The sequence below is a fragment of the Salmo trutta genome, chromosome 21 (genome assembly GCF_901001165.1).
Source record: "Salmo trutta chromosome 21, fSalTru1.1, whole genome shotgun sequence".
Taxonomy (NCBI): domain Eukaryota; kingdom Metazoa; phylum Chordata; class Actinopteri; order Salmoniformes; family Salmonidae; genus Salmo; species Salmo trutta.
In genome coordinates this window covers 7,871,354-7,943,442 of record NC_042977.1, presented here as the reverse complement: position 1 = coordinate 7,943,442, position 72,089 = coordinate 7,871,354, and the positions used below count along the sequence as shown (strand labels likewise).

The 72,089-nt window shown below is 41.6% G+C and overlaps 1 pseudogene; it reads right to left on the bottom strand.

The window, feature by feature from the left end:
- Positions 1 to 25,735: 25,735 nt before the first annotated feature.
- On the bottom strand, positions 25,736 to 50,737 carry LOC115156593 (opsin-3-like; annotated as a pseudogene).
- Between the last annotated feature and the right edge of the window lie 21,352 nt (positions 50,738 to 72,089).

Here is a 72,089-nt window from a genome sequence, read left to right as displayed (position 1 = left end):
AACCCTCGCCAGGCAAGGTGGGCCATGTTTTTCACCCATTTTGTTTTCACCCTACCCTACAGACCAGGTTCCCAGAACGCTAAGGCAGACGCACTGTCCCGGATATATGACACAAAGGAGCGGTCCACGGATCCCACTCCCATACTTCCGGCTTCTTGCCTGGTGGCACCGGTGGTTGACGCGGACATTGAGCGGGCGTTACGTACGGAGCCCACTCCCACCTAGTGTCCAGTTGGGCATCGATTTCGTGACGGATCTTCCTCCATCACAAGGAAACACCACAATTCTGGTTGTTGTGGATCGGTTTTCTAAGTCCTGTCGTCTCCTTCCTTTGCCTGCGGAGGCTCTGTTTACACACGTCTTCCGGCACTACGGGGTGCCTGAGGATATAGTGTCTGATCGGGGTCCCCAGTTCACATCGAGGGTCTGGAGGGCGTTCATGGAACGTCTGGGGGTCTTGGTCAGCCTGACCTCAGGGTTTCACCCCGAGAGTAATGGGCAGGTGGAGAGAGTTAACCAGGATGTGGGTAGGTTTCTGCGGTCCTATTGCCAGGACCGGCCGGGAGAGTGGGCGGCTTTCATCCCCTGGGCAGAGATGGCCCAAAACTCCCTCCGCCACTCCTCCACTAACCTGTCTCCGTTTCAGTGTGTACTAGGTTATCAGCCGGTCCTGGCACCGTGGCATCAGAGCCAGATCGGCGTATACTGTGCGAGCCATCATGGACTCAAGGCGTTGGGCGAGGGGCCTTCAGTACCTCGTGGAGTGGGAGGGGTATGGTCCGGAGGAGAGATGCTGGGTGCCGGTGGAGGACATTCTGGACCCTTCCTTACTGCAGGAATTTCACCGTCTCCACCCGGATCGCCCTGCGCCTCGTCCTCCAGGTCGTCCCCGAGTGGTGATCCTAACTGACCAAAGAGAGAATTTTTAATTGGATTAAATGTCAGGAATTGTGAAAAACTGAGTTTAAATGTATTTGGCTAAGGTGTATGTAAACTTCCGACTTCAACTGTATAAAGATGTAGACAAAGACATAGAAAAGATAGACGAACAAGAAACATATTAAATTATAGAACAGTTCTCGACAATAGAGAGGGGAGGGAGGGAGAGAAAAGAGAGAGTGAGAGAAGAGGGCGAGATGAAGTGTGTATGTGTATGTATAAGTCCGTATGTGTAAGCGAGCATGTAATTGAGTACGTATGTGTTCATATCCACTTCATAGTGTTCAGATATTTTTACAGTTCCCATAGTTTCTTTTTTTCGGAACCTGAAGTCCCTGTAGAATTTAGCACAGCCATGGTGTTATGGAGCTGTCTCGGAATAGCTTACCCCTCTCCCTCTGTTGCCTCTGTACAGGATACAACCTCTTGCAACGTTTTTTTATCTCCCGTGGAAATTGATCATTGAGACCGAATTTGGTCACTTTAAGCTCCCTTCCCCTGCTTTTGATCAACTCCTTTTGTTGGTAGTGTTCAAATTTTGCGATGATAGGTCGGGGACCCTTGGTCTTGTCGCTCCGAGCTCCAAGTCTGTGTACTCGGTGGAAAGCCACCTTGTTTACAGTCTCTAGAGGAGGTTTCAAGGCAGATTGCATGAATTCTCTCATCGCACCATCTGGATTATTGGATGCGTTCTTAGGAATCCCCAAAAATATTACATTTTCACGCATGCTACGGCTTTGTCTGTCTAGTAGCAACTCCCTCATCACCCTGGTTTCCCTGAGTAGACAATCCATGTTGGAATTGTGGATTTTACCTTGGCTGTGAATGCTTTGTTCTCTCCTTGGAACGTGAGAATTTCACCCTGGCTAAACTCCAAACTCCCCCTCAGCCCTGCTACCTCCTCACACAACTTTTCCAGTGTTGCATGGATTCCAGCCAGAGCACTAGCCTCTACTTCAACATTAAGGAAATCGTCTGTGTCAGTAGATAAATTTGTCTTTCTTTTTTTTTGTAGGGTTAGAGTTCTTTTGTGAGGTAGCCAGATCTTTCCATGATGGAGTATGTTGTTCCTCCATAGCTTAATGCTGTTGGTACTCATCAATTTCTCTCAGGATCTGTTAGTATCCAGGTTGGCTCTTTACTGCAACCAGTTATTTACAAAAGTTTTTAACAATGCGTCTTTCCCACAACAATGAATAGTGTTTCTGTAGTACAGCCACCTATCACTGTTGTTTGGTTAGCGTAGTATCTGTAGTACAGCCACCTAGCCCACTGGTTCAAATACATTTTTGGACCTAATGGATTGTTTTTTGCTCTGACATTGACTGTCAATTGTGGGACTTTATATAGACAGGTGTGTGCCTTTCCAAATCATGTCCAATCAATTGAATTTACCACAGGTGGACTCCAATCAAGTTGTATTGGAATTCACCTGTGGATGAGCAATGGAAACAGGATGCACCTGAGCTCAATTTCAAGTCTGAATACTTATGTAAGTAATGTATTTCTGTTTTTTATTTGTAATACATTTGCTAACATTTCTAAAAACCTGTTTTCACTTTCTCATTATGGGGTATTGTGTGAAAATTGATGAGGAAAGAAATGTAACGTAACAATATGTGAAAAAAGTCAAGGGGTCTGAATACTTTTCGAATGCACTGTACTGCGGCAAACCAAACCATGCTCCAGCTAGCAGCCTAGTGCAAGCTTGTTTGAATGCCGATAAGGTAGCTAGATTGCCAGCTTGTTGATTAAGTTGTTTAGTTTATTAGGATCCCCATTAGCTACTGCACATGCAGCAGCAATTCTTCCTGGGATCCACATAAAACATACAAATACATGACAAAGTACAGAACAGTTTTAGACAAGAACAACATAAGATATAACATTAAATTCCATTTTTTTATTAAATAAGAGTTATATATAGGAAAGACACCAAGAGACAACAACAATACTATTTACACACTATTCATATATACATATTCATATATACAGTACAGTTAAATTAGATCTACAGAAAGAGGAGAGGTGCTGTGATACAATATGTTTTTGTATCTGTTTTTATGTACACTACTAATCAAAAGTTTGGACACACCTACTCATTCAAGAGCTTTTCTTTATTTTTACTATTTTCTAATAGTGAAGACATCATAACTATGAAATAACACATACGGAATCATGTAGTAACAAAAAAGAGTTAAACAACTCAAAATATATTTTTTATTCTTCAAAGTAGCCACCCTTTGCCTTGATGACAGTTTTGCCAACACTTTGTCCGCACTGACTGCAACTCCTTGCTAAGAGTCTCAGTGAACTCACTGGCTGTATGTGCTGATGTGTCTGCAAACATCAGCATACATAGTCATTTTAGCTTCTTGTAAGACAAGTGGCAAATAATTTGTAAAAATAGAGAAGAGTAACGGCCCAAGGCAAATGCCCTGAGGGATCCCGCACTGTACATATCTGATGTTAGAGAAGCTTATATTGAAGCATACTCTCTGAGTTCTATTGGATAAGTAACTCTCCAACCATGTGATGGCAGGTGATGGAAAGCCATAACAAGTTAGTTTTTTCAATACGAAATTATGATCAATAACATCAAAGGCTGCACTGAAATCTAACAATAAAGCCCCAACTATCATTGTATTATCTATTTACTTTAGCCTATCATCAGTCATCCGAGTCAGTGCAGTACAAGTTGAATACCCTTCCCTATATGCATGCTGAAAGTCAGTATTTAACGTGTTCTTTAAAAAATAGCATTGTATTTATTCAAACACAATTCTCTCGATCAGTTTACTAAGAACAGGCAGTAAACCGATTGGGAGGCTGTTAGAGGCAGCAAAGGGTGCTTTACTATTTTCAGGTAGTGGAATTACCTTAGCTTCCTTTCACGCCTGTGGGGACACACACTCCTTTAGGCTTCGGTTAAAGACATGGCAAATAAAGAAATACAGTCTGCTACCATTCTCAATAGTTTCCCATCTAGGTTGTCTATACCTGGTGGTTGGATACCAACTGTTTTTCCACCTCTTCCACACAAACTTGACCAAATTCAATACAGCAATCCTTCTTTCATTATTAGATATTCAATACACTAATACGATGGTTCACTGTTCAATGGTCCCTGTTCAAAGTAATTGAAATAATTAGCTATATCATAAGGTTTTGCTATAAATGACCCATCAACTTCAATGAACGATGAATTGGGTTTTCTGCCCATAATATCATTTAAGGTGCATTTAAGTCTTTTCCCCATAGTTTTTTATGTAATATCTTGTTTGGAAATACAATTTCTTAAAAAAACAAATGTCTCAATTGACAGTATGTCAACCAATCAGCTGAGCAGCCTGACTTGTTTGCCACTTTTTTTGCATCATACATGGGCTCTAACAGTTTCTTAGCAGGTGCATGTTTGTCAACAATTAGCAAGAATAATTGTACTAATACTCCCAAGTGCTGCATCTGGATTCTCCTCCTTATACACATCAGGCCAACATAACATGTTTACATCTTCAACAAAAGAGTCTTGAGAAAACATTTTGTATGATCTCTTAAATAACTTTAGCTCCTGCCATTGGTACTTTGGCTGTCATTGTTATTGCCACAACGTTAAGGTCACTACAGGCAATGGGAACTGATATTGCTTTAGAGCAAAGCTCTGCAGCATCGGTGAAGATATGATCAATGCAAGTGGATGTCACAGATCCAACACTATTGGTATACACTCTAGTTGGTTGAGTGATAACCTGGGTCATGTTACAGGCATTAGTCACAGTAAGAAGCTTCCTCTCAACTAGATGATAACCAGTCAATGTTCAGGTCACCAAGAAAATACATTTCTCTGTTAGCATCAGAGACCTTATCTAACATCACACACATATTCTCCAGATACTGACAGTTTGCACTTGGTGGTCTATAGCAGCACTCTAAAAGAAGAGGCTTCAGATGAGGCAGGTAAACCTGCAACTACAGCACTTCTACCTCATTTGTCATGAGATCCTCTCTCAGCTTTACAGGAATAAGGTTCAGAATAATACAGAAACACCTCCCCGTAAGCATTCCCTTCTTTTATATAGATGTTATATCGTTTTATTCCTACTGCTGTATCATCAAGAGTCTCAGAAAGGGCTAATATACTGCTCAAAAAAATAAAGGGAACACTTAAACAACACAATGTAACTCCAAGTCAATCACACTTCTGTGAAATCAAACGGTCCACTTAGGAAGCAACACTGATTGACAATACATTTCACATGCTGTTGTGCAAATGGAATAGACAGCAGGTGGAAATTATAGGCAATAAGCAAGACACCCCCAATAAAGGAGTGGTTCTGCAGGGGGTGACCACAGACCACTTCTCAGTTCCTATGCTTCCTGGCTGATGTTTTGGTCACTTTTGAATGCTGGCGTTGCTTTCACTCTAGTGGTAGCATGAGACGGAGTCTACAACCCACACAAGTGGCTCAGGTAGTGCAGCTCATCCAGGATGGCACATCAATGCGAGCTGTGGCAAGAAGGTTTGCTGTGTCTGTCAGCGTAGTGTCCAGAGCATGGAGGCGCTACCAGGAGACTGGCCAGTACATCAGGAGACGTGGAGGAGGCCGTAGGAGGGCAACAACCCAGCAGCAGGACCGCTACCTCCGCCTTTGTGCAAGGAGGAGCAGGAGGAGCACTGCCAGAGCCCTGCAAAATGACCTCCAGCAGGCCACAAATGTGCATGTGTCTGCTCAAACGGTCAGAAACAGACTCCACGAGGGTGGTATGAGGGTCCGACGTCCACAGGTGGGGGTTGTGCTTACAGCCCAACACCGTGCAGGATGTTTGGCATTTGCCAGAGAACACCAAGATTGGCAAATTCGCCACTGGCGCCCTGTGCTCTTCACAGATGAAAGCAGGTTCACACTGAGCACGTGACAGACGTGACAGAGTCTGGAGACGCCGTGGAGAACGTTCTGCTGCCTGCAACATCCTCCAGCATGACCGGTTTGGCGGTGGGTTAGTCATGGTGTGGGTTGGCATTTCTTTGGGGGGCCGCACAGCCCTCCATGTGCTCACCAGCGGTAGCTTGACTGTCATTAGGTACCGAGATGAGATCCTCAGACCCCTTGTGAAACCATATGCTGGTGCGGTTGGCCCTGGGTTCCTCCTAATGCAAGACAAGGCTAGACCTCATGTGGCTGGAGTGTGTCAGCAGTTCCTGCAAGAGGAAGGCATTGATGCTATGGACTGGCCCGCCCGTTCTCCAGACCTGAATCCAATTGAGCACATCTGGGACATCATGTCTCGCTCCATCCACCAACGCCACTTTGCACCACAGACTGTCCAGGAGTTGGCGGATGCTTTAGTCCAGGTCTGGGAGGAGATCCCTCAGGAGACCATCCGCCACCTCATCAGGAGCATGCCCAGGCATTGTAGGGAGGTCATACAGGCACGTGGAGGCCACACACACTACTGAGCCTCATTTTGACTTGTTTTAAGGACATTACATCAAAGTTGGATCAGCCTGTAGTGTGGTTTTCCACTTTAATTTTGAGTGTGACTCCAAATCCAGACCTCCATGGGTTGATAAATTGGATTTCCATTGATTATTTTTGTGTGATTTTGTTGTCAGCACATTCAACTATGTAAAGAAAAAAGTATTTAATAAGATTATTTCTTTCATTCAGATCTAGGATGTGTTGTTTAAGTGTTCCCTTTATTTTTTTGAGCAGTGTATATTAAAATATTATCTAAGATTAGCAAATTACTAATCTCATGAACTTTGTTTCTGAGGCTACATATATTTATAGGAGCTAAGGTTAACTCTTTCTTGGGTAGCTTATATAAAACTGAACTCGTAATGATAATAGGTTGTATTTCTAATAATTTTATTTCTTATAATACAAAATAAGGAATTCATGGATTTTAGCTCGCAGGGCCTAAAATTAACAAACGTCGCCAAGTATGATCACATTTATAGTAAAATAAATGCTGCAGTAGCTGTTTTCAAAGTATTTCTGCCGATTTCTTTCATAGCTGGTAAATTAATCACACAAAGTAAAATAACTATGAATCCTATCCTACCTTGTGCTGTAACACTGCCTGGCTGGGGGATGTGCACACGCGAAGAGCTGGGTGAAAGATTACTTTTTAGAAGCTCTGCGCACAGGCAGAAAAGTTTGTCTAAGTTGCTGGTAGACCAAAAGGTACATTTCAGGCCCTGTTAGCTCAGCTGCAGCAGGGTGCTCTATTCTTTGTGCCACTTCTCCATAGCTGTGTTGCTGGACTGTTGGTCTCTTCTGATTGGGGTTTTGTCCTGTTAGCATGGGGGGTAGTGGGGTGGGGTGGGTGGGTGCTGTCCACTCTGGAAGGGGCCTGATGGTGCAGGGTGGAGCTGGCCTCTCTGGATTAGGGCCTGGTGGTGTAGGGTGGTGCTGGTCTCTCTAGGTGGGGGCTGGTGGTTGTTATCTTGGAGGATGTATAGCAGAGTTCCTGTTTTTTTGTGTTTTTTTCATTCAGTTTCCTAGCAAACATCTTGAAACCCTATTTGTTCAAGTGTACTAGGTTGCACATCAGCGGGTGGTAAATGTCATGGTGGTTCGCTAGGTAAACATTGTCCAAGAGTGCACAGAACTCTAGACAGCTCAGCGTTATTTGCCTTGAATAATGTGGAAAGGCACATCGCCACATGGTAACAGGGTGGACACAGTGATTTTGGTGTTAGGAAATCTCTCTACACCTCTGGCTGCCACTTGCTGCATTGCAGGAGCTACATGTCTTATCATTACCATCAAATCATTAGTACCTGTGTGAATTATAATATGTTTGGCCCAATTTCATTTGTTGCTTGACAGACTTTAAGACACTTGCTGTTGTTGGGCAAAATAGCTTTCTGACTGACATGCCAGGGACTAGCAGTTTCTCTATGAGAAATGTCCCATTGGAGTCATATAAAATGAAGGCCACAAGGTCCTCTGCCTGTGTGCTCCTGTTCTGGGCTGTGGTGTCTGGAGTGATGTTCTTTGGATGTACTGGGATGGGGACCACAGGTTACCTTTCGTTGTCTTCCTCTCGCCTGAGGGTCCCAGCATGGCTCCGCTAGTGCTGGTGCTCTGGGGCTGGGATGATCTTGGGGAGGTCTGGCCAGACCTATATGACGAGGGGAATGTGCTGGTGAGGGAGGAGGAGTTGTACTGGGTCTAGTTACTGACCTCTTGGGCTGAGTGTGTGAGTTCCGGAGGTTCACTATGAGAAGCAGTGGTACTGTTGATGAGGGGATGTGAGGGTGTGGTAGTGAGGGTTGCTCCAGTTGTTTTCTTAGAGTGTGGATGGTGTTGTAGCAATTCTATGACAACTCCCTTTGTAGATCTTCCCTGATGCCAGCTACCTCTCTCCTCATGATGCTCTCGACCGTTGCCAGTATCTCTCTTACCTCCTTATCCTGCCTCAGAACTATCACCTTACCACAAAGCTCATTCACCTCTTTCTCCAGTAGGGACATACTCCCAAAGGCACCAAAGTGGTAAAGCATCAAAGTTATGGGACTGTTCTCAGAAATCAGCATGTATCTGAATCTGAAAAGTTGACACGGTGCCAGCTGGCTACTGTGTAACAATTGGCCAACGTGATAACTATGCAGAGAGCAGTCAGCTGTGCTGTAGAACTCTCCGCACTAATCACAGAAGAACAGATGTCAAGAAAACTAATTTGTACATTAGCTAGAACTTGACTACACTAGCTAGTTAGCTAACTAGAGGGAGTATTCAGCATTGAGTGTGTGTACTGGTGTTGTTAGCATCCCTGCCTTTCATTTAATATGGATTGATTTGAGACTGGTTCAGCCAGCAAGCAGACACTTACTCCTTAACTAGCAAATGACCATGCGCATTTCAAATGTCATAAATACTGATTCTACCACCACAAAACACATTCACTAGATGTAGAATTAAGTAGTGAAGGTTTGCTCATGAAAAAAATACATCAATTTTAGCTACATGTTTATAGTTTTTGGTAAGATTAACTCTGACTCTTTTGAGGATGAAAAGGGGTTCAATGGATGATGTCACCTTGGTAACATGTTTGAATGTCAGGACTAGGGCTGTGGCAGACATTACATTTTGTCAGCCGGCTATTATCATGCAAAAGTTTGCCGGTCTCTCGGCAGTTGACGGTTAATTAACATAAACACGTTTAGCATCTCCAGGCCTCCATGCATACAAGCTGCATACAAGCCACTGAGGCGCACCTTTGGAACATCTACATTCAAAAAAGTCTAATAAATCAATTTAATATACACCATCACAATAAATCCATTGTTTATTTTAGTCATGTCTAAAGAAACTGAAGAACAGAATATGAGTTGGCCTACTATATGTTATCCGGCTATGCTCTAGGCTGCTTGTTCATTTAGCTGACAAGATAGGTATATATACGCTGCCATTATTTTAAATTATATGATTTTATAGTAAGAAGAATATAATTGAACTTAGCTTGATAAAATAGAAAGGATATTTTTCACATTCCGGATCGAGTACGCATATGAAGTGGCTATGTTGAGCTGAAAGTGATTATTTGAAACAGGTCCTATACACTAGATTAAGAGTTATTTGGCAACTTTTGTTGTGAATTATACAAACCTTAGAATGTCTTAGAAATCAAACATATATGGGTTGCATGATGCGACTACAGGTTATTGATAATTTTGAGAAAGTCACAAAAAAGCTTGTGCTCTGTTCCTTGCTTCAGGCTGCACAGTTGTTCTCTCATCAAGTGATCATATTTTCACCCATCAGACTATTCTCAATCAAATCTTGTCTTTACTAATACACTATATATACAAAAGTATGACAATCCTTGACATTAGTGGATTGGGCTATTTCAGCCACACCCGTTGCTGACAGGTATATAAAATCAACCACACAGCCATGCAATCTCCATAAACAAACATTGGCAGTAGAATGGCCTCACTGAAGAGCTCAGTGACTTTCGACGTGGCACTGTCATAGGATGCCACCTTTCCAACAAGTCAGTTCATCAAATTTCTTCCCTGCTAGAGCTGCCCTGATCAACTGTAAGTGCTGTTATTGTGAAGTGTAAAATCTAGGAGCAATAACGGCTCAGCCGCAAAGTGGTAGGTCACACAAGCTCACAGAACAGGACCACAGAGTGCTGAGACGGGTAGAGCGTAAAAATCGTCTGTCCTCAGTTGCAACACTCACTACCGAGTTCCAAAACTGCCTCTGGAAGCAATGTCAGCACAATAACTCTTCGTTGGGCGCTTCATGAAATGGGTTTCCATGGCCGAGCAGTCATACACAAGCCTAAGATTACCATGCACAACGCCAAGTGTCGGCTGGAGTGGTGTACAGCTCGCCGCCATTAGACTCTGGAGTAGTGGAAACGCGTTCTCTGGAGTAATGAATCACACTTCACCATTTGGCAGTCCAAAGTACGAATCTGGGTTTGGTGGATGCCAGGAGAATGCTACCCGCACCACTGTAAAGTTTGGTGGAGGAGGAATAATGGCCTGAAGCTGTTTTCATGGTCCGGGCTAGGCCCCTCAGATCCATTGAAGGGAATCTTAACGCTGCAGCATACAATAACATTCTAGACAATTCTATGTTTCCAACTTTGTGGCAACAGTTTGGGGAAGGTCCTTTCTTGTTTCAGCATAACATTGCCCATGTGCACGAAGCGAGATCCATATAGAAATGGTTTGTTGAGATCTGTGGGGAAGAACTTGACTGGCCTACACAGAGCCCTGACCTCAACCCCATCTAACACCTTTGGGATGAATTGGAACTCCAACTGCGAGCCAGGCCTAATCGCCCAACATCCGTGCCCAACCTCATTAATGTTCCAACATCTAATGGAAAGCCTTCCCAGAAGAGTGGAGGTTGTTATAGCAGCAAAGAGTGGGAATGATGAGCAGGTGTCCACATAGTTTCTATTATCAAATGGGCAGGAACAGGGGCAGGGGAAAAAAGACGTCACCTGTATGCACTCGAATAGCGAATGGAGGCTGCACGCTTTCCCGCATGGTCCATTTTTTTTCCAATTTTGCCTGGAGGCTACTTCGATTTTATAGCAGAGCTGTGCTTAATATGAGCAGCTGAAAAATAAATATAAGAACACTTATTTCGCCCAAACTCTGTATGACATGGGCTCTCGAACCCTGTTTCTGCAGCTACCCAGTGCTAAATTTGGGAAAGCAAGTGATTTTAGAATATAGGCTAGACCAATTAGCCTATGTACCAAAGACATCTTAAATCAGTTTTGTTGGATGTTTTTCTGCCATGCGTAATATGCAATATGCGGTAGGCTATGTATTGTATAAGACACAAACAGTGGAGTAGTGGAGGGTATACGTACTGTAGGTAAGCCATATAGGCTACCCACTTATTTTTAAGCGGGTATTGCCTATACTCACTGATAAGTATCAAAGTTAATAATTAATATGGCTGATGGAACAGATCGTAATGTTTAGCTTAAAATGTTGCTAAACTATTATTTCTTCACATTTTATGCGCAGAAATGTACACACTGAGGTAGGCCTACACGTGAATGTTCCAAAATGCAATTTGAGGGAAAACACCTTTCTAAAATCAAGCGGTTTCATGGACAGAGATGGAAATATCAGTTAGGAAGAGGGGGGATTTAAAGAAGCAAGAACTATCAAGGGCTGCTAATATGATTAGGATAATGCCATTTGGCTGCTAGACAATAAAGAAAGTTGAAAGAAGAACAAGAGAACGCATATGAGTAAGTCGTTATTAAAATAATTGCCTCCACGCTTCTATAGTGGGATTTTTTCTTAAGGCTACTTTGTAGAAAGCTAACACATGGCTCATAAAATGAAGCGAAACATCCAGGTTTCAAACAATTAAGGAACAGGAAAAATATAGCGATGCTAATGATTGGCCTAACAGTCTTCTGGTAGATGGAAAGGCTTTTCCAAAAATCTTCTCTATTAAATGTTAACTACTGTAGATACAAAGTAGACTATGCCTACCTGTCAGAATGGTATCATGATTATTTGCATCAATCCAGAAACACCTTCAATCAAACAATAGTGCTAGGTGCCTACACATTTGAATTAAAGGGTAAATACTCTCAAAAGTGGTCTCCTGATATGGGTTAAGCATTGTTATGGAATTAGAACATACTTTTTTTTTTTTACAGAAATATGACGAAAATGTATGACAGAACAAAAACCTGAAGAAATATCTGAAACCTGTGAATTTCGGACTCAGTTTATATGTTTCAATAGTAGGCCTACTATTAGCCTACTGCGCAATGCAGCTTGGTTTGGCCTGTCTGAAAGACCAATATGGGATTTATCATTTAAGTCATTCAATGTGTATGTCACTGTTTGTTATAGAATTTTTTACACAGGGCGCCTTTCCTTTGCCGGGCGGGCCGCTTGCATTTTCTGGGGCAAAATTATAGTATACCCACTTCTCCAGGCACCACTGGTACAATTTTATTTATTTATTTTTTATTTAACTAGGCAAGTCAGTTATGAGCAAATTCTTATTTACAATGATGGCCTACCCCGGCCAAACCCTCCCCTAACCCGGACAACACTGGGCCAATTGTGTGTCGCCTCATGTGTCTCCCTGTCGTGGCCGGCTGCGACACAGCCCAGGACCAGGCTTCTTTCTTCAAATTGATCATCACATTGAGGTAAATTTTAAAAGCATTATACTGTTTTGATGATAACTGTTTCATCTGATTTTCAAATACATTTGCATTGATGTCAGAGTTAGAGCGACAATACAGCCCTGGGTACCAGGCCATTAGGACCTGATGGTTGTTAGCAAGTTGGGTACTACCAAAGAATGTCCAGAATGCATAAAAGGAGATTACCTTGAGTCAACGGTCACATGGAATTTGACTGCGGTCATGACTCATGACTGCCGGTGTGGCGGTGATACAGTCACCGCAACAGCACTAGTTAGGACAGCATATTGTAGTCAGACTTCTTTTTAGCTATCCCATGAGCGTTTGCGAGTTATTAAACAGATCAGTGCAGATGGCCGTCACGCTATCTGATGTGAGACAATGGTGTTGGGAAAAAAACCTGTCACTGAGCATGAAAGCAGAACACTTTGGTAACTAACAGCAAGCAAAACTTGGTAATAAGTGTGAAGTATTTCAGCCTTCCCTATGGGTCTGCCCTATTTGACAGACCTTGCTAAGTGAAATCATGGCCACAGACAATTTGGATGTGTCAAAGCAGAGATAATCACTTAAAACCAAGGGATTGAGGAAAAATGACTAAATCCGACAGGTGTTCACCGCTAAGGGATAAATGTCTGTCAATCTATTGCTGCAAACGTGCTCTTATTCACTCTACATCTAACTGTATTTCAATAAAGTGAACACATAATTGCTGTTTTTTGCCTGTCGAGTGTGTCATCACCAATGTAGAGGGAGGAAAGAGGTGATTATTACAAAATATTTTACCATCACAAAATGTAGTACACAGGGGACATGTAACACAAAAACAAAGAATTAAACTGACATGTATCAAACACACACATCACATTGACACTTTAAAAGTATAATTAAGTAGGTGGTGTCGTTGTTAAAATGACTTCTAATCCCTACAAAGCCATGCCCAATAAATAGCAATAGTTGTCGCAACTCAGAACATTGGACACCAAATGTATCATTAAAATAAAAAAGACTACTACTGTATGGTGTCTATGTCAAATGTTCCTCTATTTCAATGCAACTGCTGTGTGGTATCATCTTGACAGCTGTGAAACTGTTTCATGCCTCCCTATCGACAGAAAACGGTTGCCCAAACTATCAAAAATTGGACAGGAGATGAGACATGTCTGAAGTGTGTGTTGGAATGGCAATTACGGAGAGGAGAAAGGCTTTCATTGCGAATGAAGAACAGTGAAAGAGTCAGATAGAGAGTGATGATCAAAAATAGAAGAGAAAAATACCAAAAGGGAGTTTCAGAGAATGAACATATGGATCAGGAAAATTGGCTCAGTTCCAAAATGTACACTACCACTCAGAATGAAGAGTTGTATTGGGTATGCATGCTAACTTTGGAACCTAGCCATGGACTGTGATAATCAAAAGGTTTGAAGTTCTTTACCTGCAGTTTCACTTAGTTTCACCAGCTAAAGGTTTATCCAATGTAAAAACGTAAATTATCAGCACATTCTCTAAATCAAATTGTCCGCTGAAGTTTCTCCCAATATATTAGGGAAACTTCACAGAAATCAAAATTTGTAAACTCACAGGACATAGGAAATCTCAGTCCAAATATTTGGAATATCCATTGAACCGAGCTTATTTGTTGTCAAACTTGTGGCAAAATAAGCTTTAGAGTGGTTCTAACGTTCTTCAATTGGGGATCATGGAGGTACAAAGTTCCATTGATCAAAACATCAAATGGATTATATATTATGTGGTTATAAGAGTAACGAAATTAATGGTGAACATGAAGGTCTCTAATGAATACATCAACAAATTAATTAGTTAATTATAACAAAGAATTCCACATATAAGGTTTCAAATGTGCTCACAAAAATAATCAGATACCACTGACAAAGTTACTGAACCGATGGCCTGTGTCAATTTGAATGCAGGCAATTTCCTCTGAGCAAATATAGAGCCAAGATAAAGGATAATTAAATTAGATTTCAGGTATGGAACACCCAATTTCATGACTGTGATATGCTAGAAACGGACGCTCTTTGGAAACATGATAATTGTCACAAAGTTGCAGGGTTGTTAAATTGAAATATAACATGTCAGGTCGGCAGCGCAGGCAGTTAAATGTCAGGCGGTTCCACAATCAGGAACAAAGACATCCATAAGAGGTGAGCGATTCATTTTTCAGTGGTTGGTGTCAGTCATAAGCTGCCACGGCAGAATGGAAGGAAATGACATCTATGATTATGGCCTGACATGTTGCCATGGAAGTAGTTGTTTGTAGTCGTTTGTTTGCTTTTTGTTCCCAATAGTTTAGTCTACAATTTTAAAAAGTTAAATGGAAAGTAGTACTAATCGATTAGTGCTTTCTGAGGTTGGTTCGGTTTAGGTAAATTATTAAAACATAACCATGTTTTTCGATTTCAGTTTCGATTATTATTATTTTTACATGAAATGCACTACGCATTATGTGGGCTGAATACTGTAACACAGAATACAACAATTAATAAAAATCCCATGATGGTAGTGACTGCCCATTTTTGCTTATTACTTATTAACCATAATTTAGTCACATTACTTTACTTTAATAAAATATATATATAAATATAATATTTCAGTTGTTGTGTATTCGTTTTATTTGATGACTCTATAGAGCTGCTGCCTATGCTGTGCTGTGACAAAAGCATTATTTTAGTAGTTCTTCAAAGTAAATAAGTCCTAATTTATGACTGCTGAATACCAACTATCAATCACTTAGATCATGTATTTTCAGGTAGAGATACCTTGTGAAGCAACTGCTTTCTGTCCCTCTTGATCACACGTTCTCTCTTCTCTCCGTATCTGTTCCACATAGACGGGACAAGTAGGCGTGCATGCAATGGGTTATGGTCATTGTAGTTAATTACCACGTTTTCTGTGGTAAACTATGTAGATTATTGGTCTGTTGGAAACTACAACTCCCTAGTACATCGCACAGTTCAGGCTTGATCTGATTTATATTTCGAGAAACTGAGCATCGAGCTCACACATTGTCATGCTGAAACAAGAAAGAGCCTTCCCCAAACGGTCATCACAAAGTTGGAAGCACATACTCGTCTCGAATGTTATTGTATGCTGTAGCATTAAGATTTCCCTTCACTGAAACTAACGGGCCTAGCAGTTACAGTTGGCACTATGTATTGGCACATGTACCATTCTCCTGGCATTCGTCCATCGGACTGCCAGATGGTGAAGAGTGCTTCATCACTCCAGCGAACGCGCTTCCACTGCTCCAGAGTCCAATGGAGGCGAGCTTTACACCACTCCAGCCAATGCTTGGCATTGCGCATGGTGATCTTAGGCTTGTGTGCGACTGCTCGTCCATGAAGCTCCGGACGTACAGTTCGTGTGCTGACGTTACTTCCAGAGGCATTTTGGAACTCGGTAGTGAGTGTTGCAACTGAGGACAGACACTTCAGCACTCTATGGTCCCGTTCTGTGAGCTTGTGTGGCCTCCACTTCACGGCTGAGCCGCTGTTGCTCCTAGACATATCTACTTCACAATAACAGCACCTACAGTTGACCGGGGCAACTCTAGCAGGGCAGAAACTTGATGAACTGACTTGTTGGAAAGGTGGCATTCTACGACAGTGCCACGTTGAAAGTCACTGAGCTCTTCAGTAAAACCATTCTACTGCCAATGTTTGTCTATGAAGATTGAATGGCTGTGTGGTTGATTTTATTCACCTGTCAGCAACGGGTGTGGCTGAAATGGCCGAACCCACTAATTTGAACTGTTGTCCATATACTTTTGAATCTATAGCGTATCTGATTTTTTGCATGGGCAGCTTCTCAATCCACCACATTCGCCTCAATCCACCGTCGGCCTTCCGCATCTACGGTGGAAGGTGGCCGAGCTACAGCGGTGTTTGTCAGACCATGGGACATCCCGAATCGGTCTTACAAAAACGTCTATAGCATAAAAATGGTTTGGCAAATTAATTGGACCACTCAATGAAAAGATAAGACTCTCACGATGGTGTTCTCCGTTTTGCTCTACGACCCTCGGGGCTCGTCTCAAGCCCCACGGGGCTCGTCTGAAGTCAGTAATGCTGATGTGCCAACTGCTGTCTGTAGCGCCAGAACCGTTTCAGCTACAATTGTCACAGAACTCGTCTGAAGGTCAAATGAATGGAAGTATGAAGGTAGTTTTGTGCCAACAAAAATAAGGGGTTAAATAAAACATTTTCTCAGCTGTCTTATATGTTATAGTTTTGACTGTCTTTTTGCCATTTATGAATTTCTTATTCAATGCGTTTTTATGGGCTATAGTAGTAAAGGCCAAATTCAATATTGTATCCAATATTTCATATGTTATAAAGTAGAACCCCCCTCCCTTTTCAAAGTTAACTTCTGATGGGCAGGTGGGACGCCAACATCCGGTGAAATCGCAGAGCGTGAAATTCAAACGACAGTATTATAAATATTTAACTTTCATAAAATCACAAGTGTAATACATCAAAATAAAGCTTAACTTCTTGTTAATCCAGCCGCTGTGTCAGATTTGAAAAAGGCTTTAGGGTGAAAGATTATCTGAGGACAGTGCACCGCATACAAACGCATGAAAAACATATTTCAACCAGGTAGGTGCGACACGAAAGTCAGAAATAGCAATATAAAAAATGCCTCACCTCTGATCTTCTTCTGTTGGCACTCCAAAAGGTCACAGTTACATCACAAATGGTCCTTTTTGTTTGATAATGTCCTTTATATTCATAAACTCAGTTTAGCTGGTGCGCTTCAGTCAATAATCCACTCAGTTTCCCTCCATCAAAATGTATACAAAATGAATCCCAAACGTTACTAATAAACTTTTCCAAACAAGTCAAACAACATTTATAATCAAACCTTAGGTACCCTAATATGTAAATAAATGATAACATTTAAGATGGAGAATCGTTATTGTCTTTACCAGAGAAAAATACCAAAGAACGCGCTCTCTTCCACGCGCTTGGAAACATTACAGCCAAAATGGGAGCCACCTAGAAAAACTACAATTTCTGGCAAATTTTTCCAAAAACCAGCCTGAAACTCTTTCTAAAGACTGTTGACATCTAGTGGAAGCCTTTGGAACTGCAATCTGGGAGGACTTGGCCTTATAATAAAAGTGATAGCCATCGCAAATAGGGATAGGCAGATTTTTTTGGGGGAGGGGGTGGTTTGTCCTCGGGGTTTCGCCTGCCATATCAGTTCTGTTATACTCACAGACATAGTTTTAACAGTTTTAGAAACTTCAGAGTTTTCTATCCAAATGTACCAATTATATGCATATCCTAGCTTCTGGGCCTGAGTAACAGGCAGTTTACTTTGGGCACGCTTTTCATCCGGATGTCAAAATACTGCCCCCTACCCAAGAGGTTAAAAAATAAAAAATAACTGACATTTTGCTAATTGCTCATTTGAAAGTGCAAAATAATGAAAAGCCTCAGTCTCCAGTTCCACAGCAATTGAATGGGTCACTGCTGTCATGTGGTTTTGTAATGCAAAGATTAAATTAGTAGTCGATCCTATACAATTACAGTGATACTGTACATGTACAGTATTCAGTAGACTGTATAATGTTATTTTAGAGCCAGCAATAAACCAAGATCTCTAATTGAAACAATTACTATAGACTGACTATCACATGTGTATGTGCATGTATAATGACTACCGTGGGTGTCGTTTCACGTCAGTAATAATTTACATTCACAGGAAACTAGGACAGTTATTCCAACCACACTCGCAGCTTGCAAATGGCATCGGGCATGGGCAATTTTCCCATTACTTATCTAATACAAAATAGTAAAGTCCAAAAGTAGGTATGATTTTCCAATAACACACGGCTCTGCAAAGTGCTCACTTCGCTCAATCCCGACAACCAGGTACAATTTCACACACTTGTGCACACAAGCACACTAGAAACACAGACGCGCTTTGCTTCACTGCTTTTCGTTTAGCACTCTTAAGATGGGGACTAAAGGCTGGTTTACTGTCCGTCTATCAACATGTCTATAGACAATTGTCGTAGCAACATCATGAACATTCAGTTGTTATCCGACATCATTGCCATTACGTAAAAGTATAAACACAAAACGACAGCCTCTGCATGACATCAGCAGCCCGGTGCTCCAAATAGCATACTTTCTCTTTTTTAACACCAAGAAACGCTTAAAAAGAAATTCGGTAAATGTCAACCTAGCAAGCCAGGCAACTATAAACAATTTCCTAAACAAAGGTTTGGTTCGTTGTTGGCCAGCTAGCTGGCGAGATAGCCAGTTCAAATAATGACCAGAGTATAGCTGACAGCATCTTAACTTTAACTACTTTTTATTCATCATTACAGGAAAATAAACCAACAACAATATAATTACAAGTCTGGATGCTGTGGCAGTCTGGTAAACACAACAACGGATGTTGCGACAGTCACAGAGACTTAAACTTTTTTTCATGTCTGTGCAACAAGGAAACTGACAGTTGCAGCGATGGTCTACAGACATTTCACTGGAGTATAAATTAAATTGCATTTTGACCAGCAACACTTGTCGCATTCTAATTGTCTATAGACATGTCGATAGACAGACTGTAAACCAGCCTTAACACAAAGGCACACATATATATGTACACACTTGTGTGCACACACACACCCTGGGACCCGTTCTGGTTACAACAGCCATATTATCAAGCTGGTGGAAGCTCTGCACACAATAGGGGAGAGAATGTGGGGGAGGGGGTCGAACCCATAGAATTAGGAATTAGAATACTAGAGTGGACATGAACCGTCTTATGATGAGATAAAGGTCAGACATTTTGGTCAGTTGGTCAACCCTGGTTTGCCAGTGCTGTGATAAGGTTTTGTGTAAAATAATGAATTTGAAGAATTTATCTGCACTGTATGTTTGCTAGCTAGCTAGCTAGCTAGCAAGACCGTTCTAGAGGAATGATTCCATAAATGTGTCAAATTAAACTGCCAATATGCCAACATTCCATTCAAACAATGCAGTCGATCCACAGCCGTACACTGGCTGAAATCAGTTGATAATAGGACTTAGACAAGTTGTAAATGCAACAAGTACTGATATTGTATCATATACTGTAATGGCACTCACAGCTTTCCCCAAAAACAAAAATTGAGACATTTATGGTCTGTTGACATATATTTTAGAGGCTATTTATATAGACAATTGGTATAAAACCAATATAAACTATAACAATATTTTAGGTTGACAATAATTATATTACAATTAAGCAATAAGGCACGAGGGGGTGTGGTATACGGCCAATATACCACGGCTAATTACAGCAGTAAAAATACATGTTTTGTCATACCTGTGGTATACGACGACTGTCAGCCAATCAGCATTCAGGGCTCGAACCACCCAGTTTATAAATACTGATATCACATGCCTTACTTTTATTTTCCTGCATAAGTAAAATTATGCCTCAACTGCCATTCACTCCAATTTGACTGGTTTTGATTTATTCCTGACCAATATAGATGCGGTAAAGAGGTCAATCAAACTCGACCAAAACAATGGAATTGCCATGGAAATGCATGGGGGAACGATCCCAAATCTCCTCACTGCCCCCCAGAAAAATTTGCCAAAATTTAGGCTATGGTTTATATGTGTATTTCACACTATGTTAAGGTAAAAATCTGAATATAATGCTTGTATGGATGTCAACCCCAACACATGTTCATGTCATCATCACCAATCAACTGTGTTACAGTTAAAAACGACTCTGACTACCACTACCCATTTCTGTATGCTAGCTATGCTAACCAGCTTAAACGAATGGGAGTTAGCATTTAGCAGTCACTTCTTCTAATCCTGAAAAAGGACAACTTCTAAATGTTGCCAGCAAAACAGCCACATATGTCCAAATCGGACTTAAGTAACCATATGTGAGCCTGTTACAACGCATAAATCATTACAGATTTCACAAATATCCATATTTTTTTTATTTAACCTTTATTTAACTAGGCAAGTCAGTTAAGAACAAATTCTTATTTACAATGACGGCCTACCCCGGACAAACCCTTACGATGCTGGGCCAATTGTGCGCCACTCTATGGGACTCCCAATCACGGCCGGATGTGATACAGCCTGGATTCGAATCAGGGATTATAGTGACGCTTCTTGCACTGAGATGCAGTGCCTTAGACCGCTGTGCCACTTTGTTAGATCAGATTTATGGAATGTGCGCTAATCTGGTAAAAGTGTGAAAAAAACATATTTAATGCTGAAACCCTCATATTAAACAGCATATTAAAGTTGATGGTTTATATTTAGGATAATGTTTTACAGCTTTTTATTTAAATCATCTTATTTTTATTATTTTATATATTTTACATAAAATGACAGATACCTGTGATAATCTGAAGTACCCAAAAAGGTGACTAAACATACAACAACAAAAAATCGATTTACCAAAATTCTGGTAGTTTACTGGTAAATTTTGAACGTTTCCAGGAATACATCTTCCCTTTGCAACCATAGTCGCTGTTGTAAGAAGAAACAAACATGAAAATGAGAACTTCTGTACACAGGATCCTGTATTTCCACAGGGTAGCTCTCGGAGTTGGAAAGCACTGGTTTGTAGAGAGTGCTGTTGTTATCTGTGCAATGTTCGAATGAGACAGCCGTGACCTGCTCATCTCAAATTGTCTGATCATATTTTTTAGGCTCGGACAAATGCAGTTCCTTTCTTCAGTGACTGACGATAGATAAATATATATAATGCCTCTCGATGTGTGACTTGCCTCTGACCAGGTCTTTGGTATTGGCAACACGAACAGGTTTAAAATTAACTTACCTGGTTGACTAACAGGTCCTGTGTGGCTCAGTTGGTAGAGCATGGTGTTTGCAACGCCAGGGTTGTGGGTTTGATTCCCACGGGGGACCAGTATGGAGATGAAATGTATGCATTCACTACTGTAAGTCGCTCTTGATAAGAGTGTCTGCTAAATCACATAGATGTAAATGTAACAAAGTGCTTTTCACAGCAAATCGTAGCTCTTTTCTTTTCCTTTTCCTTCCGGATGACAGAAGCTTTCCTACAAAACTTCAATTTGAACCCCTAGCACATCAACCACCTATGTTTTCCCTCTGCTAATCACAAGTCAAGAGTCAAAGAAGTAGTGGATTAATCTGATTCAAGGCCTCGTAACTACAGGTTAACGATGTGGATAGAAAAGTCTGTATGGGGATGCAAAGGCGCAGAGAGACAAAGAGAAAGAGTGAGACACACAGAGCGACAGAGAGAGTGGTTAAGAGATTGAGAGATATTAGCCAAGATGGAGAGAAACGGAGAGTGAAGGAGCGAGACCTGCCACTTGTGGCCCACACACAAACTGTACAAGAGCTTCCTCAAGATCACTTGCAAAGGTCCCACTAATTGGCATTTTAAAAACATGCAAACTGTTTGAGTCAGATAACCATGTGTTTCTGAGCTCCGTATTGTCAAATGCAAGTATACTCTCTAGATGTGTATTTACAGACAAGCATGTGTATGGAAAAGAAAATGCAAGGGTACTACAGGATATTACATGGTATGAAATATATGCAACAAATTTTCCACCAACAGTTTTCTGTGTCAATGCACCACACAACAATAATGTGTGGTAAGATTTCTAGTTAGCCTATTGCAGATCTGGACAAATGATCCACCTCCCACTATTGTCACTATTAATGGTGGATAGTGTCACGCCTTGATCTGTTTCAAATGTCCTTGTGATTGTCGCCTATCTTCCCCATTATCCCCTGTGTATTTATACAGGTGTTCTCTGTTTGTCTGTTACCAGTTCGTCTTGTTTGTCAAGTGAACCAGCAGTTTGTCTCAGCTCCTGCTTTTCCCCATTCTCTCTTTTTCTCACCCTCCTGGTTTTGACCCTTGCCTGTCCGACTCTGAACCGGTCTGCCTGACCACTCCGCCTGCCCCTGACCTTGAGCCTGCCTGTCGTCCTGTACCTTTGCCCCTTCTCTGGATTACCGACTTCTGCCTAACCTGAGCCTGCCTGCTGTCCTGTACCGTTGCCCCACCACTCTGGATTATCGACGCCTGCCTGCATTGACCTGTCGTTTGCCTGCCTCTGTTGCTGTAATAAACATTGTACTTCAACACAGTCTGCATTTGGGTCTTACCTGAAACCTGATAGATAGAGGACAGGACACACCGTTAGGCTGCTATATTTACAGTACCTGTGGTATAGTTAGCGTGCCAAAAAGCATAGTGCATATGGGAGGTACCAAAACACCTTGATAGGGGAGCTGCATGCAAGCAGATGAGAAAATTTGACTAGGATGGAATAAATTATACACTGTGGCTTGCGAAAGTATTCACCCCCTTGGCATTTTTCCTATTTTGTTGCCTTACAACCTGGAATTAAAATAGATTTTTTGGGGGGGTTTGTATCATTTGATTTACACAACATGCCTACCACTTTGAAGATGCAAAATAATTTTTGGGTGAAACAAACAAGAAATAAGACAAAAAAAAATAAAACTTGAGTGTGCATAATTATTCACCCCCCAAAGACAATACTTTGTAGAGCCACCTTTTGCAGCAATTACAGCTACAAGTCTCTTGGGTACATCTCTATAAGCTTGGCACATCTAGCCACTGGGATTTTTTCCCATTCTTCAAGGCAAAACTACTCCAGCTCCTTCAAGTTGGATGGGTTCCACTGGTGTACAGCAATCCTTAAGTCATACCACAGATTCTCAATTGTATTGAGGTCTGGGCTTTGACTAGGCCATTCCAAGACATTTAAATGTTTCCCCTTAAACCACTCAAGTGTTGCTTTAGGAATATGCTTAGGGTCATTATCCTGCTGGAAGGTGAACCTCTGTCCCAGTCTCAAATCTCTGGAAGACTGAAACAGGTTTCCCTCAAGAATTTCCCCGTATTTAGCGCCATCCATCATTCCTTCAATTCTGACCAGTTTTCCAGTCCCTGCAGATGAAAAACAACCCCACAGCATGATGCTGCCACCACCATGCTTCACTGTGGGGATGTTGTTCTCGGGGTGATGAGAGGTGTTGGGTTTGCGCTAGACATAACATTTTCCTTGATGGCCAAAAAGCTCAATTTTAGTCTCATCTGACCAGAGTACCTTCTTCCATATGTTTGGGGAGTCTCCCACTTGCCTTTTGGCGAACACCAAACTTGTTTGCTTATTTTTTTCTTTAAGCAATGGCTTTTTTCTAGTCACTCTTTCGTTAAGCCCAGCTCTGTGGAGTGTACGGCTTAAAGTGGTCCTATGGACAGATACTCCAATCTCCGCTGTGGAGCTTTGCAGCTCCTTCAGGGTTATCTTTGGTCTCTTTGTTGCCTCTCTGATTTAATGCCCTCCTTGCCTGGTCCGTGAGTTTTGGTGGGCGGCCCTCTCTTGGCAGGTTTGTTGTGATGCCATATTCTTTCAATTTTTTAATAATGCATATATTTAATGGGATGTTCAAAGTTTCAGATATTTTTATAACCCAACCCTGATCTGTACTTCTCAAACTTTGTCCCTCACCTGTTTGGAGAGCTCCTTGGTCTTCATGATGCCGCTTGCTTGGTGGTGCCCCTTGATTAGTGGTGTTGCAGACTCTGGGGTCTTTCAGAACAGGTGTATGTATACTGAGATCATGTGACACTTAGATTGCACACAGGTGGACTTTATTTAACTAATTATGTGACTTCTGAAAGTAATTGTTTGCACCAGATCTTATTTAGGGGCTTCATAGCAAAGGGGGTGAATACACATGCACGCCCTCCTTTTCCGTTTTTAATTTTTTTTAGACATTTTTGAAAGAAGTAATTTTTTTCATTTCACTTCACCAATTTGGACTATTTTGTGTATGTCCACTACATGAAATCCAAATAAAATCAATTTAAATTACAGGTTGTAATGCAATTTGGGGGGGGGGGGGACGGCAAGCGGATAAATACTTTTGCAAGGCGCTGTAGTTATACCTGCAAAACTGTCCCTAAGTCTTCTCTATGCAAGGACAGAGAGAGGGAGTCTGTCCCATGACCAACTCCTCTCTACTAATAAACACCCCTAATTTACATACAATGCGGCATAAATAAAAAGACGATAACACCCACAATGGGGAAGCTGCATCATCCAAAACTTCCCTCCCTCACCTCCCTTACGTTGATTGGCTATTTATCATTGATAAGGTAGAGTTGGTGGAGCCTGTCGCAGCTTAAAATAGATGAATCGATTTTGTTATCCTCATGTGGCCCGGACCATAGACGAGCACTTTATTAGATTGGGGAATTCAATGCTGTCAGCTTCTCTGATTTCATTACTATGCGTCTTCAGAAGAAAAAAAAGAAAAGGAAAAAATTAAGAAAGGAGGGATCTGCTTATTAAAATAATGGAAACTTTGGTTATTATTCATGTCGTTCCTCAGGGTTGTTGATGAGCCGCTGAGCGTTTATCATTTAAGGCATGATGCACTAAGTGTTGAGTGAGCTGTAATCCTGGAAAGATTGCTCTGAGACCGGTTTTCAGAAATCAGAGCAAGGCGAGATCCCCGGGAGGTCTCTCTCTCAGTGTGAGACAACGCTTCCTTTACAGCTTGTCTGCTGATAGTCAGAAATGAGAGTGGAAGCGAAAACAAAAGCTGCCATAGTTCATGATGATTTACTGGGGTAATAATGCGCTTAAGAACATACAAATGTGAGACAAGTTGGAAGTACCGTAACATACATCATTGCTGCACTCTAGACACAATTGTGGTTTATTCCATATATTGTATCGTGTTTAACTTCTGAACTTGGACAATGGCTGAAAAATAGTTTAATGCGTGAATCTCTAGTCATTTCCATGTACTAGCTGTTGTAAAAACACATTTACTGCCACAATAAAGTAGCTGCAAAAATACCCCATAGTGTGTGTTGTTATTAGTAAGGATGGGGAAGTCGGAGAGGGCCACAAATGTCTCTAACTGCAACTCAGCACTGCCTAGACCAAGGAACAGTAGTCCATGCATTTAGTAGTGTGCACTGTAACAGAGTTGTGTGCAATAGCTACTGTAATGAAAGTCAACATGAATAAATGTATGAATTCAAGAAAACAAGTGTGGTTGTCCTACTCACCTGTTTGATTGCATGCAACAGCTTACCATAGCAGTAGACTATGACCAGGAAGGGGATGATGAGGCAGAAAACAAAGAGGCAGAGGATGTACGAGACATTGTTGGCACTCTTGGCCTTCCAGTCCACGGAACAGGTGGTACCGGGCCCCTCGGGGCCGTAGCGGCTCCAGCCGAAGAGCGGCGGCAGGGTCCACATCAAGGAGTAGAACCAGGAGAAAGTGATGCCCAAGGCTACCTTCCGGTAGTTGGTGGAGTCGGCCTTGGTTGGGCCCATCATGGTGCTGTAGCGCTCGTAGGAGAGCACGGCCAGGGAGATGAGGGACACGATGCCTGGAAACGAGAACCCAGACACTTGCTCAGACTATGTAGAACAGGGCCAATACAGGAGTTCATCGGGGGTCAAAGACAACACAGACACAACACTCCAGCCTTAAAACAAACGTTTACCTATGGGGTGTTTAACTAAAATGCATGCAGAATCATTAGTGGGAGTGCTCATACAGACACAAGTAAATGATATCACACTTGAGTGTATGCTGGCTTCCTACTGTTTTACCCTGGAAGGGTAAGTCATGCATCCATATAGGTTGTTATTACTTTGCAAAGAGATTCCAATGTACTATACAACATGTAAGTGTGATTGCTTCACACAAAGTAGCATAGGGCATGCAGAATTTAGCTTTTAGACATTCTGCAGGATGGCCAATGATACCAGTGATGAATAGATGCCACAGAAGCTTCCATAGAGCATTCTATAATTTCTCACCTTTCAATGCACATACTTCCTACTCTGTAGCATTTGCAAAGGAGCATTTCATATCCAGCCACTGCATTTCATATCCAGCCACCACTCCAGCCAGAAACCTGACCCCTCATCTTCTTTATCTTGTTTGTTTTTTCATTGAAGTGAAACGTAATATTTGTAATATTTCCGCCATCGTTTCCTATGACCGAAAAGGACATCAGAACAGCGATCACTAGCCTCGATTTGGATGAAGAGTTCTACTTCAACGAGTCGAGGGCGCAGGATATACCGCTCACCCCGGATCAGGCCCAATTTTTTTTAAATGTTTTTTATTTAACCTTTATTCAACCAGGTAGGCCAGTTGAGAACAAGTTCTCATTTACAACTGTGACCTGGCCAAGATAAAGCAAAGCAGTGCGACAAAAAACAACAACACAGAGTTACACATGGGAAAAACAAAAGTACAGTCAATAAGACTATAGAAAAATCTATATACAGTGTGTGCAAATGGAATACGGAGGTAAGGCAATAAATAGGCCATAGTAGCGAAGTAATTACAATTTAGCAAATTAACACTGGAGTGATAGATGTGCAGATGATGATGTGCAAGTAGAAATACTGGTGTGCAAAAGAGCAAAAAGTAAATAAAAACAATATGGGGATGAGGTAGGTAGTTGGATGGGCTATTTACAGATGGGCTATGTATCCCAGATACTCGGAAAAGGAAAAGACGGCGTAAGAGAGGCCGGCATGCGGGCACCCTTACAAAACTAAGTCTACAAATAAATTATCCGCCTCTATCCTCCGTTCAATTGGCAAACGTACAATCACTGGAGAACAAACTGGATGAGCTCCGTTCAAGACTATCCTATGTTCCTCAGAGTCGTGGCTGAACAAGAGCATGGATAATATACATCTAGCTGGTTTTTCTATGCATTGGCATTATCAAACGGAAGCATTGGGTAAGCTCAAGGGGGAGGTGAGTGTCTTTCTGTTAACAACAGCTGTCATATTAAGAAAATCTTGAGGGTTCTGCTCGCCTGAGTTATAATACCTCATGATAAGTTGTAGACCATACTATTTACCAAGAGAGTTTTCATCTATATTTATCGTAGTTGTCTATTTACCACCACAAACTGATGCTGGCACTAACACCGCACTCAAAGAGATGTATAGGGCCATAAGCAAACAAGAAAATGCTCATCCAGAGGCGGTGCTCCTAGTGGCCGGTGATTATAAAGCAGGGAAACTGAAATATGTCTTACCTAATTGTCACCTGTGCAAATAGAGGATCAAAACTCTAGATCATCTTTACTCCACACACTGAAACGCATACAAAGCTCTCCCTCACCCTCCATTTGGCAAAGCTGACCATAACTCTATCCTCCTGATTCCTGCTTACAAGCAAAAACTCAAACAGGAAGTACCAGTTCAATATGGAAGTGGTCCGATGAAGTGGATGATAAGCTACAGGACTGTTTCGCTAGCGTCTGGTGATCCGTCTGGCCCTGCAGCCTTGTGAATGTTAACCTGTTTAAAATTCTTACTCACATAGGCTACGGAGTGCGTGATCACACAGTCATCCGGAACAGCTGGTGCTCTCATGCATGGTTCCGTATTGCTTGTTTCGAAGCGAGCATAGAAGAAAGCATAGTTTGCAAACCCTGCCACATCCAACGAGCGTCAGAGCCTGTGTAGTAGGATTCGATCTTAGTCCTGTATTGATGCTTTACCTGTTGGATGGCTCGTCGGTGGTCGTAACAAGACTTCTTATAAGCGTCCGGATTAGTGTCCCGCTCCTTGAGAGTGGCAGCTCTAGCCTTTAGCTCAGTGCAGATGTTGCCTGTAATCCATTGCTTCTGGTTGGGATATGTATGCATGTTCACTTTGGAGACGGCGTCGTCGATGCACTTATGAAGCCGGTGACTAATGTGGTAAACTCCTTAATGCCATTGGATGAATCCCAGGAAACATATTCCAGTCTGTGCTAGCAATACAGTCCTGTAGCATAGCATCCGCGTCATCTGACCCCTTCTGTATTGAGCAAGTCACTGGTACTTCCTGCTTTAATTTTTGCTTGTAAGCAGGAATCAGGAGGATAGAATTATGGTCAGATTTGCCAAAAGGAGGGCGGGGGAGAGCTTTGTATGCATCTCTGTGTGTGGAGTAAAGGTGGTCGAGAGTTTTTTTCCTCTGGTTGCACGTGACAAAATTTGGTACACCTGATTTAAGTTTGCCTGCATTAAAGTCCTCGGCCACTAGGTGCACTGCTTCTGCATGAGCATTTTCTTGTTTGCTTATGGCCTTATAGAGTTGGTTGAGTGCGGTCTTAGTGCCAGCAGCGGGCTGTGGTGGTAAATAGACGGCTATGAATAATATAGGTGAGAACTCTCATGGTAGATAGTGTGGTCTACAGCTTATCATAAGGTACTCTACCACAGGTGAGCAATACCTCGAGACCATTAATATTAGACATCGCGCATCCGCTGTTATTGACAAATAGACACACACCCTCACCCCTCATTTTACCAGACGTAGCTTCTCTGTTCTGCCGGTGCATGGAAAATCATGCCAGCTCTATATTATCCGTGTCGTCGTTCAGCCACGACTTGGTGAAACATAAGATTTTACAGTTTTTAAATGTCCCGTTGGTAGGATAATGATAATCGTAGTTCATCAATTTTATTTTCCAGTGATTGCAGTAGAACAGATGGCAATGGGAGTTTACTCGCTCGCCTACAGATTCTCAGAAGGCAGCCCGACATGCGCCCCCTTTTCCTCTGTCTTTTCTTCACGCAAACGATGGGGATTTGGGCCTGTTCTTGGGAAAGCAGTATATTCTTCTTGTCAAACTCGTTAAAGGAAAAAGCTTCTTCTAGTTCGAGGTGAGCAATCACTGTTCTGATGTCCAGAAGTAATTTTTCGGTCATAATAGACGGTAGCAGCAATATTATTTCCAAAATAAGTTAAAAAAAATAAGTTACAAACAACGCAAAAAAACTAACAAAATAGCACTGTTGGTTAGGAGCATGTAAAACGTCCGCCATCCTCTTCGGCGCCATCTTAAAACATCTGGATATGCTCCATGCCATAGGCTTGTTTATTTAGCTGACAAGATATGCTAATACATCGTGTGCCATTATATTATTTTATATAATTTTTTTAATAAGAAGAATATAATTCAATTTAGCTGAAGAAAATCGAAAGGATATTTTTCCTATTAAGGAGCGACTCTGCATATGAAGTGGCTATGTTGAACGTAAAAGGGATCATTTGAAAAAGGTCCTATATGCTAGATTCAGAGTTATTTGGCAACTTTAGTTGTGAATGATACAAACCATAGAATGTCTTAGAAATCAAAACATATATGGGCTGCATGGCGCGACTATAGGCTATTGATGATTTGAGAAAGTAGCAAAAAAGCTATGTTCCTTGTCTCAGGCTGCGCAGCTGTTCTCTCATCAAGTGGTCATATTTTCACCCATCAGATTATGCTCCATTTAAAGTCTTTAATCTTGATTTAGAATGGCCGATTATGAAATGGGCAGGAACCGGGGCAGGGCGAATAAAAGACATGGCATCTGTATACACTCGAATGGCTATTGGAGCCCGCAAGATTTCCCACCGCTCCGTTTTGTAGGCTACTTCGGTTTTATAGCGGAGATGTGCAGCTGATGAGCAGCTGAGAAATACATATAAGAACACTTATTTCACTCCATGCATCAACCACTGTTTGAGGAGCATGCTCTGTCTGCCCCGAACTATGATATTCCGCTGAAACTCTGTATGCCTTGGGCTTTCCAACCTTGTTCCTGCAGCTACCCAGTGCTTAATTTGGGAAACCAAGTGAAATTTGTTCAGGAAAATCGATAGTAACATGTGTACGCAACTAAACATATTTCACTAAACTTTTGACAGCCCGTCTACACGCTCGAGAAAGTAATAAAGGAGAGAGAGGAGGAGAAAGCGTGATGGTTATATATTCTGCATATCTAAAGGTAATGTGTCACCCAATTATCTATGGGAAAAAAGCACTATTACTTAGCTGTTCAAAATAGAAATGCAGTAATTGTAGGCTAACTATGAGCCGCCCTGCACAATCAATGAACCAACAGCATCGCCTAGGGCTATACTTTCTCTTCCAGACTCATGGATATTTTTGGGAACATAGCATAAGGTAACCAGTCCATCCAGTATACATAATACAGTTCACACTCAAAGGTGATTACTTGAATTTGTTTAATTTTTGAGTATATGCTAGACCAATTGTGTTCCAAAGACATATTATGCGGTACACTATGAATTTAATAACGGCACAATCCAATTTCTTCTTTTTTTGTGGGGGGGGGGGGGGGGGTTGTACTCATAAGTCTATGCATATGCATAAGCTCTACTATGCTTATGGGTGTTTTGAATTAATCATCACCTTAGTAAGTGCTGTCCATTTCTTTATGTTAGGTTTTGAAACAACATCCACAACAACCATGTTTGGGACAGTTTTAACCTTCTTTTGAACTTCTTTCTTCAAATTGATCATCACAGTGAGGTGAGTTTTAAAAGTACTATAGTCCTACTGTTTTGATTATAATATACAGTACCAGTCAATAGTTTGGACTAACCTACTCAATCGAGGGTTTTTCTTTATTTTTACTATTTTCTACATTGTAGAATAATGAAATAACACATATGGAATCATGTAGTAACTAAAACAACAACCTCTCCCTCAAAGTCAGCAAAATAAAAGAGCTGTTTGTGGACTACAGTAAACAGAGGGCCAAGCACGCACCCATTCATTCACATCAATGGGGCTATAGTGGAGCGGGTCGAGAGCTTCAAGTTCCTCGGTGTCCACATCACTAAGGGTCTATCATAGTCCACACACACCAACAAAATCATGAAGAGGGGACAACAACACCTCTTCACCCTCAGGAGGCTGAAAAGATTTGGCATGGGCCTCAGATCCTGGAACCAACAGGACCCTGAAAGGCTTCTACCCCCAAGCCATAAGATTGCTAAATAGTTGGTTAAATAGTTAAACAAATAGCACCTGCATTAACCGTTTTTGCACTCGCTTTTTGACTCAGCATATACACTGCTGCTACTCTTTATTATCGATCCTGTTGTCTAGGAACTATATTCCTAGTTAAATGTACTGTACATACAGTGCATTCGGAATGTATTCAGACCCCTTGAAATTTAATGTTTTCCCTCAATCTACACACCATACCCCATAATGACAAAGCAAAAACAGTTTTTTTTAAATATTTTTGCAAATGTATACATTTTAAATATGGAAATATTACATTTACATAAGTATTCAGACCCTTAGCTCAGACCTTTGGGAGTGATTACAGCCTTGCGTTGTCTTGGGTATGACGCTACAAGCTTGGCACACCTGTATTTGGGGAGTTTCTCCCATTCTTCTCTGCAGATCCTCTCAAGCTCTGTCAGGTTGGATGGGGAGCATCGCTGCACAGCTATTTTCAGGTCTTTCCAGAGATGTTAGATCGGGTTCAAGTCCAGGCTCTGGCTGGGCCACTCAAGGACATTCAGAGACTTGTCCCGAAGCCACTCCTGTGTTGTCTTGGCTGTGCGCTTAGGATCGTTGTCCTGTTGGAAGGTGAACCTGTCTGAGTTCCTGAGTGCTCTGGAGCAGGTTTACATAAAGGATCTCACTGTACTTTGCTCCGTTCATATTTCCCTCGATCCTGACTAGTCACCCAGTCCCTGCCGCTGAAAAACATCCCCACAGCATGATGCTGCCACCACCATGCTTCACCGTAGGGATGGCGCCAGGTTTCCTCCAGATGTGACGCTTGGCATTCAGGCCAAAGAGTTCAATCTTGGTTTCATCAGACCAGATAATCTTGTTTCTCATGGTCTAAGAGTCCTTTAGGTGCCTTTTGGCAAACTCAAAGTGGGCTGTCACGTGCCTTTTTCTTTTATGGTGGAGTGGCTTATGTCTGGCCACTCTACCATAAAAACCTGATTGGTGGAGTGCTACAGAGAGAGTTGTCCTTCTGGAAGGTTCTCCCATCTCCACAGAGGAACTCTGGAGCTCTGTCAGAGTGAACATCGGGTTCTTGGTCACCTCCCTGACCAAGGCCCTTCTCCCCCGATTGCTCAGTTTGGCCGGGAAGCCAGCTCTATGAAGAGTCTTGGTGGTTTCAAACTTCTTCCATTTAAGAATGATGGAGGCCACTGTGTTCTTGGGGACCTTCAATGCTGCAGAAATTCTTTGGTACCCTTCCCCAGATCTGTGCCTCAACACAATCCTGTCTCGGAGCTCTACGGACAATTCCTTCGACCTCATGTCTTGGTTTTTACTCTGACATGCACTGTCAACTGTGGGACCTTATAGACAGGTGTGTGCCTTTCCAAATTATGTCCAATCAATTGAATTTACCACCGGAGGACTCCAACCAAGTTGTAGAAACATCTCAAGGATGATCAATGGAAACAGGATGCACTGGAGGTCAATTTCGAGTCTCATAGCAAAGGGTCTGAATACTTATGTAAATAAGGTATTTGTTTTCAATTTTCTATACATTTGCAAACATTTTCAAAACCCTGTTTTTGCTTTGTCATTATTGTGTGTAGATTGATGAGGATTTGTTTTTATTTAATCCATTTTAGAATAAGGCTACAACGTAACAAAATGTGGAAAAAGGAAGGAGTCCAAATACATTGTTTCTACCTCAATTACCTTGTACCCCTGCACATCGACTCGGTACTGGTACCCCGTGTATATAGCCAAGTTATCGTTACTCATTGTGTATTTATTATTACTTTAATTATTACATGTTACTACTTTTCTATTATTTCTCTATTTTCTTTCTCTGCATTTTTGGGAAGGGCCCCTAAGAATTTCACTGTTAGTCTACACCTGTTGTTTACAATGCATGTGACAAAACATTTGATTTGATCCATGAGGCTGTCCTTCACGGCCATTGATTTCCAACAGCAATGAAGCAGACCCAACCAGCCCTCTAATTTAAAAGTGTGGGCCAGACCTTTCACTGAGCTGCTGTATAGTTCTTAGCTCTCACAGGCAATGGGAGATATTGCATGGGCTCTGAAAGTGCAGGTTGTTTAGGTGTGAGTGTACGTGCATTTGTGCGTGCACACCGGTTCACAGCAGTGTTTGCATACATGTGTAATATACAGCTGTTGACTGTCTGAGCCGCAGGCAAAGCTCAGAGATATTAATCACATTTACCTCATACGATCACGGCTACTGGATTCACATGAGCTTGCTTGATGAACTTAATGGATGTTTTTATTGATACTCTTGACCTATCTGGGCTGGTGAGATTTGTAGCTTTATGAAAGTTATGAAATTGCAATATGTTACAAAAATGACACCAAAATAGTACAGCATCTCATGGTTTCAATTCATAGACATCCAGGTAGTCCATTTAATAAAGTGCCCAGTATCTTCTCTGTGCACTGACCCCAGCATATTCAAGCATCTAAACGTATAATAAAGGCGATGCTCTGCTGATGGAGAGCTGTATACAGCCAACAAATTACTAAAATCAAATAGAATTACTAAAAAATAATTAAAGCCTTTCCTCAAAGACGGCAATATGAAATCTAATATTCCCATCATTATGTGGAGGAAACAACCGCCGAAATTAGGTTATGTTAGTTGGCCAAGCAGATGCCTCTGCCCAAGTTTGGGCCAGCTCGCTAGCATAAAATCAACATGGGACTGCTTATTCAAAGTAGTGCCTTATGAAGTGGGACACCAACTCGATGGACCTCACATCAGAGGCCAGCTTAATCTAATATCCTCAAAATTTTCAAAATGTTTTGAAATTACCTAAATAAGATGAAATTCACTTGAGCATTTCCCCCGTTTTGGGTTAGTTCCTTGTGCATCGTGTATTTGTCTTTCACAGAAAATCTAATCAAGTAAATGTTTTGGTATTGTACAGTTCTTACCACAGGATGAAATGATACCTACATTTGCCCAATAGTTGACTGCAGCGATTTTTCTGCCTTTGAAATCCTTGGGTGGGCCGTCTAAGCGGTTTTTGGGGCACCTAAATTCAAACTGTAAAAATGTAATGTTCAGTGTGGAAAAACGCTTTCAGTGTTAACTTAAACCAGAGATAAAGTATATAGAAAGAATAATGGTACTATATATTTTTTTAATAATATAATCTACACAGTCAGGGAGATTTAAAAATTGCAATAACAATGAATTTAGCAGTATGTATTTTGTATTTATGTTTGAGCAAAAGAACAGGATTAGCCATGGCAAAATGTGTAGAATTACAGGAAACTGCAGCTCTATTGAGCACTTTGAGAAAATGATCTCTACATTTCAGCCACACGAGTGGGCGTCCACGCCAGAGAAAATCCTGAACTGCCGTCATTTCTGATTTCCATTTCGGACATTAACTCAACAACTGGAAAAGTTTAATCAGTGTCAAAAGTGTCCCTATCAAATATAAACTTGAGAGCTCACCACAAATGTTTTGCAAAAGGTTTTCATGCACACTATCTGTAGTTCAACCATATACCACTATCTGTAGTTCAATCACCCTTATGGAAAAACCATACCAATTGTTCCAAAAACACGTTTTCACAAAATCAATATAGAATACATAAACTTGCCTCAGAATCCTTTGTACCATAAGGAAAATACAATCAGCAAGAAAATGAATGAAGGCCCATTGTTAAAAGTTTGGACTCAAGTGGATACACTGTTTTATTATGGAGAAGAGGCTGTGTGGTTGAATAAATTCAATTTCGAAAGAAGACAACCACTCTGAATGACTTTCAATGTGGGAATGATACAGATTAGAGAAAGGAAGCCTTTGCAAAGGTTTGGGAAGCTCTGCTTTATCTTTCATAAGGCCAGAGGAGGTGCATACATTTAAAAGGAATTACGGGCACAAAAGGTCAAAGAATGCACCACTGACAAGATACAGGATCTGAAAGTGGCTTACACAATTAACATAAGCTGTGTACTTTTTTTCTTTGTATGAATAAAAGGTTACGGATAAAGTACAAATGACTGCCTTTGCTATCTGCACCCAAGGCAACTCTGTATAGGAATACTAATGCTCTGAAATCCCACCTCCCATCATACATAATGAGTATTGTGAGATGTGTTTATTCACTATTTATAGGACTTGCTCATTACCATCGTATCATGACCTTTACGTTAGAGTGATTTTGCTTCCCTATACTGTTGAGAGTTCTCACCGACCTTGACAAAAAAACACTAGACGAATCAGGGCCATATACAGAATACAGTCCAACTTCTGCATTCAGCAAGAACAGACAAGGTTAGGTTAATTCAAAGCCTGTGTACACCTGAGGCAGATACAATATATATACAAAAGTATGCGGACACCCCTTCAAATTAGTGGATTTGGATATTTCAGCCACATCCGTTGCTGACAAATGTATATATATATATTGCAATCTCAATAGACAAACATTGGCAGTAGAATGGCCTTAATGAAGAGCTCAGTGACTTTCACGTGGCACTGTCATAAGATTCCACCTTTCAACAAGTAAGTTCGTCAAATTTATGCCCTACTAGAGCTTACCCGGTCAACTGTAAGTGCTGTTATTGTGAAGTGGAAATGTCTAGGAGCAACAACGGCTCAGCCACAAAGTGGTAGGCCACACAAGCTCACAGAACGGGACCGCCAAGTGCTGAAGTGCTTAAAATTGTTTGTCCTCGGTTGCAACACTCACTACCGAGTTCCAAACTGCCTCTGGAAGCAACGTCAGCACAAGAATGGTTCGTCTGGAGTTTTATGAAATGGGTTTCCATGGCCAAGTAGCCGAACACAAGCCTAAGATCACCATGAGCAATGCCAAGCGTCGGCTGGAGTGGTGTGAAGCTCGCTGCCATTGGACTCTGGAGCAGTGGAAACGTGTTCTCTAAAGTGATGAATCACGCTTCACCATCTGACAGTACGAGGGACGAATCTGGGTTTGGCAGATTCCAGGAGAACTCTACCTGCCCGAATGCATAGTGCCAACTGTAAAGTTTGGTGTAGGAGGAATAATCGTCTGGGGTATTTTTTAATGGTTCGGGCTAACCGCCTTAGTTAAAGTGAAGGGAAAACTTAACGCTACAGCATACAATGACATTCTAGATGATTCTGTTCTTCCAACTTTGTGGCAACAGTTTGTAGAAGGCCCTTTCCTGTTTCAGCATGACAATTCCCCTGTGCACAATGCGAGGTCCATACAGAAATGGTTTGTTGAGACCGGTGTGGAAGAACTTGACTGGCCTGCACAAAGCCATGACCTCAACCCCATCCAACACCTTTGGGATGAATTGGAATGCCGACTGCGAGCCAGGCCTAATCGCCCAACATCAATGCCCAACCTCACTAATGTTATTTTGGCTGAATGGAAGCAAGTCCCCGCAGCAATGTTCCAATATCTAGTTGAAAGCCTTCCCGGAAGAGTGGAGGCTGTTATAGCAGCAAAGGGGGGACCAACTCCATATTAATGCCCATGATTTTGGAATGAGATGTTCGATGAGCAGGTGTCCACATACTTTTGGTCATGTAGTGCATTACCGTATGCAGGATCACGAAGCAATGATGGAGGGAAGGAAGTTCAAAAAGAGGAAGGAAGTATTTTTCATTACAATAGAGGACAATCACACTGCGAGATAAGGATACAAATGCAAAGAGCAGTTGGACTGGCTAAATGGTTGCCCAGGGCTGCTAACTAAGCAAGCCCTTTTAATGTGAAATAAGATGTGTGACTGCAATAATGTTTTCCGGTCTTAAACCTGCTGAGTTCTCATCTCAGGCCATTAAGTTGAGGCAGCAGGTTTTAAAGTCATTCCAGACATCACTTAACTACAATAATGGCCATTCAGGTCCAATGGCAAGACTGATGTATGCAACATTCAACTGTTTTACAGCCTCAAAACCAAAGCTAGATATTGTGCTAATGTCATGAGCACAGCTTCTTGAGGGTCCTCTTGAGGATAAGTTGATGTGCTTTTCTTTAGGTAGATTGTTTATTCAGCGATATGATGTTCCTATGCTGGGCAACTAACAACATAGAATAAAGACGGTATTACGACTTGAGATCTGCACACTTAACACAAATTTCCACATAAGTCACCCATTGACATCAATTAATGATTTACATGAAAGTCTGAGTTGTGTACACTTACCTCACCTCTGAATTGGCCTGAAAGAGAATATGAAGTGAGAGGTTATCCTTGTCAGTAGTTGTTGTCACACAGCTGTCAAGAAAAACAACCAAGAAAACGGCGCAGATAGATCGGGCAGCCGTGCATCTAGCCCCTAAGCAACTTTGCAGTATTTTGTTTTTTTATGTGTTATTTCTTACGTTGTCAGCCCAGAATTTTTGGGGTGTTATTACATACAGCCAGGAAGATCTTTTGGATATCAGAGCGGCGGTAACTCACCAGCATTACCACCATTACGATCAGGAATACGAATTTCCCAAATCACATCCTTTGTTCGTACCCCCCCCCCCCCCCCCCCCCCCCAGGGCAATTGAACTGATTCCAGAGGCTGATCCAAAACACCGCCGGCAGAGAAGAGGGATTCGGAGTGGACTTCTAGTCCAACTCAGGAGGCGCGCACACCACCCACCACTTCCGAGTATATTACTCGCTAATGTTCAGTCTCTGGATAATAAAGTTGACGAGCTCAGGGAGAGGATTTCCTTCCAGAGAGACATCAGGGATAGTAACATACCCTGTTTCATGGAAACATGGCTCTCTCGGGATATACCCAAGAACACTCAGTTCATTGCGCAGACAGGAATAAATATCTCTTTGGGAAGAAAAAGTGCGGGGGTGTATGTTTCATGATTAACTACTCATGGTGTGATTGTGACAACATACAGTCCTTTTGTTCACCCGACCTAGAATACCTCACAATCAAATGCAGACCGTAGTCCCCCCAAGAGAAATCTCTTTGGTTATAGTCACAGCTGTGTATATTCCCCCTGAAACCGATACCACGACGGCCCGCAAAGAACTTCACTGGACTTTATGCAAACTGGAAACCACATATCCTGAGGCTGCATTTATTGTAGCTGGGGATTTTAGCAAAGCAAATTTGAGGAAGACGCAAAAGAAGTTCTATCAACACATTGACTATAGTACTCGCACTGCTAAAACACTCAAACACTGCTACTCCAACTTCCCGGGATGTCTACAAAGCCCTCCCCCGCCCTCCCTTTGGCAAATCTGATCACGACTCCATTTTTCTCATCCCTTCCTATGGGCAGATACTCAAACAGGAAGTACCAGTTCTAAGGACGCTGGTCTAACAAATCGGAATCCACACTTTAAGATTGTTTTGATCACGCAGACTGGGATATGTTCCGGGTAGCCTCTGAGAATAACATCGGCGAATACACTGATACGGTGACTGAGTTTATCAGGAAGTGTATAGGAGATGTTGTACCCACTGTGACTATTAAAACCTATCCTAACCAGAAACCGTGGATAGATGGCAGCATTCACGCAAAACTGAAAGCAGGAACCACCGCATTTAACCATGGCAAGGTGACTGGGAATATGGCCGAATACAAACAGTGTAGTTATTCCTTCCGTAAGGCAATCAAACAGGCAAAACGTCAGTACAAAGACAAAGTGTAGTAGTAATTCAATGGCTCAGACACTACACGTATGTGACAGGGTCTACAGACAATCACGGACTACAAAGGGAAAACCAGCCACGTCGCGGACACTGACGTCTTGCTTCCGGACAACCTAAACACCTTCGCCTGCTTCGAGTATAACACAGTGCTACCGACCACTGTGGGCTCTCCTTCTCCGTGGCAGATTTGAGTAAGACATTTAAGCGTATTAACCCTCGCAAGGCTGCCGGCCGAGATGGGATCCCTAGCCGCGTCCTCAGAGCATGCGCAGACCAGCTGGCTGGAGTGTTCACGGACATATTCAATCTCTCCCTATCCCAGTCTGCTGTCCCCACATGCTTCAAGATGGCCACCATTGTTCCTGTACCCAAGAAAGCAAAGGTACCTGAACTAAATGACTATCGCCCTGTCGCACTCACTTCTGTAGCACTCACTACCTGACCTGACCTGACACCCTAGACCCACTTCAATTTGCTTACCGCCCCAATAGATCCACAGACGATAGATCCACAGATCCATGCAATCGCCATCTCACTGCACACTGACCTATCCCATCTGGACAAGAGGAATACCTATGTAAGAATGCTGTTCATTGATTATAACTCAGCATTCAAAACCTTAGTACCCTTCTAACTCATCATTAAGTTCGAGGCCCTGGGTCTGAACCCCCAACCTGTGCAACTGGGTCCTGGACTTCCTGATGGGCTGCCCCTGAGTGGTGGTGAAGGTAGGAAACAACACTTCACCCTTGATTGCGTGGCCATGCATGCCTCCAACTCAATCATCAAGTTTGCAGACGACACAAGTGTGGAGTGTGGTGTCAGGAAAATAACCTTTCACTCAACGTCAACAAAACAAAGGAGCTGATCGTGGTCTTCAGGAAACAGCAGAGGGAGCACCCCACTATCCACATCGATGGGACCGCAGTGGAGAAGGTGGAAAGCTTCAGGTTCCTTGGTGTTCACATCACTGACAAACTGAAATGGTCCACCAACACAGACAGTTTGGTGAAGAAGGCGCAACAGTGCCTCCTCAACCTCAGGAGGCTGAAGAAATTTGGCTTGGTAACTAAATCACTCACAAACCTTTACAGATGCACAATTTAGCGCATCTTGTTGGGCTGTATCACGGGCTGTGTCACGGGCTGTACCACCTGGTACGGCAAATTCACCCCCCACAACCGCAGGGTTCTCCAGAGGGTGGTGCAGTCTGCCCAACGCATCACCGGGGAAAAACTACCTGCCCTCCAGGATACCTACACCTACAGCACCTATGCCACAGGAAGGCCAAAAACATCATCAAGGAAAACATCCACCCGAGCCACTGCCTGTTCACCCCGCTATCATCCAGAAGGCGAGGTCAGTACAGGTGCATCAAAGCTGGCACCGAGAGACTGAAAAACAGCTTCTATTTCAAGGCCATCAGACTGTTAAATAGCCATCACTAGCACATTAGATGCTGCTGCCTTATATACATAGACTTGAAATCACTGGCCACTTTAATAATGGAACACTAGTCACTTTAATAATGTTTACATATTTTGCATTACTCATCTTATATGTATATACTGTATTCTACCTTAATGGCGCCGGAGTAGATGGCTGTCGTTTTAAGGTCCCCTAACCAATTGTGCTATTGTGTGTTTTTTCACGTTATTTGTAACTTATTTTGTACATAATGTTTCTGCCACCATCTCTTATGACCGAAAAGAGCTTCTAGATATCAGGACAGCGATTATCCACCCAGTACTAGGAAGAAGATTTTTTCTTTAACGAGTCGGACACAAAGGATTTACTCCAAACGCCCGACAAGGCCCTCATCCCCGTCATTCGCAAGAGAAAGAGACGGAGATATCGGGGACGTAGGTCTGGGTGCCTTGTAATGATCCGGCGGCGAGTGGGTAATCTGCCTTTACCATCGGTCCCTATTGGCCAACGTACAATCATTGGATAATGAAAGAGACGAACTACGAGCACGTATATCCTACCAACGGTACTTTAAAAACTGTATTATCTTATGTTTCACTGAGTCGTGGCTGAACGACGACATGCATAACATACAGCTACCAGGTTTTACGCGTTTTCGGCAAGAAATAACAGCAGCCTCTATGTATATTTGTAAACAACAGCTGGTGCATGAAATCTAAGGACGTCTCAAGGTTTTGCTTGCCTGTGGTAGAGTATCTCATGATAACCTGTAGACCACACTATTTACCAGGAGAGTTTTCATCTATATTCTTTGTAGCTGTCTACTTACCACCACAAACCAATGATGGCACTAAGACCACACTCAATTAGCTGAATATGGTCATAAGTAAACAGGAAAACATTCATCCAGAAGCAGAGCCCCTAGTCGCTGGGACTTTAATGCAGGGAAACTTAAATTGGTTTTACCTCATTTGTACCAGCATGTTAAATGTGCAACCAGAGGGAAAACAGCTCTAGACCCCCTTTACTCCACACACAGAGACGCGTACAAAGCTAGCCCTCCATTTGACAAATCTGACCATAATTCTATCCTCCTGATTCCTGCTTACAAGCAAAAACTAAAGCAGGAACCACCAATGACTCGGGCAATAAAAAAATGGTCAGAGGAAGAAGATGCTAAACTACAGGACAGTTTTGCTAACAACAGACTGGAATATGTTCCGGAATATGTTCCGGGATTCTTCCGATGGCATTGAGGAGTACACCACATCAATCACTGGCTTCATCAATAAGTGCATTGATTATGTCGTCCCCACAGTGACTGTACGTACATATCCCAACCAGAAGCCATGGATTACAGGCAACATCCACACTGAGCTAAAGGCTAGAGCTGCCGCTTTCAAGGAGCGGGTATCTAACCCGGAAGTCTATAAAAAATCCCGCTATCCTCTCCAACGAACCATCAAACAGGCAAAGTGTCAATACAGGACTAAGATTGAATCATACTACACTGGCTCCGACGCTCGTAGGATGTGGCAAGGCTTGCAAACTATTACAGACCACAAAGGGAAGCACAGCCGCGAGCTGCCCAGTGACACGAGCCTACCAGATGAGCTAAATGACTTCTATGCTCGCTTTGAGGCAAGTAACACTGAAACATGCATGAGAGCATCAGCTGTTCCAGACGACTGTGTGATCACGCTCTCTGTTGCCGATGTGAGTAAGACCTTTAAACAGGTCAACATTCACAAGGCCGCAGGGCCAGACGGATTACCAGGATGTGTACTCCGAGCATGTGCTGACCAACTGGCAAGTGTCTTTACTGACATTTTCAACCTGTCCCTGACTGAGTCTGTAACATCAAAGTTTTTTAAGCATGTACCCAAGAACACTAAGGTCACCTGCCTAAATGACTACTGACCGTAGTACTCACGTCTGTAGCCATGAAGTGCTTTGAAAGGCTGGTCATGGCTCACATCAACACCATTATCCCAGAAACCCTAGACCCACTACAAATTGTATACCGCCCAAACACATCCACAGATGATGCAATCTCTATTGCACTCCACACTGCCCTTTCCCATCTGGACAAAAGGAACACCTATGAGAGAATGCTATTCATTGACTACAGCTCAGCGTTCAACACCATAGTGCCCTCAAAGCTCATCACTAAGCTAAGTACCCTGGGACTAAACACCTCCCTCTACAACTGGATCCTGGACTTCCTGACGGGCCGCCCCAAGGTGGTAAGGGTAGGTAACAACACATCCGCCACCAAGACCCTCAACACAGGAGGCCCTCAGGGGTGCATGCTCAGTCCCCTCCTGTACTCCCTGTTCACTCATGACTGCATGGCCAGGCATGACTCCAACACCATCATTAAGTTTGCCAATGACACAACAGTGGTAGGCCTGATCACCGACAACGATGAGACAGCCTATAGGGAGGACGTCAGAGACCTGGCGCCAGGACAACAACCTCTCCCTCAACGTAATCAATACAAAGGAGAAGATTGTGGACTAAAGGAAAAGGAGGACCGAGCACGCCCCCATTCTCATCGACTGGGCTGTAGTGGAGCAGGTTGAGCGCTTCAAGTTCCTTGGTGTCCACATCAACAACAACCTATCATGGTCCAAATACACCAAGACAGTCGTGAAGAGGGCACGGCAAGGCCTATTCCCCCTCAGGAGACTGAAAAGATTTGGCATGGTTCCTCAGATCCTCAAAAAGTTCTACAGCTGCACCATCGAAAGCATCCTGACTGGTTGCATCACTGCCTGGTATGGCAACTGCTCGGCCTCCGACTGCAAGGCACTACAGAGGATAGTGTGCACTGGGCCAAGCCTCCTGCCATCCAGGACCTCTATACCAGACGGTGTCAAAGACTCCAGCCACCCTAGTCATAGACTGCTCTCTCTGCTACCGCACGCCAAGCGGTACCGGATCACCAAGTCTAGGTCCAATAGACTTCTTAACAGCTTCTACCCCCAAGCCATAAGACTCCTGAAGAGCTAATAAAATGGCTACCCAGACTATTTGCATTGCCCCCCCCCCTCTTTTACGCTGCTGCTACTCTCTGTTTGTCTATGCATAGTCACTTTAACTCTACCTACATGTACATATTATCTCGACTAACCGGTGCCCCCGCACATTAACTCTGCACCAGTACCCCCTGTATATAGCCTCACTATTGTTATTTTACTGCTGCTCTTTAATTATTTGTTACTTCTATTTTTAACTTAACACTTTTTTTCTTAAAACTGCATTGTTGGTTAAGGGCTTGTAAGTAAGCATTTCACTGTAAGGTACACCTACACCTGTTGTATTCGGTACATGTGACAAATAAAATTTGATTTTATTATATTCTACTGTACCTTAGTATATGCCGCTCTGACATTGCTCGTCCAAATATGTATATATTCTTAATTCCATTCCTTTACTTAGATGTGTGTGTATTGTGTGTATTGTTGTGAAATTGTTAGATATTACTGCACTGTTGGCGCTAGAAACACAAACATTTCACTACACCCGCAATAACATCTGCTAAACACGTGTATGTGACCAATAATATTTTATTTTATTTTGATTTGATGTTACAGCAGAGCTCAGCTTAGTGAACTCTTGTGTATATGGAAAGATGCTTAACAGTATATGTGTGGGTGCTGACTACTGCAGCCTCTTGCTTTACACAATGGTAAATATTTCATACCAAACACATTTAAATTGTGTGTATACTATAAATGTGTATACTTTCTGTTTTGTTCCCCTCTAAGTCATTATTTCTTATTCTCATGATTTATGATACATATTGTTCTTCCACTGAGTATTTTTTCTGACAAGCCTGTATAAGACAGATCCTACAAGCCTGTCTAAGACAGATCCTACAAGCCTGAGTGCATAACACTGAAACTGAGAAATAATCACTTCAAAAGGTGACTCTGAGTAATTCCTCAGCCACAGCCAATGGAAAATGGACCCTTGTTGATGTCTGGGAGCAACAGTGCCTAGCAACCACACACCATGCCTCAGATTCAGATGCCAAAACTTGTCAAAGGGTTAGTAAATTGGCTCCTTGTGGAGCGTACTGTTATCACTTCAGTGGCTAATATAAGTAACGCAGAACCACTGAATGTCTCATATAGTGGGTAACTTAGTAAGCAATAAATCAAGACTAAGAGACTTGAAATGATCACAATGAAATGTCCCAGCCAAAACTCTGGGAGCTGGTGTGATGCTATGTGAGCTTCCTTTCAATTTGGAGGCAAAAAACTATTTAAGAAGAGGAAAGGTCAAGATAGTTCTGCGAGTAAAAAAAGTTTTAACAATGTCACAAGGATATCACTTATCTAACCTGAAGGGATGCACTAACAATGTTCCTGTATTAAATTAAGTTGTAAATATTTTATGATACTGCCCATAGCTCTACCGAAAAGCACCCTTTTTTTGTTTTAGAAATAAGCTGTTGAAGACAGGAAAATATCAATTTTCTGTAAATTTCCACTTAATTTCCCAAACAATGAATGAATTAAACCATGCTGGAGTATCACTAAACATAATTTTTTATGAAAAATGCATCTGTATTCAATAGGCCTAAGTGATGGTTGTATTCTGTTGTTCGCCATGGCTCACCGCCACAGCCAAACCAGTGTGGAAAAGCTTTTTAATGGAACATGCATTGTTTAGCAAAATTCAATAGAAAAAAACTGGATTCATGATATAAAGTTGGGATGTGCCATTTTTAGACTGTAGCCCCCTGAATGTCTCTGCACTGCCAGCATCTCTTAATGACAAGGGGCAGATGGAAAACCAACATGTATATATCTTCGTGACAACATGTCTTAGGGGCTGACATTCCATCTTTTATCATGTGTGGTCAAAGGAGAGGGACTAGGTTTGGGTGTGATTGGGGCAGTTAAAACTGGTTTAGATGTACCATACTGGGTTGAAACATGACATTTTTATTTTAAAATGTTGTCAATGAGTATTAATGCAGGTCTGGACACATTAAAACACAATTTGCCAGTGGGGCTTTAAACAAGCTTATGGAGACTATTAAAAGGAGCTATAGCTGCTAAATACTGTTCTATTAAGATAGCAGAGAGCCTGAGATGTTATAAAAAGAGGATATGCACTGGTTCTGGCCTAGAACAACCCGAGCAGCCCACATATGGCCAGTTTCAATAAATGTGTGTTTATATCAGCAAACAGATCACAGGAACATTGATGATTCTTCCTTTACAGCCTATTGAGGCCTGGTTGGATGGACTAATGCACTTTGGACAGTTTAATGTGCAAGGCAGCAAATGAGCTGGGCTTTGGACAATTAGGAGAGATTAGGAGGGTGCCCAACTCCAAAAACAACAGTAAAAACCACACAAAGAGGCAGACCGATATCTCTGAATAAGCCCGAGTGGAGTATTTACATAACCTTCATTATCTAACACTCAGACAACTTAACTCATGAGAAGCCAATATGGCACAGTTCTAAACTCCAGACATCTGTGAGGGACTGAAGCAGCATCACAGAGTAGGACTGATAAAATTACTCAGAGTCACTGTTGAAGTGATTATTTCAGTTAGCTTGAAATCACAGAAAATTAAGTCAATGGTATCCTGAATCTCTGGTACAGTGTAAAACCAAGTGTTTATGATCTGAACACATAACTAAACACTTTTTTGTAACACTTTTTAAATGCATCAAGGGATTTAGAATTTCAATGAAAACACGTCATAGTGTTTTTAGATCGTAAACACCAGAACATGTTTATTCGCTGTAACACTTTTTAAACACATTAACAAGTTTATTCTCACAATGTGTTTAGGTTTTAAACACTAAACACTGAGAGTGTTGTTTTAACACTGTAGGGTGTAAAATACGTATTTTCATATTTCCCAGCGTGCCTTTTGAGTGAATGAGAATGACTGTGTTTGTTAGTGACAGAGACCTGGTTGCTGCATTAAATAAATTCTATTCCTGAAGCTTTCACCAAGTGACTGCCTTAGTGAATGTATTTAAATTAAAAGTAAACCCTTTATGGTAACATCTTATACATTACATAAGGCCTTTAGTTATGGCCTAGTTATCCTCGACATTGAGGTCTGAAAATCCTGGCTCACGGGCCACATCAGACCTGTATGTCACAATACGCTGGTTTATGAAGTGAGGGAGGATATTCAAGAATTTGAATATTTTATCACAATCAACCTGTACCCTGAATGACTACTATGGTGAAGGACTTAATAAACAAGACTAGCTAACAGATTGGATTAGTTTAGAAAAATGCCAGTTATTTATCTTTGTATAGATTAATTAATTAATCAATGTGCATGAGGAAATTAAATAGATATTAAAACAAACTATTCTAAAAATCTACCTTCAACAAAGCATACTGGGAAAAATGATGAGGCCCCTCCTACATCTTTTTCACTCTGAGTTAACAGAAATACATTTAACAAGGTGGAGTAATAACACCACGCAATTACAAATATTTATTAAATTAAATGACATGTTCAGTTGCGCTGAAATGTAGGTAAGGTGACAGACATTCCTAACACTGAACTGAATAAAAGACATGGAAGGTCACATACATTTCTAATGATTAGATGCACTCAAAACAGAATGATAGGAAAGTAAACACTTGTGTTTAAAATCGAAACACTCAGGAGATATAGATGTTCTCCTGGTTGGAACTGACTGGAAAAAGCTGACTATCATGTTTAATTCTGTATTCTGAAAGCCTGTGTTTAAGATGAGAATACTAACAAATCAAAATGCTTAATGTACCTAAATGCCTAATGTTTAAGTTTTAAACATTGACGTCTTGGTTAAAAACGTGTCACATTTCAAGGTTTTACAGTACAGGCATCGAACCATATCACTGCATGGTTTAGCAGTAAATAGACAGCTATAACACCCACAGTTGATTGTGACTAAAGCTCTTGAAGCATCTCCTGTGCAATACAATTGTATCTATACTCTCATTCTTGGCGAGGAAGCCTATGGGGAATCTATCTTTGACTTTACAATCTTGCACTCTTGCTACAGTCTCCCAACAAAAAATGTGACAGATAGCACACTGTTGTTAAAACAATCTGGTTGTTGAAAGGACATGATAACCTCAGCGTTACTCTGGACCCTGATCTCTCTTTTGACGAACATATCAAGACTATTTCAAGGACAGCTTTTTTCCATCTACGTAACATTGCATAAATCAGAAACTTTCTGTACAAAAATGATGCTGAAAAATGAATCCATACTTTTGTTACTTCTAGGTTAGACTACTGCAATGCTCTACTTTCTGGCTACCCGAATAAAGCACTAAATAAACTTCAGTTAGTGCTAAATACGGCTGCTAGAATCCTGACTAGAACCAAAAAAGTGATCATATTACTCCAGTGCTAGCCTCCCTACACTGGCTTCCTGTTAAGGCAAGGGCTGATTTCAAGGTTTTACTGCTAACCTACAAAGCATTACATGGGCTTGCTCCTACCTATCTTTCTGATTTGGTCCTGCCGTACATACCTACACGTACACTACGGTCACAAGACGCAGGCCTCCTATTTGTCCCTAGAATTTCTAAGCAAACAGCTGGAGGCAGGGCTTTCTCCTATAGAGCTCCATTTTTATGGAATGGTCTGCCTACCCATGTGAGAGACGCAGACTCGGTCTCAACCTTTACGTCTTTACTGAAGACTTATCGCTTCAGTAGGTCCTATGATTGAGTGTAGTCTGGCCCAGGTGAAGGTGTGAAGGTGAACGGAAAGGCTCTGGAGCAACGAACCGCCCTTGCTGTCTCTGCCTGGCCGGTTCCCCTATCTCCACTGGGATTCTCTGCCTCTAACCCTATTACAGGGGCTGAGTCACTGGCTTACTGGTGCTCTTCTATGCCGTCCCTAGGAGGGGTGTGTCACTTGAGTGGGTTGAGTCACTGTCGTGGTCTGCCTGTCTGGGTTGGCGCCCCCCTTGGGTTGTGCCGTGGCAGAAATCTTTGTGGGCTATACTCGGCCTTGTCTCAGGATGGTGGTTGAAGTTATCCCTCTAGTGGTGTAGGGGCTGTGCTTTGGCAAAGTGGGTGGGGTTATATCCTGCCTGTTTGGCCCTGTCCGGGGGTATCATCGGATGGGGCCACAGTGTCTCCTGACCCCTCTTGTCTCAGCCTCCAGTATTTATGCTGCAGTAGTTTATGTGTCAGGGGGCTAGGGTCAGTCTGCTATATCTGGAGCTTTTCTCCTGTCTTATCCGGTGTCCTGTGTGAATTTAAGTATGCTCTGTCTAATTCTCTCTTTCTCTCTTTCTTTCTTTCTCTCTCTCGGAGGACCTGAGCCCTAGGACCATGCCTCAGGACTACCTGGCATGATGACTCCTTGCTGTCCCCAGTCCACCTGGCCGTGCTGCTGCTCAGGTTTCAACTGTTCTGCCTGCGGCTATGGAACCCTGACCTGTTCACCTGACGTCCTACCTGTCCCAGACCTGCTGTTTTCAACTCTCTAGAGACAGCAGGAGCGGTAGAGATACTCTCAATGATCGGCTATGAAAAGCCAACTGACATTTACTCCTGAGGTGCTGACTTATTGCACCCTCGACAACTACTGTGATTATTATTATTTGACCATGTTGGTCATTTATGAACATTTGAACATCTTTGCCATGTTCTGTTATAATCTCCACCCGGCACAGCCAGAAGAGGACTGGCCACCCCTCATAGCCTGGTTCCTCTCTAGGTTTCTTCCTAGGTTTTGGCCTTTCTAGGGAGTTTTTTCTAGCCACCGTGCTTCTACACCTGCATTGCTTGCTGTTTGGGGTTTTAGGCTAGGTTTCTGTACAGCATTTTTATATATCAGCTGATGTAAGAAGGGCTATATAAATACATTTGATATGATTTGATATCCGACCTGTTGGTGCCCTCAAATGCATTTCATTATCCTTTGAAGACCGCATATGAATCGTGTGAAAACTACTATATTTTAACAGACTAAATACCCAATTTGACTCACAACACAGTCGGGCGTGCACTTTAAATGAAGACTAAACAAAATGTCTAAACAGTTAACAAATAAGGTTTGTTTTTGATGCAGAGTTATTTTCATGTAGCCAACCTACAGTGAACACCATAATGCAGTTTAATCAAGCAGAGATCATGTTTAACTAGCCTGATTTAATGTGTATGACAAGATATATATATATATATATATATATATATTTTTTTTTTTTTCTTCTTTTTTTCTACATCTTATTATCTATCACAAATGAGTCAGAGACTTCAGAAGGGGATGTCGAAACAAGATATTAATTGGTGATATATGGAAGTTTGAATAGAAAGGACCCATCATGCATGCTACGGTTGGAACTGATGACTATTGATATGCAGTTGTAATATTCAAAGTAAACTATAAAAATAGAATACCAAGCATATCCCCTCTACGCATTGTGCTGGCCAGATTCCAAAAGCGCACACCACATCGAGGATAGCCTATACCTCTTTTACAACCACATTTGAAACATAACCAAACGCTAATAATGAAGCAACTCTATAGTACACTTACCAAATAGTGAATTGGCAAAGCCGTACCATACACATCCACTTTTTCCTATGAGCCATCTTCCTTGCGTACTTGCCGCGAAACTGAACGGAGTGCCCACCACACACACAAGCAGATCGCTGAAGGAAATGTTAATTAGTAGCAGGTTGATAGGCGAGCGCAGCACCTTGTAACGGCAGAAGAGGACAAGAACCAGGAGGTTGTTGAGGAATCCGAAGGTACCAATAAAGCCCAAACACACAGCGACTATCAGGTTCCCGGTCGGGCTTAGGCTGGTGCGGTATGACGCTTCCAGATTCCTGTCTCCAGCAACCGCACACAGCGCGCTATTGGTCCTTGTGCAGCCGCTGAGGCTCACGTTGGGCACAATCATCGCAATCCGTTTTCTCAGCACAAGCGTGTGGTTGGCATTTTTAGGAGAGACGAAACATGTGGGCTTCTGAGTTTACAATCCATTAAAGTTGATTGCAGAGAAACTTTTTGCTTTGAATAATATGTTTTCCAAATGTTGAACTTTGTTTCCCAGTTCAGGGTTTAAAACCAGAACAAAGTTTGATGAGGCTGTGCTCCACCATGTGGTAGTTAAAATCCACACACACCGCTGGACTAGACTCTCTCCGTCTGTGTTGATATTATTGTACTACTTTCACAGATGACGTGAGCGCCATGGAACTGAGCATTTTGTATTCGCAGGGGGTACAAATGACCTGAAAATGCAGTGAGGGTTAAAAGGCCAATGCAGATGAAAGCGAGCGAATAGAAGTTATTCTGCGGCCGCCTGACCTCACTGCCACTTCCACCTTTTATTTTGCTGCCACTTCCACTACAGAAAAAGTAGGGTACAGTTGGCTACACCACTCATATGCAGCCGACTCTGAACTTCTTTTGACCAAAATCTAACCAAATTTAGGCTAAGTGCTGTGATAGTAGCCTATCACTGAAACTGTTATTCTGTACCTTAGTAACCACCACATGCAGGCGCGGTCCATGGTCCTGAAATCTTTGCCAATTGAATTACATCACTACATCAAATATCTCGATCAATCAACGGTGCGAAAAGTTTCGTACAAAATAGTTCCCTTTATGAACGTCAGCATCCCGTGAGAGAGGAGCTACTCTTCTGTTTCGGAGCAATACTTTGTTCCTTTTGTTTTACTCGCCTTTTCATTCGTAGCATTTAATCACTCCTTAAAAGACAAGAAGACATGTACATCGGTTACATGACATGACAGTCTGTGCCTGTTTTGTGCTTGCTATCGATCCTTCTTCGTTGTTAAGGTAATTTATAATTTCTGTCTAAAACAAAGGTAAAGTTGCAAATCCAATAAAGCCTATTCATTTTCAAGCTGTGTATTGTTGTCGCAGTACGTGATGGATGATTTCAGACCGAGAAGATATGACATTTCATACAATTTTTGTTAAGATTAGCTGCTGTACAGAGCTCTGATCTTAACGCAGCCAGTGGGGTTTTGGATAAAGATGGGTGAAACCTTAGAAAAAGAAAAATATTCCTATATAATTTGTGATTGCTCTAAAAGAATCCTATTGGTTTCTCACAATCCTATCAGAATCCTATTGGACAATGTTTTCCTATTGGAAATCAAAAGTAATTATATTGGATCCTATAGGATTCTTGCAACCCTATAGGATTTTGTGTCACCTCTATCAGAATCATATTGGAATCCTATTGGACTACTTTTTTCCTATTGGAAATCAAAAGTTATCATATTGGATTCCATAGGTTTTTGATCATTCTTGTAGGATATTGTCACCCCAATCAGAATTGTTTTAGAACGTTTTTTCTTAATCAACACATTCAATTATTGTTTGTCATCATTTTTTCCACTACAATAAAACAACATTTTCATTGATCGGAAACAACAATTCTATTTTAATGTCGGTTTTATTCACCACCACAATACGAGAGTGATTCAAGGCTGCAAGTTAATTTGCAGTATGACCAGCAGTACAGTACAAAAAACATACTCACTTGAGTTATTTGATTTGATTCTTATTTATGCAACTTCCTGTCTTTGAATTAGACATTACAATATGATTTCTCATTTTACAGTGCCTTCAGAAAGTATTCGTACCCCTTGACTTATTCCAAGTTTTGCTGCGTAACAGCCTGAATGCAAAATTGATTAAATATATGTGTTTTCTTACCCATCTACACACAATACCCCATAATGACAAAGTGAAAACATGTTTTTAGAAAATTAGCTAATTTTTTGAAAATTAAATACAGAAATCTCCTTTACATACAGTACCAGTCAAAAGTTGACACACCTACTCATTCAAGGTTTTTTTGGTGTATATTTTCTACATTGGAGAGTAATAGTGAAGACATCAAAACTATGAAATTACACATATGAAATAATTTAGTAACCAAAAAAGTGTGAAACAAATTCTTTGTTTAAAATTCAGATTCTTCAAAGTAGCCACCCTTTGCCTTGATGACATATTTGCACACTCTTGGCATTCTCTCAACCAGCTTCATGAGGATTGCTTTGCCAACAGTCTTGAAGGAGTTCCCACATATGCTGAGCACTTGTTGGCTGCTTTTATTTCACTCTGCGGTCCAACTCATCCCAAACCATCTCAATTGGGTTGAGGTCACGTGATTGTGGAGGCCAGAGCATCTAATTCAGGACTCCATCACTCTCCTTGGTCAAATAGCCCTTGTGCAAAGGGTGTCTACTTTGAAGAATCTAAAATATATTTTGATTTATTAAAAAAATCTTTCTTGCTACACTTCCATATGTGTTATTTCATAGTTTTGATGTCTTCACTATTATTCTACAATGTTGAAAATAGTAAAAATAATGAAAAACCCTTGAATGAGTAGGTGTGTCCAAACTTTTGACTGTTACTGTATACACACTGTAGCTTCGTTATTGTTTTTATTGTGTTACTATTTCCTTTTTTTATTTAGCAAACACTTGTCTTACTTTTTAACTCTGCTTTATTGGTAATGGGCTCGTAAGTAAGCATTTCATTGTAATGTCTACACCTGTTGTATTTGGTGCATGTGACCAATAAAATTTGATTTGATGTACTCCGAATCACTTGACATGGACGTTTTCCAGATGTCTTCGCTGTCGCCTGCGTGAGACAAATTGATGGCGGCCAGACCTCTCCCGTCCAATTTTTTTTTTTTACAAACCTTATTTATCAGTGAAGGTAATTGTAACCCACGCATGAACTCCTTTACTTTTTTTTCCTTTGTGAGGAAGAAGGCCTCATTTGGTTTGGTAGTTATAAACTCATTGCTGTAATGTAAGACTACTCTATTCACATGCATGGCCATAAAAGCCTATGCTTGCTCTTGCACTTTGGAGACGGATGGAAAGTACTTCCCACACTGCCATTTTTTTCAAGCTTAATTACCAATTTAAAAACAGCATTGTGACATTTAATATGAAAAAGGTCTTCCAGACATGCAGCCCTAATTGGGTTGGATTAAGACATTTTAGGTCTTCTGCTGAATATCTTTTCCATTTAATAAGCTCAGTGGGACTTCCGTGGTATGTCGTCAAGTTTTTTAGGTCAATACCGTAGATTGACTTCAGAGAGCTCTCCTTTTACAAGGGCGCTACTAGGGTCACACGGTCATAAGACTTAACCTTTAACTTCTATCCAGGACATTCCCAACTGGATGTTGGATGGTCCCATTAATTAAGTTTGTGAGTCCAATAAAAGACCAAATAACTGAACCTCTATCCTCTTATTATTATTTTCATCATTGTGACCATTCCCAGTATAATCATGTAGTCCCGTGTAGCTCAGTTGGTAGAGCATGGTGTTTGCAACGCCAGGGTTGTGGGTCCGATTCCCACGGGGGACCAGTAAGGAGAAAAAAAATTACGAAATGTATGCATTCACTACTGTAAGTTGCTCTGGATAAGAGCGTCTGCTAAATGACTAAAATGTAAATGACTAAAATGTAGACCCAGCTGAGTCTTACCAAAACAACAGGCTTGTGGCAAATCTTTGACCAGAAGTTCCCAAGTCGCCGCAAATTTGCGACGACTGGGAAACTTGTGATGAACATTCTACTGTTTGCTGCAAACTCATTATGAATATGCAAATTAGACCCAATTTTTGGTTACTTTGTGTATTAACAACATTGAAATGTTTTATCTACATGAATAAAACATCTAACTTTAAACAAACTTGCTTCTCACAAAGAAAACTAAACATACTAAATGTACTAAATATACTAAACAGACAAAAATAAATCTAATATAACTTGAAATCATCAATGTGCTAAGGTAAAAAGAGCAAAGACTGTATTTCCTAAATACATTATTTCTGTAACATTTTTATGTAGCTACAACATTTACATGAGAGAAATGTGAACTCTATAGGGATGTTGCCCGTAGGATGTTTAAAGGGGCAGCTACAGAATTTCATGAGCCAAGTGATGACTAAGCAATAGCTTTCAACTCATGAGAAAAAATAAGACAAAAGAAAACAGAAAACAACAATACAAAAAAACAAAGGACATCAAGGACAACTAAAATCATAACAGCATTGCCAACTGTACATGTTTGAGTGCATGTCTGGCACTATTTACATATGTGTGTGTCAGTGTATGTGTGTATTTGAGTGAGAGTGTGTGTATATGGATGTGTACAAACACCTGCACGGCATCAGCCCCAGGCAAACCGGCATTAGCTGTAAAATTTGCTGAAAAGAATCTTGCGTTGTTTTATATATCAACTCATACACCCTGTACAGTGGAATCGGTACACAAATCTCTTCCCAACTATTTTGCAATCTGTATGGCACAGTTGTCAACATACTGGTCCTCAAACGAAACTGGTTTACTTTCCTATTTATGCTATTTTTATTCCTCCGCCAGTTTTGATCCTATATATTGGGCAGACAGACCAGTTCCCTACATCCTCCCACTGCCACCTGCCGCCTCCATTTTTGGGGTAATGTTGTAATCAATTGATTGCAGGTAAGGTTTTGGGAAAATGACATCAGCTGTTACAAAGTTGTCTTGATGTTAATATGCTTCTCACTGACACTAGCATTCTAAATGCTTCTGATTTGTATAAATGCTATATAAACAAACAATGTAGCTACTGTAGCATAAACTGGGAATTAGAATCAAATCAAATTTTATTTGTCACATACACATGGTTAGCAGATGTTAACGCGAGTGTAGCAAAATGCTTGTGCTTCTAGTTCCGACCATGCGGTAATATCTAACAAGTAATCTAACCTAACAATTTCACAACAACTACCTTATACACACAAGTGCAAATGAATGTACATAAAAGAATATGAATGAGTGATGGCCGAACGGCATAGGCAAGATGCAGTAGATGGTATATACATATGAGATGAGTAATGTAGGGTATGCAAACATTATATAAAGTGGAATTGTTTAAAGTGGCTAGTGATACATTTATTGCATCAATTTTTCCATTATTAAAGTGGCTAGAGTTGAGTCAGTATGTTGGCAGCAGCCACTCAATGTTAGTGATGGGTGTTTAACAGTCTGAAGGCCTTGAAATCGAAGCTGATTTTCAGTCTCTCGGTCCCAGCTTTGATGCACCTGTACTGACCTCGCCTTCTGGATGATAGCGGGGTGAACAGGCAGTGGCTCGGGTGGTTGTTGTCCTTGATGATCTTTTTGGCCTTCCTGTGACATCGGGTGGTGTATGTGTCCTGGAGGGCAGGTGTTTGCCCCCAGTGATGCGTTGTGCAGACCTCACTACCCTCTGGAGAGACTTACGGTATGGGCCCAGCAGTTGCCGTACCAGGCGGTGATACAGCCCGACAGGATGCTCTCGATTGTGCATCTGTAAAAGTTTGTGAGTATTTTTGGTGACAAGCCAAATTTATTCAGCCTCCTGAGGTTGAAGAGGCGCTGCTGCGCCTTCTTCACCACGCTGTCTGTGTGGGTGGACCATTTCAGTTTGTCCGTGATGTGTACACCGAGGAACTTAAAACTTTCCACCCTCTCCACTACTGTCCCGTCGATGTGGATAGGGGGCTGCTCCCTCTGCTGTTTCCTGATGTCCACGATCATCTCCTTTGTTTTGTTGACATTGAGTGTGAGGTTATTTTCCTGACACCACACTCCGAGGGCCCTCTCCTCCTCCTTGTACGCCATCTCGTAGTTGTTGGTAATATAGCCTACCACTGTAGTGTCGTCTGCAAACTTGATGATTGAGTTGGAAGCGTGCATGGCCGCGCAGTCGTGGGTGAGCAGGGAGTACAGGAGAGGGCTGAGAACGCACCCTTGTGGGGCCCCAGTGTTGAGGATCAGTGGGGTGGAGATGTTATCTACCCTCACCACCTGGGGGTGGCCCGTAAGGAAGACCAGGACCCAGTTGCACAAGGCGGGGTCGAGACCCAGGGTCTCGAGCTTAATGACGAGTTTGGAGGGTACTATGGTGTTAAATGCGGAGCTGTAGTCGATTAACATAATTCTTACATAGGTATTCCTCTTGTCCAGATGGGTTAGGGCAGTGTGCAGTGTGATTGCGATTGCGTCGTCTGTGGACCTATTGGGGCGGTAAGCAAATTGGAGTGGGTCTAGGGTGTCAGGTAGGGTGGAGGTGACATGGTCCTTGACTAGTCTCACAAAGCACTTCATTATGACGGAAGTGAGTGCTACGGGGCAATAGTCATTTAGCTCAGTTACCTTAGCTTTCTTGGGAACAGGAACAATGGTGGCCCTCTTGAAGCATGTGGGAACAGCAGACTGGAATAAGGATTGATTGAATATGTCCGTAAACACACTAGCCAGCTGGTCTGCGCATTCTCTGGGGACGCGGCTGGGGATGCCGTCTGGGCCTGCAGCCTTGCGAGGGTTAACCCGTTTAAATGTTTTACTCACGTTGGCTGCAGTGAAGGAGAGCCCGCAGGTTTTGGTAGCGGGCCATGTCAGTGGCACTGTATTGTCCTCAAAGCGAGCAAAGAAGTTTTTTAGTCTGTCTGGGAGCAAGACATCGTGGTCCGCGACGGGGCTGGTTTTTCTTTTGTAGTCCGTGATTGACTGTAGACCCTGCCACATACCTCTAGTGTCTGAGCTGTTGAATTGCGACTCTACTTTGCGTCTACTTTATACTGACGCTTAGCTTGTTTGATTGCCTAGCGGTGGGAATAGCTACACTGTTTGTATTCGGTCATGTTTCCGGTCAGCTTGCCCTGATTAAAAGCAGTGGTTCGCGCTTTCAGTTTTGCGTGAATGCTGCCATCAATCCACGGTTTCTGGTTGGGGGATGTTTTAATAGACGCTGTGGGTACAACATCACCGATGCACTTGCTAATAAACTCGCTCACCGAATCAGCGTATTCATCAATGTTGTTGTTCGACGATATGCGGAACATATCCCAGTCCACGTGATCGAAGCAATCTTGAAGAGTGGAATCCGATTGGTCGGAGCAGCGTCGAACAGATCTGAGCGCGGGTGCTTCCTGTTTAAGTTTCTGTCTATAGGCTGGGAGCAACAAAATGGAGTCGTGGTCAGCTTTTCCGAAAGGAGGGCGGGGGAGGGCCTTATATGTGTTGCGGAAGTTAGAATAACAATGATCTAGGGTTTCATCATGCCATCATTCTTCCTAGAGCTGGCCAAACTTAGCAATCAGGTGAGAAGAGCCTTGGTCAGGGAGGTTACCAAGAACCCGACGGTCACTCTGACAGAGCTCCAGAGATATTCTGCGGAGATGGGAGGATCTTCCAGAAGGACAACCATTTCTGCAGCACACCACCAATCAGGGCTTTATGGTAGAGTGGCCAGACGGAAACCACTCCTCAGTAAAAGGCACATGACAGCCCGCTTGGAGTCTGCCAAAAGGCACCTAAAGCCTCTCATGAGAAACAAGATTCTCTGATCTGATGAAACCAAGATTGAACTCTTTGATCTGAATGCCAGGCGTCACATCAGGAGGAAATATGACATCATCCCTACGGTGAAACACGGTGGTGGCAGCATCATGCTGTGGGGATGTTTTTCAGCAACAGGGATTGGGAGACTACGCAGGATCGAGGGAAAGATGAAAGGAGCAAAGTACAGAGAGATCCTTGATGAATACCTGCTCCAGAGCGCTCAGGAACTCAGACTGGGGCAAAGGTTCACCTTCCAACAGGACAACGACTCTAAGCACACAGCCAAGACAACGCAGGAGTGGCTTCAGGTCTCTGAAAACCCCGAAAGTCCTTGAATGGCCCTGCCAGAGCCCGGACTTGAACCCGATTGAACATCTCATCAAAGACCTGAAAATAGCTGTGCCTGGAAAAGAATGGGAGATATTCCCCAAATACAGGTGTGCCAATTTTGTAATGTCATACCCAAGAAGACTTGAGGCTGTAATCACTTCCAAATGTGCTTCAACAAAGTACTGAGTAAAGGGTCTGAATACTTATGTAAATGTGATATGAGTTTTTTTTATATAAACTTGCAAACATTTTTATTCTGTATTCTGTATAGATTTATGTGGGGGAAAAAACTATTTAATACATTTTTGAATAAGTCTGTAATGTAACAAAATGTGGAAAAAGTCAAGGGGTCTGAATACTTTCCGAATGCACTGTACACTATATTGTATACTGAATACAAAAGTATGTGGACATCACTTCAAATTAGTCGATTTGGCCATTTCAGCCACATCCGTTGCTGACAGGTGTATAAAATCGAGCACACTGCCATGAAATCTCAATAGACAAACATTGGCAGTAGAATGGCCTTACTGAAGAGCTCAGTGACTTTCAACGTTGCACCGTCATTTATTTTTTTATTTTATTTTACCAGGTAAGTTGACTGAGAACACATTCTCATTTACAGCAATGACCTGGGGAATAGTTACAGGGGAGAGGAGGGGGATGAATGAGCCAATTGTAAACTGGGGATGATTAGGTTACTGTGATAGTATGAGGGACAGCTTGGGAATTTAGCCAGGACACCGGGGTTAACACCCCTGTTACGATAAGTGCCATGGGATCTTTAGTTACCACAGAGAGTCAGGACACCCGTTTAACATCCGATTCGAAAGACAGCATCCTACACAGGGCAGTGTCCTGGGGCATTGGGATATTGTTTTTCTTCATAAAATTCCACCTTTCCAACAAGTTAGTTCATCAAATTTCTGCCCTGCTAGAGCTGCCCCAGTCAACTCTAAGTTCTGTTATTGTGGAGTGGAAACGTCTAGGAGCAACAATGGCTGAGCCTCAAGTGATAGGCCATACAAGCTCACAGAATGGGACCACCGAGTGCTGTCCTCGGTTGCAACACTTACTACCGAGTTCCAAACTGGCTCTGGAAGCAATGTCAGCACAAGAACTGTTCATCAGGATCTTCATGACATTAGGTTCCATGGCCGAGCAGCCGTATACAAGCCTAAGATAACCATGTCAATGCCAAGCGTTGACTGGAGTGGTGTAAAGCTCGCCGCCATTGGACTCTGGAGCAGTGGAAATGCATTCTCTGGAGTGATGAATCACGCTTCACTATCTAGCAGATTAACCCAGACGGATTAATCTGGGCTTGGCAGATGCCAGGAGAATGCTAGCTGCCCCAATGCATAGTGCCAACTGTAAAGTTTGGTGGAGGAGGAATAATGGTCTGGGGATATTTTCCTTGTTTGGACTAGCCGCCTTAGTTCCAATGACGGGAAATATTAACTCTACAGCATACAATGACATTCTAGATGATTCTGTGCTTCCACATTTGTGGCAACAGTTTGGGGTAGGCCCTTTCCTGTTTCAGCATGACAATGCCCCCGTGCGCAAGGCAAGGTCCATACAGAAATGGTTTGTTGAGGTCGGTGTGGAAGAACTTGACTGGCCTGCACAGAACCCTGACCTCAACCCCATCGAACACCTTTGGGATTAATTGGAACACCGACTGCAAGCCATGCCTAAATGTCCAACATTAGTGCCCAACCTCAGTGCCCAACCTCACTAATGCTCTTGTGGCTGAATGGAAGCAAGTCCCCACAGCAATGTTCCAACATCTAGTGGAAAGCCTTCCCAGATGAGTGGAGGCTGTTATAGCAGCAAAGGGGGGACAAACTCCATATTAATGCCCATGATTTTGAAATGAGATGTTCGACAAGCAGGTGTCCACATACCTTTTTGGGATGTATTGTAGGTTTGCCACAGATTCAAATATAATCTTGAGAGAATTGTTAGCCAGTGGCAATAAATGCTATTGTTGCCAAAGGTTTGCTGCAGATTCACCACACTATTTAGTTTGTAGCAAATTTGTCACAAACTTGCCGGAAGTTTGCCGCAACAAATGTATTTTTGTAAGGGCAGACCAATAGTCCAACTATTATGTTTTTCACACTGGATCAGTGTTATTTCCTAATAGTTTCTGGTTGAAAATACAATTTACACAGGACCTTCTAATCAGAAGGTTTGCATAGGTGTGAGATTCAGCTTTCCATGGTGACCACGCCATGCGATAAATTGGTTAATAGAACAATAACAAAAGGAGTTCCAAACCACTCTGCCAATAACAGCTGGTTTTCAGTTTCCCCCTATCTGCTCAGACCACTCACTCTAGACAGTCCTAGCAAAATTCTTGCTTGAGAAATAGTTTTTTGCTAAAAAGCAATTTTTGCCCATTTTATCAGAAATCTATTACAGTAAGGTACTTCATTGTTACCCAGAAAATATTTGATATTGATATTAAAAACATCTGCATTGGGCATTTAAAGGTAATGTTCTTTCATTAACAGAGCAAGTTAACGGTTTAATTGGAATTGACCTTTAAATTTCAAGCAAGTTTTAACACAGTTCGGATTGAATCCCGGCCTAAGTCTATTCTGTTTCATAGGTGTTTGGCAATAAGAGCAACATTTTAATTGGTCTTAATAAATCTGCCCAATTTTCCTTTGAGTGAAAATTTGGCTTAGGAATGTACTACAGCGCTCACAGACATGCACACAGACCTCCAGGAATTCAAGTTTAGAAGCACTGTTAAAAGTGTTCCATAAAAGCCACTTGGAGGGGACATGGTGGAGAGATGGAACAGAGTGGTGTTAAGGGTTTAGTGCAGTTCTCTGGTCTCTTTAAAATAGCATCTGTCCTCCTCCTCCACCCCAGTCTGCACAGTAATTTAGCTTGCGGTGAGCAGGAAAAACAGTCCACCATGGACACACCATGCAGTGACATGACCGATTTCCCACCGGGACCGCCTACACTTTTAATCACATCCTCAGGGACAGAGGGAGGAAACAAAGGAGACAAAGAGAAAGGGAATAACAGACAGATAGTGAAACAGAGAGAGGGAACCATCCCATTAGATGAACAGTCAGTGCAGAGCCCGAATAGCAATAGAACTGGGGCATTCATTTGGTTAGTTAGGGTAACAGGACATACTGCATCACAGCTGTTGTGACCTTTAGAATGTGATTTTCACAAATTGGAGTGTTTGATTTGCAACGGTCATCGAAATTGTTAAAAGGTTTTAAAAACAAGTCTAAAAGCACCTTTCCAAAACCATTGAACTCCTTGATAATAACCCTATTGACCAAACAAAATAAAGACTCGGTAGATTACAGCAATTACAGACCAATTCAACTTAATGTGGATAATAATATATTTGGTAAGATATTAGCTTAGATAAGATGTTACACAAACTAATCCACAAAGACCAAATTGACTTTGTAAACAATAGACAAATAGCAGACAACATGCAAAACTCATGCAAATGTATTTTTTATGTCAGAGAGTCCCAAACACCAGAGTCCTATTTCCCAACAATGACTGTTTCCTTGGACACGGAGAAGGCATTGGACCACATAGAATGGTCATACTTGTTTAGAACACTATCAGAGTTTGGTTTATGGCCAAACATTATTAAGAATATATCACTTTTATACAAGTAACCAACAGCCAAAATCAGCTCTAATGATCTGATGTCAGATGCCTTCACCCTCCACAGAGGAACACACTAAGAGTGCGTTCTCTCACCTTTGCTCTTCATTCTGTCTTTATAACCCTTAGCCTGCTTACTGAGAGATGATAAAAGGATACAAGGAATTAATAAAGGTAAAGAGACCGTCAAACCAAGTCTCTATGTAGATGACATCCTGCTAACAGTACTTAATGCCAAGCAAGCTATCTGGCTATAAGGTCAATTGGGGCAAATCGGCGGCAATACCTTTAAAAATACACTGTCACAAAGACAGTATTGCCTCCCTTCCATTCAAATGGTCTCCAGAAGGAATTAAATACCTTGGAGTAACACTAAAACCCAAAATACGTGAAATTCTCTCCCTTTAACATTGTAATTAAAAAGATATCTGATCACCTTGAAAGATGGAAAGACCTCCCTCTCTCACTTTGGGGTAAAATAGACACAATAAAAATGTATAACATACTGTACCTCCTCAGTGCAATCTCTCTACCCCTTTCGTTTGTAATTTGTTCAGGAAGTTCCTTGAGGGAGAAACCTCTGAGTAAGCCGTTCAAAATGATCAATGAATCATGGGCCTTCCTGATATTCAGAAATACTATTTGGTATTTGTTTCTCAAAATTATTGTCACGTGGTTAATCATACAACTAAGAATTAAATGGTAAAAATCTCAAAGTTAAAATTCATCTAATGCAAGAGAACCAGCCTTTGCCATATGGACACATTGATAGCCTACACTGTGTTCCATTGGCAGCTAAAGAAATTAGCACATGGAACTCAGAGAAATGCAGCAGTAGTCCTATAACTTTTATCATTACACTGGACAAAAATATAAACACAGTCCCATGTTTTATGAGCTGAAATAAAATATCCCAGAAAAGTTCCAACTTTTTTCTCTCAGATTTTGTGCACAAATTTGTTTACATCCCTGTTAGTGAGCATTTCTCCTTTGCCAAGATAATTCATCCACCTGACAGGTGTGGCATATCAAGAATCTGATTAAACAGCATGATCATTACACAGGTGCACCTTGTGCTAGGGACAATAAAAGGCCACTCTAAAATGTGCAGTTTTGTCACACAACACAATGCCAGATTGTCTCAAGTTTTAACTGAGTGTGCAATTGGCATGCTGACTGCAGGAATGTCCATCAGAGCTGTTGCCAGATAATTTAATGTTAATTTCTGTACCATAATTGAATGTTCAGAGAATTTGGCAGTATGTCCAACCGGCCTCACAAACGCAGACCACATGTAACCACGCCAGCCCAGGACCTCCAAATTCGGCTTCTTTACCTGCGGGATCGTCTGAGACCAGCCACCCGGACAGCTGATGAAACTGTGGGATTGCACAACCAAATAATTTCTGCATAAACTGTCAGGAATTGTCTCAGGGAAGCTCATCTGTGCAGGATGTTGACCTTACTGCATTTCGGCGTCGTAAACGACTTCAGTGGGCAAATACTCACCTTTGATGGTCACTGGCACGCTGGAGAAGTGTGCGCTTCACGGGTGAATCCCGGTTTCAACTGTACCGGGCAGATGGCAGATGGCTTCATGTGGGCAATAAAGTCTACACCTGTTGCGCATGTAACCAATAACATTTGATTGGATATTTAAAAGAATTGTACTGACAAAAATGGAAAGGTTGTCTTCAGACAAAAAAGTGTTATGTAGAACCTTAAAAGGTTCTTACATTTTACATTTACATTTTACATTTTAGTCATTTAGCAGACGCTCTTATCCAGAGCGACTTACAGTAGTGAATGCATACATTTCATACAATTTCATACATTTTTTTCTGTGCTGTCCCCATAGGAGAACCCTTTGAAGACCCCTTTTTGGTACCAGGTAGAACCCTTTTCCTGAAACCAAAAATGGTTCTAGCTGGAACCAAAAAGGTTTCTCCGATGGGGACAGCCGAAGATCAATTTTGGAACCCTTTTTTATTAGAATGAAGGATAATCCATCCAGCTGTCATTAGCTGTCCCAGTTTATAAAAAACTATCGACCAAACTAACTTAAATTATATAGCATATGGAAGAACAAGGTTCACTACATTTGAAATTGTGATGTGTTTAGACCCTTTGAGGATGGGGGCTGGAACGTTATTGATTTTGAATTTATGAATGGTATTTTGAAACTAGTCATTACTGTCTTTTCTCTGTGATACAGATAGCCTGTGGTTCAGTGTCCCTGCTTCCATCTTTAAAAAGGAATAGATTGGAGGAATAGACTTCTTGCTTAGATGTGTCTTTAATATTATCAAACTACCTGTGAAACTTTCTGCATTTCACCAAGTGTTAATATATTGGACATTGGCATATAAACACAACTTCACTTCACATAACACACCAATATGGAATAATAGGTGTATTCTGTAATGTAAAAAATACCATATTCATTGAAGAATGGATTAACAAAAATATTTGGTCTGTTACAGATCTTTTAGATGAAAGTGATAATATCCTCAGCTATAAGGATTTTATGATAAAACATGACTTTCCTTGTCATCCTAAGCAATATTGTTAAGTCATAAATGCTATTTCTTCTTGCCTTGTACTGATTGTGAAAGGGATGGTATTATATTCAGATGTTTCACCTTTCCTACCGTCTTTATACATACTGTAGATGGCTGTTATTTACAGGATAAGTGTAACAATATACATCAGACAACTTAGTTCCAAAATTGTTTTCCCAGAACAGTTAAAAAGGAATTAGTGTATATCCATCACATTTTTTATGTATCTATAACTAAGAAAATAAGAACAAAATAGGTGTCTTTCCCTATACAATTGTTCTGTCTTTGGCATCATTAAAGGTGAAGACTGTTATTTTATCAAATCAAATCTCTGTAATTATTATTGCGTGATTAAACTAATCATGTAAATTTAATTAACTAGAAAGTCGAGGCACCACGGAAAATCTTCAGATTACAAAGTTATACTTTTCCGAATGTAACTCTTCAGCTATTTTAATATCTGATCAATTAGTCTTCTATTAATTAATTCTTCTTTACCTCACAACAGTCTCATTCCAAACGTCGTAATTTGTTGGTTATCTGCACGAACCCAGCCTTTACTATAAATCATACATAAGCCAATTGGCTTAATCATTTATTTACTAACTAACTAATCACATAACTGCATAAACAAATAAACAGTAGATATTGGTTCATAACAAGGATAGGGAAGATTCCCTAGTGGGCTAAGCTGATATGATGGCTTGGTGGACAAAGGGAAGTGGGTGTGGACTGAGAAAGAAGCGGGAAAGACAAAAGGGATCACTACACACAGTTGATAATTATATTAATTGAAATGCTAATCCTTTGCACATGAACGTGCACTCATTCGGGAATAAATGCAATCAATATATACTTATGCCCATGTGTCATTGTGATCTTCTCTGTTGGAATCCGGTCCGTCTGCTGGAGAGTTCATCCATCTCTCTCTCTCTTCCTGTTTCCCTGAAGATCAAAGTCTTTAATGGTTAGAATGGATACTTCAGAGTACCATTCATAAATGTTCCAATAGAATAGATGTTTGGTGGTTGTCGGTATTCTCGTCCCAGGTTTACATAATTTCTAACTGCAGATTAGTAATTAGTATCTAAGATTTGCTCTTATTCTGTAGGGATCGATAGTCTCAGAGTTTAACCATTTCCAGCTGTGTAGCCAATACTCCACGTGATATGGTTAGGAATTCAATAACTATTCGCAATCACAGCTCACACTGTGGGTTTGCTTAGTCTTGGTACTCAAACCCCAGCTTACACTGAGGTATGCGTGGTCTATACTATTCGCAATCAGCTCACGCTGTGGGTTTGCTCAGTCTAAAGAGGATTTTCTTAGGAGGGGCTTTTATTCGTAACAGTAGAAAAGGTGGTTCTATGACGCCTGATCATGTCTGTGCTCACGGGAGCGTGGCCAAGGACATAATTAAACTTTAAAGGGAATACAATTCTCTCACATTACATCATTTCCCAAATAGATTCATCTTTACTCATTCATTTTATACAATAATTAAATGCAAACACCATAATTGAGAAATGTACACATTCAGAGATATAGTTATGTGTGTTTCCTGTCCTTCGTGAGGTCACCAAATGAAACATACTCGTCATACCCATCCCTTAAGTGTCCACGGACCATTCCCACAAGTGGACATATTGTTTCATTTTCCCATTTTGGGGATTTAGGAGTTCGGTCACGTGAAATCCTTTGTTCAGTCTGTGGTCTCTATGCATGAAAAGAGGGAGAGAGTCTCCACCAGGAATTTACAACCTGAGATAACAGAACCTGGGTGTAGGAGAGAGTGAGAGAGGGGGAAGCCACAATCTATCCCCAGAAAGGGCCACGTTATGACACAATCCAAGGCCCAATAGAAACATCTAAAAATTCTAAATTATATGTATCCTTCCATTGACTGTACATTTTGTGGGAATGACATTGAAACAACTGAAAATATTTCATTTACTGTGATCATATTAGCACTTTCTGGAGTTACATGATTTATTGTTTTCAAAGACTATTAATATTGCCAATTCCACATACAATGACGTCAAATTTGATTTATTCCAAGATGCTAATTATTTCAATTTCCTGGTCAATAATTTAATTGTATTAGCCAAATTCTTTATATACAAATGCAGATTTTTCAAGACTACCCCCTTATTATTAGTTTTTGAAAGAGAGCTTGTTATTTTTTGTGCAATCATTAAGATTTGTTAAAAATAAACGTACCCTGAAGCTCATTGAAGCCTGATATTATATGTATAATTGAACGCACATAAGTCCTCTGTGACATTTGTAAAAGTACATTGTTTTCTATTTTATTTGTGTTATTTATTCATTTTGAGTGCTTGGTTATGTACTTTGCATTTTTTATAGATAATCTAACAGCTGTATATGTTTCTAAAATTTGAGAAGTAAAAAAATTCAATAAAAATAAATAAGGAATGACACCTGCGTGATGACAAAAATAATGGGGGAGGAGTCGGTAAGGTGCAGTGGGGGCGTATGATTGAGAGGTGGTACAACCTCCCCTGTCAACCTAGTTCACATCTACATTACGCCTCTGCATGTTCTCCTAAGGAAGGGAATGGGAGAGTGCAAGACAAGGTCGGTTCATTATGCTTCTACTTTGAGCATGAGCTGAATTCTCTTATGGCAGACAGCAGATTTTAGCGCAACAGCACGTCTACTTTATAATTTTCTGGTACATAAGCCATAACAGCTATAGGAAGTGAAAAGGTTTAGGGCTGGATTCAATCCATATTGCAGTGTGCAGCCCTGTGTCGCGCTTGAAATGTAAAGGTAATATCCGATTGAGCCAATACCTTCCAACAGGAGAACAATCCCTAAGCACACAGCCAAGACAACGCAGGAGTGGCTTCAGGACAAGTCTCTGAAAGGGTCTGAAACACAAGCATTTTGCTACATCCGCAATAACATCTGCTAAACATGTGCATGTGACCAATAACATTTGATTTGATTTGACATATACAGTACATTCAGAAAGTATTTCGACCCCTAGACTTTTTCCACATTTTGATACGTTTTCCACATTTTGATAGCCTTATTCTAAAACGGATTAAATTCTAGATTTTTCTCATCAATCTACACATAATACCCCATAATGACAAAGTGAAAATAGGTTTTTATAAATGTTTATATTGGCTTTATATTTGCTCAGAGGAAATTGCCTGCATTCAAATTGACACAGGTCATCGGTTCAGTAATTTTGTCAGTGGTATCTGATTATTTTTGTGAGCACATGTGAAACCTTATATGTGTAAATCTGTGGTATAATTATATATTCATACGATTATAATTAATACGATTAAAGACAAATGCACAGCTCTACAAATAGCTGTTAATGATGATGGCATATTCAATGAATTGATGAAAACTAACCAAGCGCTCCAGGACAAGTTGTCTACAGAAATAAAGGAACTTAAAATCAAGAAATTCAACAAAGACAAAAAAGACAAGGCCGAGAATAAAGTCTACTTCTGGAGAAACCCTGACAGAGGAGGTCCTGCTCCTCCTCTCCATGGCAGACACAGGAGGGATGACGCTTACTTCCATCCACCCCCGTCTGACCAACACTCTACAACTAGCACCTCATCGGCTTCCAGTGGTAGTTTTTTACTCAATGAGAGACTGGGCCGACGGAAGCGCGGAGGTGGCCGTGGACACGCGCACCGACGAGATGCGGCACCCGGCGGGGTAAGAAGAAACGACTACCAGAGGCAGAGGAGACCGTTCACACGGTCCCAGAACCCACGGGACTGAGTGTCTTTAATTTATCAAGCAAGGTTTTGAGCCCTGCCCATGTCTCTTTGCTTAATAAAGGGTTATCTTTTGTGCCTACAACTCAGTGCAACGATTTTGATGTTAAGGTAGACATGTTTAAGTTTTTTTGAAACATCCATTTAAGGGAATACTTTAGCTCCCCTAATCCTGATATTTCTATTGAACCAGTAGGTTATTCACCTGCACATACTCCGACACCTTTTAGAAGTAAGAGTTATTTTGTACCTCCAGCCAATCGCAATCACTCTATTGAGACATATTGCAGACTCGTTGAAAAATATGTTGTTCATCTCCTTAAGAACAAACAGGAGTCCAAATCTTTCCATAATTTACGTAAGGATGAAAAACAAGCTTTGCTTGATTTACAATCTGATACGTCAGTCCTTATTCGTCCTGCTGATAAGGGTGGGTCGGTGGTACTCATGGATAGGACAGCTTATGTAAATGACTGTCATAGACAGCTGCTTGACAACACCTTTTACAAGAAACTCAGAAGTGACCCTACTTCCCAATTTCAGAATACTATCTTTACTGTCCTAGATGGGTATTTAATTAAGTTCTGGTCAGATAACCAAAAAAGAACATTACTTTTTGGCTATTCAACACCTTAAAATTGCCACTTTCTACACTTTGCCGAAATTACACAAGAATGTTACAAAACCTCCAAGGCGCCCTATTGTAGCAGGCATTGATGCAGTAACGGCCCCTCTATCTACTTTTGTTGACTTTTTTATTAGACCACTCGCAGAACAGCTCCCCTCCTTTGTAAAGGACACCAGCAGTATGATCTCAGAACAGCTCCCCTCCTTTGTAAAGGACACCAGCAGTATGGTCTCAGAACAGCTCCCCTCCTTTGTATAGGACACAAGCAGTATGATCTCAGAACAGCTCCCCTCCTTTGTAAAGGACACCAGCAGTATGATCTCAGAACAGCTCACCTCCTTTGTATAGGACACAAGCAGTATGATCTCAGAACAGCTCCCCTCCTTTGTAAAGGACACCAGCAGTATGATCTCAGAACAGCTCCCCTCCTTTGTAAAGGACACCAGCAGTATGATCTCAGAACAGCTCCCCTCCTTTGTAAAGGACACCAGCAGTATGATCTCAGAACAGCTCCCCTCCTTTGTAAAGGACACCAGCAGTATGATCTCAGAACAGCTCCCCTCCTTTGTAAAGGACACCAGCAGTATGATCTCAGAACAGCTCCCCTCCTTTGTAAAGGACACCAGCAGTATGATCGCAGAACAGCTCCCCTCCTTTGTAAAGGACACCAGCAGTATGATCGCAGAACAGCTCCCCTCCTTTGTAAAGGACACCAGCAGTATGATCTCAGAACAGCTCCCCTCCTTTGTAAAGGACACCAGCAGTATGATCTCAGAACAGCTCCCCTCCTTTGTAAAGGACACCAGCAGTATGATCTCAGAACAGCTCCCCTCCTTTGTAAAGGACACCAGCAGTATGATCTCTATCATTGAATCTCATGATCCTCTACCTGAGAATACCTTGTTAGTTACTTTTGATGTTGAGTTGTTATACACAAATATTCCACACGAGGGTGGTATTGAAGCTATGGAACATTTTCTTCTGCAACGTGACCCTAATGAATTACCTTCCAGTGCCTGCATTATAACATTGGCTGAAATAGTACTTACACATAACTATTTCATGTTTCTAAATGATTTCTTTATTCAGACGAAGGGTACTGCTATGGGATCCCCCATGGCTCCTAACTATGCTCATTTGTATGTGGGTTACATGGAGAAACAGTCAATTTTCAATCCTCTCAAAAATGTTTTCTTGCCTTACATCATTATTTGGAAACGGTATATTGATGATATTTTTGTTCTATGGAGGGGTGATGCAAAACAGCTCCAGGCATTCCATGCTTTTCTTAACTCCTGTTCTGAACATTTGAGATTTACTATGCAATCTGATACACGTCAAATCAGTTTTCTTGATCTTCTGATCTTGTGTGAAAATAATGTTCTATACACTGATCTTTACAGGAAACCTACTGATCGTAACAGTTTGTTGAGGGCTGACAGTTGTCACCCACTTCCCTTGAAAAATTGTTTGCCCTTCAGCCAATTCTGTCGAATCAAAAGAATTGGAAAAAAACAATCAGATTTTGACAGAAATATGGCTGAGACGCAAAGAAAGTTCAAGGAGAGGGGGTACAAAAATGATCAAATTAATATTGCCATTGATAAAATTCAAAACAAAATGAGACATGACCTTTTTCAAGGTCAGTCTCGCAAAAAGATGCATTCTTGCGTTCTAACTACCCGCTATTCAAAGCGCTCTGAACAAATTAAGGGAATCGTTCACAAACATTGGCACATTCTAAAATACGATGATAGTCTCGGTTATGTGTTTTCGGACCTTCCCCTGGTCGTATTCTCGCGGGGCAGAAATCTCAGAGACCAATTGGTACACTGATTTACCACCCCAAGATATTCCTGAACATCGTCTATTTGCGCCCCTACTGGATGGAAATTACAAGTGTAATGGCTGTGCTCAATGCAATGGCACTTATAAATGTAGATCCTTCAAACACCCACAAACATATTTATCTTATAACTTGTCCTTGTGGTAAAAAATTATGTGGGTAAAACAAAGCGTGAATTAAACGTATGTATCCCATTAGGTGCAAAAACTTGACTTACCCAGTTGCGGCCCACTTTTTGGAAGCAAACCACTCGATTTCGTCTCTGCGTTATATTGGCATCGAACATGTCACCCTCCCTAGGAGAGGGGGTGACCTTGATAATTTATTGTTAAAACGAGAGTCTGCCTGGATCTTTAATTTAAAGACCCTTGCACCCTTCGGTCTCAACATAGACTTTGATCTTAAGCCATTCTTGTGATTATTGTGACTTTGCCATTGTAATTGTTTGTAAGCTTGTGTAGTCTAAAATGAATCTATGATCGTATGCTATCCATTTGTTTTTTGTATGCTGTTCTTTGTATGCCATTTTTATATTTGAGAATTAACAAATTATATTAGGCCACACTTGGCCATGATTACAGACACCTGTGTGTCTTTTGACACTATATAAACGAGTCATCTCGCAGTGTTTGTGATCATACCCTGATGAAGACAGCTTGGCTGTCGAAACGTTGGATATTACATTTTTGCATCTGAGCTCCTAGAGTGTGCGGCTCTCCCTTATTTTCAAGTATTCATTAGATGTACCTTCATGGTCACCATTAATTTCATTGCTCTTATAACCACGTAATACAGTGCATTCGGAAAGTATTCAGAACCCTTGACTTTTTCCACATTTTGTTACGTTACAGCCTTATTCTAAAATTGATTAAATAAAAACATTTCCTCATCAATCTACACACAATACCCCATAATGACGAAGAGAAAACAGGTTTAAAAAATGTTTTAAAATGTATTAAAAATAAAAACTGAAATAGCACTCTAATGTACTCTTGCTGAGTTGGGCACCGGGCCCTCCCACTCCTCTTTCTATTCTGGTTCGTGCCTGTTTGCACTGTTCTGTGAAGGGAGTAGTACACATCGTTGTACGAGATCTTCAGTTTCTTGGCATTTTCTTGCAATGAATAGCATTAATTTCTCAGAACAAGAATAGACTGAGGAGTTTCAGAACAAAGTTCTTTGTTTCTGGCCATTTTGAGCCTGTAATCGAACCCACAAATGCTGATGCTCCAGATACGCAAATAGTCTAAAGGCCAGTTGTATTGCTTCTTTAATCAGAACAACAGTTTTCAGCTGTGCTAACATAATAGCAAAAGGGTTTTCAAATGATCAATTAGCCTTTTAAAATGATAAACGTGGGTTAGCTAACACAGGAG